The following is a 72,089-nucleotide window of genomic DNA, read 5'->3' on the forward strand; positions in this document are numbered from 1 at the left end:
AATCATATTATATACTTTAAATATAGACAACTTTATTTGTCAACTATACTTCCATAACGTTAAAGAAAAATAGTTAATTTTGAAGAAAACATTAATTTCTGAAAAACTGAAAGTTTCTTTTACAACATACCTCAGCTTTTCAACAAGTTGGGGGATTTAAATGATCACATGGGGTGACTATCAGGCAGTTATTTAACATTCCGTCATCTATTTATCATCTTAGTGTCCAAATTTTATCTATACTCAAATAACAATATTACAAAAGTAACTCTACAATATCAGCTCTGTCTTTACACAATTTTCTTGCCTCTTTTTGGAAATTACCACAATAGCATGAGCGGAAAACTTCGGGCTTATATTTAAATTCTTCATCACTGATGCTGAGAACTATGCAAGGGGGACATGGACAGACATTTTAAGGACTCCTCCCTATTTCCTCTTGCAGGTACCTCCTACTTTCTATTCCGACCATCACCATCTTACCCTCAACCACCATCACCTCGCCTAATCACAGAAAACTAACTGACAGCTCCTCCTGGCGGAGCAGGGACGAGTCCCTTCCCTGTTCAGATCCACTGCTCACACCACTACGAATGAATCTTCCTAAACAGAGCTCTGGATGGATTCTCAGCCTACGGAATGAAATCAGAATCGGACCCTTCACGACACAGGCCCATCCAGCTTCCCACCCTTCTCCTCTGCATCCCTGTCAAGTACATATACTCCAGCCAACAGAGATTCATCACCAGTCAATACCAATCTTCTTCCATACTGATCTCCTATGAACTGTTTTAAATTTAATTGTTGAGAATATTACAGAGGTACCCCTCCCTTTTTCCCCCACTGCTCCCCTCTTCCCAGCTTCCTCCCCACCCCAGGCCTTCACCACCCTATTGTCTGGGTCCATGGGCTATGCACATACGCATATAATTCCTTTGGTTAATCTCTCCCCCCCATCTCCTCTGACCTCTGTCAGTCTGTTCCATGTATCCATGACTCTGGACCTATTTTGTTTGTCAATTTATTCTGTTCATTAGATTCCACATATAAGTGAGATCATTTGATATGTCTCTTTCTCTGGCTGGCTTATTTCACTTAGCATAATAGACAAATATCACATGATCACTTATATGTAAAATCATATGAGCTTTTACTGGAAAGATTTCATATGCTTTTAATTCCTCTTTTTTAACAGTCCACCCTCTTGAAATCCTGCCAATGTTTCAAGAACTAGTTCCTGGTCTGCCCACCAGTGCTCGATATAGTTGTGCAAGGAACTCACATGCAGCAGGGATTAAATGATGCATCCGAACTCTGGGGATGCAACAATGAGACCTCTCTTCACCTCAGCTCCCACACGGGGAGCGTGTGGTGTTTGATTGTGGGAAACAATCAGGCAAACTTTTGAGTAATGAAGTAAATTCTCCCAGGTAGAAATCTAATCAGAAGTTATTCTTATTTTCTCCTAACATCAGGGAGACTGAAAAAAAAAAAAAAATCTCCCATTGCAGCTGCAGTAAACATTTTCTCTTCTGGAGGCATTTGCGTGCATTTTGAAGAGCACATAAAGAACCGCCTCTCCAGCATCGTACAATTATGTGTAGTAACAAATAGACACAAAAATAGACAGTGCGGTGGAAGTTGATGTGTCCCAGAGACTGAGCATTAACCAACTGCATACAAATCAACTAAAAATTCTGCTCCGCGACCACAGCACTCTGTGGTGCAGGACAGAGACCCGCCCACGTCCGGAAGCCCGATTCCAGGGGACGTACGATAAGAAGCAAGAAGGGGACGCAGAAGCAGGACCAGTATTTCATTCTAGTGACCCCTGGCTCAAGATTTGTCTCATAACCTAGTGACAGGATTGGTAAACCAGTCTCCCTTTCTAGAAATGAACATGTATTCTTTTCCATTATTCGACATCAGTGTAGAAAGAGCTACAGACATATCTGTAAATTCCTTAATTTCAGGCCTCCGACTCTAAAGCAGAATCTCATCTCCCCCATTATTTGGCAAATTATAAAATTTCTTATTTAATAAGCTGACACTTCTATACTGAATATGTGAAAGCCTAAAGTAAAGCGAGTTGTAGCCCAGCCGGTGTGGCTCAGTGGTTGAGCATCGACCCTCGCACCAAGAGGTCACTGGTTCAATTCCTGGTCAGGGCACATGCCCTAGGCGGGTGGGGGGGGAGCATGCAGGAGGCAGCCATTTGATGTTCTCGCTCATCAATATTTCTATGTCTCTCTCCCTCTCCCTTCCGCTCTCTCTAAAATTCAATAAACAAAAATTATTTAAAAATTTTTAAAAAAGCAAGTTTTACAATGGATTCTATTGGATTTTTACTATGCTGAACACAGGGCATTTTGGCTTAAACAACAGCAGCAGGCACCTTTTTAAAACGAGTTCCAGGTTCTGGATCTCGTATCCGTAACTGCGACTTCCCTCTGGGGACAATCGTGGTAGCGGAGCACCAGGTGCCATTTTGCACCGGGTTTTCTGGAAGGCGTGTTCTGTCCTGCTCCTGTTTTCTGCCTCAGAAATGCCATTCACTGGATAAGATGAAACGACATCTGATACAAGAAGGCACGGGCAGGCATGGCAGTTAATCCTCGGGGTTTTAAAGCTGGAAGGTGCCGGGTGTTTGCATCGGGCCGCTGCGGGCACTCAGGCCCTGGTACAACGCCCACCGCGACAGCAGCCCGGAGGCCGCACCGTCCCGGTCGCGGCGGTGTCCACGCTCACACAGTTGTGGTGGACCAGGGGCAAGCGTTTTTGGGTGGGTGCTCTGTGGTTTTTGGTTTTCGGTTTTTTCCTGGGACATAGAAATGAGAGGAAATGCTTCTTCATTAGACAGCTGAAGAGCACCGGTAGAGAGGAAAATTCAAAGGTATGTTGTATTAACGATATAGAAAGTTTTTTAACTGTTCCCTGCTTGAGAGTACTTCCTCATTCTGCTGTGAGTTTTCACTACGTGCTCACAGGTGGAAATGAAATATAAACGCCAAATACCTACATCATGTGCCACATGTAAGTGGCTATCTATCTGACCCCGACCAGCGTACACGCCACCCCCGCCGTGTCTGTCTCTGCACCTGGGGTGTGAATCCCTCTCCTCCAAGGCGTGGGCAGCCCTTGGCATTTGAAGGTCAGTAGGTTGGAAGAGATCTCTGAGGTTCCACAGTGAAAACAGAAAAGAAGATGGCAGACTTATTTTCTCTGTGGTATTCATGAACACTTTACCCTCCTATTTTTCATTCTCTTTTGTCTTTCTCCACTTAACCCTTTTCTACCCTGAAGGGGAAATGGAGCAGCATTTGCTCAGCGAAGCAAGTTGTAGAAGTGGGAGAGGTCAGAATGACTCGTAATAGAAAAGAGTCAAGGCTCTTCATTTTTAAGGTCTCAAAATAGTTTTGACATTTAAGTTCATACTTTGACAACTAACTATAAATACGTGAAAAAGGCAGAAAGAAACAACCTCCAGGGACTTACAAATTATCTTCAGGATCCCGTGCAAAATACAGGCAGGCACAGTTGTTCCTTGGTCCTTCCGACCTCCTTCTTAACTCTCTTTCTTCCCAGTTCCAGATTCTTCTTTAATATGCTCGCCTCTAAAATTCCCAAACCCTATCTAGGACAAACTCATTTAAAAATACCCAGCCATGGTTTGTTTGGCTCAGCAGTTAGAGCATAGGCCCACGGACCAGAGAGTCCCAGGTTCGGTTCCCGCCAAGGGCACGTACCTCGGTTGCAGTTTGCCCCCATTGGCGTCATGCTGGTGGCAACCAGTCGATGTGTCTCCCTCACATCGATGTTTGTCTCTCTCTCTTCCTCCCTCTCTCCCTCCCCCTCTACCCAAAATGTCCTCGGGTGAGGATAAAAAATAAATAAAAAATAAGTAAAAGTATCCATATTCCAGTATTAACTTCCTCTCTTCATGGTCACTCATCCAAAGTTAGACACTGACTTTGATCTCAGCCCACACGGAGTCGAAACGGAGCTAAAGCAATTGGTGTGACTGTCATCCGGAGGAATGACCACTAGCTTGGCTCGGACAGTGGAAACAGACAGGGCACACGCCCGGGACCACCAGGGCAGCACTGAAAGTGTTTGAAAGACCGCCAACAACTAGAGCATCTTGTTATGCTGCTTGAATCCAGGGTAAAAACCAAACCCTTGCATCACACGGGAACCAGTGCCTGAACAGGTGGCGGGGGAGACATTGTCGCTGCCTTACGGTGGGAACAGGCCAGGAGAGATTCTTCCGGTGGAAATAATCAGCCGGAGAATACTCAAGGGTGCTGATGGCATTTCTAAATTAAATACTCACACAGAGTTTAAGACTTTAGCAGAAAATAAAAACCAGGTAAATCATACCAGAGGGAACAGTCAGAGCAGAACTTAAAGCAAAATATTTTCTAACATCTGCAGTCAAGTGCTCTGCTGGAAAATGTGAAGGATGGGTTCCCTCCGGTAGCAAATGAGAAATTCCGCGGATGTATTTACATTCTGTATATATTCATTGGAACATATGGCTCAATGAATTATTCCACATGATAAATCTCCACTGAGGCAGCCCGCCGCCCACGCAGGCCCTGAACCTTCTGAACGTGGCAGAGCATCCTGCCAAGCGGTGTCAGCCCGGAGACCAGAGGGGAAGAGGCAGTAAATGGAAATGGCAGGCAGCGCTGGTGATCTGAGTGTTCCCCGGATCTGCATAAAGCAGGGGGGATGGTTGTCTACTTCCTCCCATGTGCTGTGGGGGTGGGGACAGTGTCTGTGTCTCTGTATTTTTTCCCTAATCAGCGACTGCAGGAAAGCAGGTAGTATTGAGCAGGCAGACTGGTTTCCAGACAGACCCCAATCTGCTGGTGTCTGGATGTGGAGCACCCTGGGCCCCTTCCCACACGCTCTTGGCTCTGCGGCCGGATTCTCCCGCTAAGAAACGAGATGTGCCGAATGAGAGCCACGCGCTTTCGGTGAGGCCCGTCTGCAGACGTCCTGGACCTGCCCGGGAAGACGGACCGTGCTCTCTGCTGAAGCGCATCAGAGGGGGGGTTTGCGGCAACCGGGTGCGAGAGGCCAAGACGACCCGCGCAGTTTCCATGGGACAGAAGTGGCCAGCAGGTGTGCTCAGAAGCCAAGGACCAATTTTAGATAACTGATGTCTTACTAGGCTTACCGTCCGTGAGGAGTTCTCACGGGCTCCTCGCCAAACGGTCCGAAGGAACGGGCGTCACCTCCCTGCTGCACAGCTTAGAGCCAGGCCAGCGTCTGTCCCAAGCGGAGCTGCACGTGGGGTCTCCTTCAGCGGTCACATCGGATGAGAAGGAATTCGGGTGCCCCCGTTTCAGGGCTGGAGGGAGCTGCCTGTAGACAGGTGGGCTCCCCATGGGGGTACCGTCAGGACGGGGTGCAAAATTGTAAATGTACACCTACTCACTAACTACTGAATCTATTTTTTAAAACAGGGGGAGAGAGGTCAAGAACTATACCTTTAAACATAAAAAAAAAAATTAGAGTAGCAAATTGGTATATTTACTGACTATAGTGCAAAATGATGTTCTTTTCTCATTACAAAATTTAAATAAATGAAAAAATATATACTTTTGATCCTACTATCTTCTAAAAAATGGCAAGTTACTGTATTAAAAAAATTTAATGGTTAGATTCCCAAGGAAGCTAACTCCTGCCTAGGTAACGTGGCTAGACAGGTCTGGGAATGAGGCCTGAGTACTAGTCTGGTAGCAACCGATTCAAAACTGTAAACTGAGAATTAAAGTACAACCTCCCACCTCCTCTAAACTATTCTCTCCTAACTAAAATATCAAGGTCAGAATTAGCCAGATAATTATCATGTCCCTACACGAGCATCACTGGTAGATGCTAGAGTGACCAATACATGTAATAGGTGATTCTGACCGACAGGTGTGTGTGGTGTGCCGCACCAGACGGACCATAGGACATGCGCCTGCAGTCTTTGGGGCGACCGGTCGCAGGCCCCACATTGCCTGCCCGATGCCTTTAGAATGCAGGCCCCGCATTGCCTGCCTGATGCCTCCACACCCGCGCAGCATCTTGTTGAGGAAACCACTCCAGTGGATGGGGGAGGGGGGTGTTCCTGCTGAGTATAGATTTGTTTAAATGACCTAAACTCAGTTACAAAGGACATCAATTCCTACAGTTTAGATACATGGCTCAAGTAGAATGACCTGTTTTTTAAAATCATCCTGAAAATACAATCTAAATAAAGCAACATAGAGAATTTTCCAAAGAAACCCATGTAGCGGCAGATAGATCAAGGCAATGAACTTAGATTGGTAAAAGGCAGGTATACAAAATAGAAGGCAAGTCTCATAGCCAAAACCAGACAAAACACATTAGCTAACACACTGGGGGGAAAGACTACGAATAGAATTAGGATGGCCAAGACCTACGCTGTGGCTTTAAAATAAAAGGCTAAATATCCTAAAATGACATCCAGAATGCGCTGCTTATGAGAGTAAGATCTTCAGACAGACCTGACTCTAAAGCTGGCCTTATCGCTTCTTTAACTGTGTAGTCTTGGCAAATTTACCCAATTTCTTTTATTTATGGTGTCAGCACTTGTAAGATGAGAATAACGGTATTTCCACATTGGGTTTCTGACGTGTGCATAATGTAAATAAAACACTTAGCCCCACATCCGCTACAGAGCGAGCACGCCATGATCATGCGCTTCATTGAGTGCTTGGGAGAGGGAGGGACAGCCTCGGGTGTGAGGCATAGGCGACGGAGATCCCAGAGGAAAAGCAACGCTGTTCAATATCTATTTTACTTCCACTCTAGTAAAAAGAGTGATCCTCCAATTGGAAATGGTAGAACAGACTTGGTGACCAGGGGACAAAAGTCGAAAGTAGACCCCAAAAAATAAAAAGAGAAAGCCAAGTTGCTTCAAAGCACCTCCAAGTCTGAAGCACAGATGAAATGCGTGCAAGGGCTGTGACCGTCCAGTGCGGTTGTCCAGTGGCTACCGGCAAATATTCTACACGATGGGCTTGGGCTCAGAAAAATTGAAAATGGTAAAAAATCTCCCCGGTTTTCTAAAGTGAGAGAAAGTGGAGTTTGGACCTTGGAGCACGGTGTGTTCCAGCAGCACTGGCCTCCACTTGCCCCCTCCCCATCCCTGCTCCTCCTGGGAAAACTCAGGAATGAGTCCATCAACGTCAGGCTTCCTTCCAAAACCCATCTTATGGAGACAAGATGATATGCACTGAATGTTATGTCCCCGAGAAGTCATATGTTACATCTTAACCCCCGATGCGACCATAGCAGACGTGCTTTGAGGAGTAATTAGGTTATGAGGGTAGAGCCCCCGTGAGTGGGACTAGCGCCCTTGTAAAGAAGAGGCAGGAGAGCTTGCTCCCTCCTTTCTTCTCTCCACCCCGTGAGATGGCTGCGGGAAGAAGGCCGACTGCAAGCCGGCCCTCCCCAGACAGGGGCTCAGCCCCCGCCTTGATCTTGGACTTCACAGTCTCCAGAACTGGAAGGAAGTGACGTTTGTTCTTTAAGCCACCCAGTCTGTGGTAGTTCATTACAGCGGCTCTGGCTAGGACACAGATGTGTGTGAGTCATACCTGACCGGCGAGAATTAGAATCGAGTCCTTTCTGTAGATCCTTGCCACTGTCCCTGCTTCCTTTTATCTGTCTCTGGAAATTATTAAAAATAAACTCTTAAATGGAGGCTTTGTGGGCACCTTGCAGATGAAACTAATTACCAGAAGCTACAACGGCTCCACTGAGAACAAATCGTGTCCGTTCGTCTCCTTTGGGAAAGAATCCGTTCACTGGTGAAGAAGCATAACTTACCCAGAGAAGATGTGGATTTCAGAGAGAAACGTGACCGACTTTTCTATGATTCTCTAGGACAGTTGGAGGCTGGGTGACAGTAGGGTTCAGGGATTTGATGGCTGTGTGAACTATATCCAAACAGTAAATAAACTTACTTACATCAGCCTCAAGCCAGGCTATTGGATGAGACATCCACTTCACCCTGCTCTGTTCCCATTACTATCAATGATCTGATTAAGTCACTTAAGACATTTATACTAAACAGGCATTTTTATCAACTGCATAGGTGACTCTTACTGAAGGAATGAATCCATTTATTGACCATAATTGACAAGAAATTTTAAAATCTTGTTTAGTTAGAAGCATGGGTATAAAAGAAATAGAGTAAGTAATGGCTCAAAAGTCTATGGTACAATTTCAGAGTGACCTAGGCCTAATATAAAAGTAGTCAGTGTTCTTAAAAATGACCATCATTAGATGATAATGAGATGTGGCTGCTGAAACAGCTCATGTTACCTCCAATAGGAGATAACTAGCAATATCAAAAAGAAGAGGTACGCCCCACCATGCTGTGAACGTTTCCCTCCACATCTGGAACACTGCATTCTGTTCTGGACCCCAGGCCTTTTGATAAGATGTTGTCATGCTGGAGCTACCAAGAGGCTATCAACAAAAACAATGCAGGTCCTAGCACCATGTCACTTGATGACTATTAGAATGAACAATGACTGGAGATGTGAGAGCATAGCAGGCACTTAAAGCTTCATTCAAATATTTGAAAGATTTCAAAAGATGGAGATGAACTGGAAGTGTTTCAAATGTCAGAATGAAAACTACAAGTTACAGGAAGACAAATTTCAGTAAAATTTCCCAGTAAATAAAACTGTAATGGTCTTGCCAGATGGGAGGCTTCTTGTCACTGTGATGTCCCACCTGTAGACGGAAATGACCACAAACCTTCATTCAAGCTACGGGTGAAGCTACACCGCATAATTTCTAAAGGTTTCTTCTACTCCAAACCCACCGGACCATCAGCATTTCACCTTCAGCAGGGATATTTTTTTAGTGCAATTATTCCCAATATTTCATTGCAGCAAACCAGATTTCTTTTCAATTCGTTCCTTTCTGTACTAGCCCAGAGCAAAGGTGTATACTTGGAATTATCAATAGGCTTTTGTAAACACTAGCCTGTCTTTGCAGACACCCCAAAGAATGTAGCAGTTAATCATACATCAACTGTGACCTCTGAACTAGTTTCTTTACTTGGAGAAAAATTGAAGTTCCACCCCATCACACTTCCACTTGCTTGACTTCACAACTGCAATATGCCCCTCTAGAGAGAGGCTCATTGTTAGTGTCATGAGCATCGATCAATCGTATCTAAGCTGCTCTCCAATGATTACACGGTCCCTCGGTCCTCTTAGGTTTCATGGCCCAGAGCACGCCCAGGGCTCACTGCAGGCAGACTCACTCTGATCAATGCAACACTAGCACACAGCACGTGTTCATAGAGCCAAAGGCAGTCGGAGTCCCAGGGTACTCCAATTGTAGACAGAATTTTAGGTTTATTAGGTAACTCAAATTTGCCTTGGTGTCTCTTAAAATTTTAAATCAGGAGAAAACATAAATGCAGAAAAGCCATGATAAGTTAACTTTGCAATCTGTTGTAATAAACATGGGCACCATGAACATACACTATGGAAATCAGATGGAGAACCCAGAGAGTGATAACAGAGTAAGAAATGTGAGCATGGTGAGATCATAAAAATCATAAGTGTTATACTTCAGGAAGACTTTTTCTTTTTTAAACAGCCTGGTCAAGATTCCTGTTGAACAATTTTGGGGAATTCACCCATCCCTCTATTCACCACAATGCATTATTCATTCAAAGGGTTCAACAAAGCAGAGAAAGTTTGCAACCCAAGAGACAGTATGCACATGGAAAGTACAGAAAGGAGGTTTTACAGTGTGGGGGATGAGACCCATACATATTGAATGTCTCTACTGAAATCCAGACATGGACATTCTTGTCTTAATTTCTTGATCTAATTTCTTCTCTGTGTGTACAGGGCGCACTTGTGTGTTCATTCTAAGATCTCTCTCTTTAATCATGAGTTCCAAAAGGAAAGAGCCTACATCTATCAGCTTTGTGCTGTATGACCTTCAGGGTGGGTGTGGGGGTGGGGAGTATTATTTGAAAAGCTGGTGGAAAGTCCTTTAGTTAAAAAAAAAAAAAAAAATGTTATTTAGCAAATAATAGCCTTTAAAGTCCATTTTGTATATGAACAGATAGTTTCCTCAGCATGACCAGAACGGACGTGAAATGACGAAGCAGGTAGGTATGCTGTCGGGTGTCAGTTTATGCTACCACCCCAACCACAGCAGCATTTAAATGTTCCTTACGAGGGGGGAAACGCCATTAAAAAGAGGACATCGACGCTGGGTGTGAAATTTAACCTCTCCACTCATCCCAAATGTTTGCTGATCATCAAATAACTTGATTCCTTTACTCAGATTAGTAAAAAATATCTATGTTCACCTTGTTCTGTGCAGACATGCAAATAAAATGCCATCTAAATGCAATGCTTTTCCAGGGATAGGCAGGTGATCTCAGAAGGGTCTCAGTTCAGACAGATCATCCCATCTCTTTACAAAAGAAATACACTTAAAAGCACATTTAGCTTCAAGGAGTCTAGCAATAATGCTTGCCTAATAGAAACAATTTCTTAGTGCCTTCAACAGGCCCTGCTAACAAAGTGCATAACGGCCACAAAAGGAGTAGCCCAATGAGTATCTTCTGCCGATGGTGATTGATCCGGTCTCGTAATAAAGTGAAAGCTCTCTTAGAGCCAAAGCAATTTTGCCCACATCCTTTATCAGGAGAAACCGTAATGAATTGTGTTAGTTGCCAGCATTTATTGAAAATTCCATCTTAGAATGTTGGCCAGATGTCATTCTACCAGAATTAAGTGCAGCCTGAGAGCCACGTCGTCATGCGCAGAATCCCCTCCTGGAGCCGGGCTGGGTCGGCCTCCCAACATTACAGGGGAATAAAGGGAGCTTTGGGCTGTAATTGATTAAGGGTTGCATGCATACCACCTCTTGTTTCTTCTCTTATGAGAAATTTCATTACCTCGATCTTATATGCGGTTTCAGGGTTTGTCTAAGTAAAACAGAAATATTTTTAAAACCTTACACTGACCCCTCATGTTGCTAACAATTTAAAAACATCTAATATTTCTTGCTATCTAAAAGCTGTTTTAGTAATACCTTCAGATTATTCTGGGTAAAAATTTTCGAAGTATAAGAAGTAGTTATCATGCTTAAAGAGGATATGAATGCTGAAATCACTGGTACCCAGAAAAGCATTTTCATTAAAAGGGTTATATTGAATGGATTCTCTAGCCTAATATGAAGTCATGTGACATATCCTATTTACATTATTTCATGTCATCAGCCATAATCCCTTTTCCTGACTTGATGAATCTTATAGAATTACTGTCAAGCTATATTTGGCGAAGAGATCTGTTTATACGAAACTGATTTGTAGTTTTTCAGCAAAGTAAAAAGATAAATCCATCTGCTGTCTGTCATCTCATCTTTTTTATGAAAGCCTTGCAGCCTGAAGCCGGAAAAAAAAAAATTTTTGAAAGTATTCCTTTGGCAGCTTCATTTTCATATACTAAACTAGAGGCTTCAGCAGTTTAGACGGAATGTCCTCTCAACTGTGCTCATGAAAAGCATTAGTTCTCCTTCCTAGCGTCAGTGCCTATAAGTTGACTGCGTATATTCAGATGCAAAGCAGGTCACTAGCTCTAGACAAGAGTCGTAATATACGAGAAGCATTCCGCCTGAGCCGCAGCTCCTGAACTCACTTAGCCTGATGACTCGTCCCCCTGCTCCACTGCAGAAAAGAGAAAGCAGCGTCTTCACTTTCGGCACACCTGATGCGTTAAGCAGGTTTCATCCTCAGATGTGACAATCCAAGTAATCACTAATGGGGTACTATAACTCAGAAAGGTTTTAGCTTGAAGTAGTAGATGGAATTTATTTATCCAAATTGAAAGTGTTGTTTGTTTTTAAAGCATCATGTTCTCCTTTTCCCTAACACTGGCCATGTGGACTGAGTTAAGTTCCTAAAGTGCTGGCAAAAGCTTTGCTTTCTGCATAGTTTGGATGAGATTAAGAAGTACAAAGCTTGAAAATTGCAGAAATGTAAAAGACACCGTGTGTGTCGTGATGCGGTTGGTAGCTATAAAGCTTTTGCTGTGACCGATGTATCCATGCCAGATTATGTCTGCACGAGACATTATAATTGTCATGGATTCAAACCAGTTCATTAATTAATTTGCTTATCGGTTTTCTTTCTATGCTGCTGATCCAAGCAGTGTTTTTAGGATTTTTACTTTGGAATCAGGAATTTATGGTTTATTATATATACATATTAGTACCTGGATCCATGAATAAGTGTGTGTCCTAAACTATGCAAGAAATTATAACTGAAAAAAAAATGTTTTAAGTGGAACATTTTTAAAAACATTTCATGTACAACTTTCTACTTGGGTCTGCCACTCAACATCAACAAACCCCCTCAGCACCATCCCTGAGCCTTAGGAAGGTGAGATCTACAGTTGAATCTTAGAGCTCAGAGTGTATTTGGGGGGGGGCAGAGGGAAAATGCCTCTCTGCTGAGAATGAGACACTTCTGGTGCTATGACTTGACAAAACTGCTATTTGGAGATCTCTGTAGGATGTCTCTGTAGGAAAAGGACAGAACACACCAAGGTGCCTAGTGGTTTTGCTCTGAAATGTGACTCTGGCCCCAAAATAATAAACTCCTGGATCTAATACTGTATAAAACACTCTTTCATACAGCAAACAGTTCTCCTTATGTGGCTTCCCCTAGGGAATAAAACACTATGGAAGAAATTAATTTCCCTCCAACACACAAACACCAAAAAAGCAGTTCATGTTCTGATGAGTGAACCCACAGACCCATGGACAGGGGCACAAAAGCAGGAATATTTTTAACAATGCCTCATTATAAGTTAAAAGCATTCCCCTAGAGCACTATCACATCCCTGTACAATTTGGGCAAATGTGTCTCTGCCTGTGGATGTGTATTTTTAATAGCAACCAGTACAGTCTACTTGTCTATTCTGAAAGTTCATTACCATCCCTTTCCCTTCCCTATTTAGAGCATCATATTTGTTGTAATTTTAATTTGGGTATTTTTCTTAGCACCTATAAAGGGTAGCAGGTGGTCTCTTTTGGAGCCTGAATTTTTTTATAATGTGCCCAGGAAATTCAAAGAGCTGCCTTCTCTCCTCTGCAGCCCCACAAGAGGGACCTGCTTTCAGAAGCAGGAGACTATTTGATGTCTCTTTGCTGGGACCTTAGTGACTCCACTTATCCTGTGAGACTGGACCAAACAATAAAGATCCTGTCCATGGGGAAATTTTCAGGATGGCCAGCTCATCACCCAAAACCTGTTAGCAGTTCAGAGAACCTTCCTTTGGTTCAAGACTCTGTCTGTACAGCACAAAATCGAGGCTGCCTGTATAAATTCTTCACATTATTCTGTGTCGTGAGACTAAAGACCACAGATCAAATATTGTTGGTATAGCCCTGGCCTGTTTGGCTCAGCAGTTAGAGCATTGGCCTGCAGACCAGAGAGTCCAGGGTTCGGTTCCTGCTAAGGGCACGTACCTCGGTTGCAGTTTGTCCCCGGCCCCAGTTGGGGTCGTGTGGGTGGCAACTAGTCAATGTGTCTCTCTCTCATGGATGCTTCTCTCTCTCTCTCTCCCTCCTGCTCTGTCTGAAGATAAATGCAAAAATGTCCTTGGGTGAGGATAAAATATATATATATAGTTGGTATAGAGCCATTTAAAAAAACTGTTAGATTACTGTATGTAACTTTACTGTTAACCTAAATTTGATCTATTTGTAGGAGGAAGAAAACAATCCCCATTCTTATTTACCTGACTCCTACATATTTGTATTTCAGAGTATCTTTCCAAAGTATCAAATCTGAAGAAATGGATCTCTATAAAGATTTCTTTTATTATTTATGTAGTGGTTAGTATCAAGGTGGAATCTATGATGTACGATTGGTTGCATTATGCTTTAAATTTCTAACTCAAAGATTCTTGTTACTCCGTTTCTCCTTGGTGATGTCTGAATCCACCTCTCACTGGCTTGGCTTCATTTTACCAAGTTTCCCATGTCGGCAATATTTTCTCAGTTTCAAAAGAATCCATCTTGATTCTTGATCACCCACACACTATCTGTTTCTATGAACTATAGACTTGATGCATTTATAGGAAAAATACCAGCGCCTCGCTCATCGGCGACGTTCCCAGGACACGGTGCGAGGTCACTGCTGGAGCACACAGCAACGCTGTGCAAACCACAAAGCCTTGCCCGGAACCGGAACCGGAACCGGAACATCTCCACCTGGTCCGGGCAGCAGAGGGCTCTCCGCACAGAGTCAAAGGAGCGCTTTCCTCAAGGGGGAGGTAGCTTTGAGCTCTGCCAGGGAAAAGCACATTGTGGATCCGTGAGCAACTCTGTCAGGTGCCACAACTGTCCACATGGGCCAGTGGTGCCGGTACATGCAGGCTTTGCTTTGACAGGAAACCACTCAGAGGCCATGTCACTAACAAAAACCAGCTGCTCTGGACAGCTTTACCCTTCATCGTGTGAAAGACCACGTGATAAAGGAGTACAGATCAGTATAAATATAAGGTGTATGTCATTAGATGTATATATACCTACATGTATGTATACAGGAGATCGTGTATATTATCCTCGGTTTTACTTTCCAGAGTTTCAGTTAGCCACAGTTAAGCTCAGTCTAAAAATATAAAATGAAAAATTCCAGGAATGAACTGTGCCATTCTGAATAGGTGATGAAATCTCGCTCCATCTCGCTCCATCCCGCTCCGCCCTGCCCAGAACGCGTCATAGCTTCATCCAGAGTCTCTGCTCTGTACGCTCGTCCCCCCATTAGTCACTGGTAGCCACCCGGATTGTCAGATCACCGTGAGACAGCACAGGGCGTGTTCAGATAGCCCTTGTCTTCCTTCACAACAGCCCCAAGCACAAGAGCGATGATGCTGGCCGTTCGGACAAGCCGGAGAGACGCCGCCAAGTCCTCCTTGACGTGGAACGGCGAGTACAGTGCAATACGATGATTGCCGGAGAGACCACGTTCACACCACATTTATTACAGAACAGTGTTGTAATCGTCCTCTTTCATCATTGCTACTCTTGTTCATCTCTTACTGTACCTAATTTATAATTCAAATGCCGTCACCAGGATGCATGTACAGGAAAAAACAGAGTATTTTGGAGGTTCAGTACCATCCATGGTTTCAGGCATTCACTGGGGGTCTTAGAACATGGCACCCAAGGATTAGGTGTGGACTACTACAGATATAAATGTAGATTAGATACAGATAGATAGACATAGAGATAGAGATAGACATAGAGATAGACATGGAGATAGAGATAGACATAGCAATAGAGATAGACATAGACATAGACATATAGACATAGACATAGACATAGACATAGACATAGACATAGACATCTAGACATAGACATAGACATAGACATAGACATAGACATAGACATAGACATAGACATAGACATCTAGACATAGACATAGACATAGACATAGACATAGACATAGACATAGACATCTAGACATAGACATAGACATCTAGACATAGACATAGACATAGACATAGACATAGACATAGACATAGACATAGACATAGACATAGACATAGACATAGACATAGACATAGACATAGACATAGACATAGACATAGACATAGACATAGACATAGACATAGACATAGACATAGACATAGACATAGACATAGACATAGACATAGACATAGGTGTGTATAGATAGGAATAGATATAAAGGGGACGAACAAGTCACGTCAGTCATGGAGAAAACTAGGGATGCATGTTTCAGTGAGAATCAAAATATTATATATATGTGTGTGTATTATATATACATATATACACATATATTATATATGTGTGTGTTATATATACATATATATGTATGTATAATGTATATATATATGTATGTATATACACACACACACAAATTTATCACTACTTCTGGAAAAAAAGCTTCAAATCACACGTTCAGCTTTATATCAATCTAGGACATTATTTTTATATACGAGGTATGTTTTCATTGGGGATTTGGTAAAGGGACTTATTTTCTTCCCTGGTCTGGAAGACTGACAAACGGGTTAATGGCAGTGGCACTGGTCACACCGGTGGCAGGACAGAATTTTGGTGTCGCTCAGTCATGAGGAGTGGCATGTGGAAGAGACGTGTGCGCCCTTCTTTTTGTTTAGAAATATTCCATTGACTATACAGGCTATTGATTACAGACAGGAAGTACACTTATCAATTACTGCCTTAAAGAAGAGTATGAAGTGCTCTCAGCTGAAGTGGTTACAGCTGGTGTCATACAATAAATCATCACACCGGTGCATCAGAAAGGTTCCAGGTTCTTCTCAAACAAACGCTTGCGCTTTTTTAGCTTAAAATTCACGGTAGAGCTTCAGCAAAAATAAATAGAAACCGCGGCAGGTTCCTGCCAAGACTGGCGGTCTGAAGGGCCTGTCTGGAACGGCGGAGGCAGTTAACGGCTTTCACCAGCTTCAAAGCGGCACTTTCTCAGAGGCTGAATTTTCCAGCCCGTGTCCCCTGCCCACAAATGCATAAGCATGCAAGGACGGTGGATGGGATGCTGCTTTGGTCAACAATAACTTCAAATATCGCAGTTGATCTGAGCCCCTTTCAGCTTTACATTTGAATGAGCACATGCAAATACGCTTTTCCCAGATTAGCAGACTCTGGTCTGTGTGAGTCCCTTCATCAACCCCCCATCTTCGCCCTGGGTAATCAGCTTAGAGTGAGGACCTCTCCTCTTCCTGCCTTTCTCTTTGGGAGAGGAGAAAGCTCCCCCAGCCTCCGTACCCACCTTATTGATTGCCTTCCTAATAGTTCTTTTCTCAGGTGGTGTTCCCTTTGAATGTTGTATACTTTTGGCAATGCCAGTAACAGCTCGCCAGAGGGCATGAGATGCCTGAGGAGGGCGAGGCAGCGCAGAGACAGATGACAGGGAATAATCTAAAGTCACTACTCAGGGACCCTGGAGCCCACCCAGGACTAGTTTCCTACCAGCAAGCAGCTCTCAGACTGCACTGTGTGTCACCCGCCTGCATTTCAGCCCAGAGATTTCTCCCACTACTCAGCTCCTCTCTGGCATCTGCTAATTGCTAGATGCAGCAGCCAGGCTCTGGAACGTCACAGGGCAGGGAGCTATAGAAACCTAGCAGATGATAATAGATACATATTCTTTTAAGAAACCATCTTTTTACACAATCGCTCACCATCGCCACTCCCAGTCTGCATCTGGGGCAGGGGGGTTCTGCTGCACCCCACACCGCCTCAGAAGCAAGCAATCCTTCCCCACCTTGCCGTGGCTAAATAGTGATGTATCAGGGATGTCCCTGCTTCACATCTGCCTGTCTGACAGGCTAGGCACCTTAAATCAAGCCTGGAGTATAAAAAGTTGTGAACATCAACAGGCTGACAAAGCACTCTGTTGATGTTTGCAAGTTCCATTGACTTTAGAGCATGTGGTGGATAAATAAAATTAGGACTTCGACACGTCTCCTCTGACGTACAGTGAGGTTTACAGTCGTCCCTCGCCACTTCGCCCTTGGACTTGCGCAGTTTCACTCTAGCGCGGTTTTTTCAAATATATTCGTTAAAAAGTTGATCGAGACTGAAAATGATAAGCGCGCTCGGTTGTCTGAGTCAATTATATACCCCTGTATTACAGTTATTTTTTTTTTTATCCTCACCCGAGGATATTTTTCCATTTTTTGTACAGATAGAGTGGGAGGGAGAGAGAGGAAGAGAGAGAGAGGGAAACATCGATGTGAAGGGACACATCGAGTGGCTGCCACCCGCACGACCAACCAGGGCTGGGGACAAACTGCAACCGAAGTACGTGCCCTTAGCGGGAACCGAACCCGGGTCTCTCCGGACCGCAGGCCGACGCTCTAACCGCTGAGCCAAACCGGCCAGGGCTGTATTACAGTTATTAAAATTACTGTACGTGTGGACTGCAGGCCTATGTATCCGAGCACCCGGGAATCCTTCAGCGCCAGGTGCGGCCGCTGGAGTCTGGAACGGATTGACCGCGATAAACGAGGGACGACTGTACACCTTTCTCAAGGGCTTCTTTTCTCTTAAACGATCCCTGCCTGTGAGACCATAGAAATTTCTTAGAAATTGTTGTTCATCTCAGACCACGATGGAAAGACACTTTAGATCATTAAATGGTTTATGTCTGATGTATAAAAAAGAATAAGGAAAGAAGAAATGAACTATTACATTACACTAGAGAGATAGACCAGTAATAGGAAGTCGATTTATCCTGGTGTGGGAAAAACTAATACAGCACAGCAGCTGAGCAATATCATTTTTATGGCATAGTATACAAAATATATAAGCCGTTTTGTTTGAGATGGAGATTGATCAAAGAAAATATTATCCTCCTGGTTTTCTGCACACAAGCAGTAATTTTTAAAGTGAAAAGAGCAGATCTATAAAGCAGTAGAAACATCCAACTATTTCTCCGAAAACTTTTTTTTTAAAAGCATCTAAAACCTTATCCTGAATCTACTTGAAATACATACAACTGAAGTAGGAATTACTTTGTAAACTTTCTCCCCTTCAGACACTGCTGTTTCATCGAGGAACGATGCTAAAAGGAAAGAAAAAGAAGGAAAAAGCAGTTTTTAAAATGCTTCCGTGGCTTTTAGTGAGTCTCCAAAAGTGGGGAACCTTCCTAAATCTCCGAAGACATTGAGGTTTTGAAATCCTCTTAGCAACTTTTGAGATCAGTGGTGTTAAGCACACAGACTCGCTTTGCACCACTATGCTGAATGCAACTGATTTGAAGGGGGCTCATCAGCTACAGAGAGAGCCCAGCTTCAGGAGAAGTGATTGCATTTCCAGCAATGGTTTCTCCCCGGTACCTACCCTGCACCACTTATTAAATACAAAACCCGTTGCCCTGAAGAATCTGTTCACAATCTCTGCAACTGCGGCATCTGCGAGGGGAGCTCCAGCCGCTTGAAACTCATTAAAACATACTTGAGGTTGACAATGAGGAGAGAACATCTGTCAGACTTGGCCACGATTTCAATCAAGTGTGATGTGGCTGTGTTACTTGACGACATTGACTTAATAAATGAGTTGGCTGCTGTCAGCACAAGGAAAGTTTGGTTGTAATTGCTATCCTGTCCTCCTCCTTCCTTTCTGAAACGCTCTTTCACTTGGATGTGCATGTGCTACGTGGAATGTATGAAAATGAAGTTGATGAATAATATCACGCGAGGTTCGCTTTCAGCTGATGGGATCTTACAAGATGACCACTTCTTTGGGGAGCTGGCCAGTGCATACCCTCGAAAAGGCAGATAAAATCGCATTCGTCTCCGCGCTGTGGGGTGTCTCCAAACACACATCTGGAAGCACTGTCTTCACTGATCTAGCGATCGAATGGCTGTAATAAATGTCTGCACGTGTACATCTAGGGGGAAAGCAAAAGCATTTCTCAATACCACAGAGCCATTGATCTTTAGTAAATAATCTTACCTTATACCACATGAGAGCCTCATTTCACATTAAATCCCAGAACCACCCATTTTGCAGATGATTACAGAGAAGCTCAAGGAGGTTCATGGATCTGCCCTAATGACATAACGACTAAGCTCCTGAATCAGGATTCCAACTCTGCATCTGGAGTTGCCATTACTGTGGCATTCGCGACCTTCGCCTTTTAGAAACAAGTGCTTGAGAAGGCTGGCCTTCTGCAGACAGCCCCTCAGGCAGCGCGGAGACCCCGCCCCTGGCTTTGTAATCCCCTTCCCTCCGCTAACTGCCTGTACTACAGGGGAACTAGAAAGCCCCTAAGTACCCAGAAGCTTATCATGTATAAAGGGCGGCTGGAACCCCAGGCTCCGGGCTCAGCCTTTGGAGGTGACTGTGCTGGGCCAGCACGGCTGTGCGTTAAACAGTCCTTTTCTTTTTTTTTTTTTTATCCTCACCCGAGGACATTTTTCCATTCTTTGTTCAGGTAGAGTGGGAGGGAGAGAGAGGAAGAGAGAGAGAGAGAAACATCGATGTGAAAGGAACACATCAAGTGGCTGCCACCCGCACAACCGACCAGGGCCGGGGACAAACTGCAACCGAGGTACATGCCCTTAGCGGGAACCGAACCCGGGTCTCTCAGGACCGCAGGCCGACGCTCTAACCGCTGAGCCAAACCGGCCAGGGCTAAACAGTCCTTTTCTAATCCTCCGAGTGCATGCAGTCTGTCTCTTCCACCGACCGAATTTCTGCCACAACGTGCTGAGGGCTCAGATCTCAGTACAACATTTGGTGTGTTGGCCGGGAAGCCTACAGCCACGCTGGCCTCGTGAGCTACCGTTGTTGGAAGCCGGCAAGAAGGAGCCACTAATTTTGGGCCCCTGGGACGGAAAAGAAGGCTGACTCCAGTGATTTCATTGGACCCTGACCCTCGCCGGGCCTTCCTGTCGTCGGCCACCACTGCGCTGGAACAGACTCCGGGGAATAGCCTGCCAGGACATTGTAAGTGTCCCCAGGGACCCAGGACCTGGTTCAGGCCTGCCTTTTAGGCCAAGGGGGAACTTGATCCTCCCAGCAGCAGAGACACTGCACAGGACAGGGAATTCCTGGGTGAAAAGTTTAAAGTCTGTGTGATTGTGTGCGTGAGAGACCATGCTCAACAACGCCTGTTAAGGAGCCTGTGTGAGTCCCAATCTACGCGTCCTTGGTGACCTCATATGGCTAAGGGCAATATCAGGTTCTAGGGGACATTGTCTCCACCAGCGAACCTGATCCGAGTCAGGGGCTTATACTGACCTGCCCGTGCCAAGAGGCACTTAAATCCCTGAAAGGGGAGCGGCCAGGTGGACAAAACGAGAGTTTCCTCCTGTTTGTCTCATGACACCATTCACTGGGAGGTTTGCTTAACCATCTTAGATTTCATTATGGGGGAGAGTTCCTCTAGACCCACTGTTCTGGAATGTATGATAAAGAATTTTACAAAGTGGTTCTCAGGAGATTATGGGGTCAAAGTGAGCCCCAGAATATCGCGCACCCTCTGTGAATTAGAATGGCCCACCTTTGGTGTGGAAGGGCCCTCTGAAGGCACCCTTGATGTCCCCACAGTCCAGGCCATGTATGGGGTGGTCACCAGAGACTCCGGCCATCCGACCAATTTCCCTACATAGACCAGTGGTTGGAAATAGCCCAGATCAGGCCTCCTTGAGTCCGATTCTGTGTCACGAGTCAGGGACAGTGCAAGGTCCTCGTGGCACAAGGCGAAAGGAAGACCTCAGAGCAAATTAAACGGCCTCCTATTCACAAGGGGATTCGGAAGAGGCTCCTCCACTGCCACCACCATATACCTCGCTACCTAAGGATGGGAGCCTCACCTGCCTGACAGCCCACCTCCATCTGTCTCACCCCCACAACCAGCCAATGCACCGCTGGAGCCAGGGCCACCAGAGCCAGTGGGAAGGTGTCTCAGGTCAGCCACCCAGGGACCAAAACCCCCAGGGGCAATGCGGTTACCACTGCAGGAGACCAGGGGTCCACAGAGGATGGGCCTTGACGGGGCCCTACAAGAGGGGGGGTCAGTCTTCCAGGCTCATCGCCCCCCCCTGGGTTGACTGTAAACAACGCTTACTCACCCTATTCAACACAGAAGGACACTGGCAGATTGTCACAGAAGCCAGAAAGTGGCTCCAGACCCAGGCGCCCGCTGGACATCGAAGCCTGGACACAAGAGGCCTTACCTGATGAGAAACCCTCAGGGAGACCCAGAGACACAGAGACACGGAGAGGGCAGGAGAGAGACAGACAAAGGCACAGAGGTGTGACCAGAGCTTGGGGCAGACAGAGAGAGGCCAGAGAAGCTGCGGGAGACGGAGGCGGGAGAGACAACGACACAGGAGAGGAGGGTTTGCAGGAGCCGGGCCACTAGACACCGCTCCCAAGCCAAGAGGCAAGTTTGCTCCATCTCCTCTGACCGCCTCTGACCCTGGCACTAGTCCGAGCCCCAGGCTGCAGAGAGGATCTTCCCGCAAAGCCAGGGTGTGAAGGACGTGGTGCCCAGGTGGCCTCAGTCCCTCCCAGCTTCAGCTCCCTGCCATGTCCCAGCTGGACCCACATCCCAGGAGGGGCTGGATGGGCAGCTGGCTGTAGGGAGCCCAATCCTGTCCGCTGCTCCCCACTGTGACCTTCCCTGGGCTGGTGTGGCTGCTTCTGTTACTGCTGGCCTCCCTCCTGCCCTGAGCCCGGCTGGCCAGCCTTGGGAGTCCCGGGGCAACTGCTCTCAGAACTGTGGGGGCAGTGTCCAGTTCTCCTCCTGGGACTGCACACGGCCCAGGAAGTACAATAGACACAGCAGGAGGGAGGAAATGTAACAAAGGAAGGATGGTGGATACTCCCAGGTCACAGAATCTACATGCCAGAACAACTAGCCCATCGGTTAGCCCTGCAACAACATGAACTTACCCACCTGGGAAAAACTGCCCAAGAAGCCTTATTAAGCCAGTACTACCTGATTGCTCGACTTCCATCCCTCTGTGCCTCAGTCTCCCCATGCTGTCTCTACTGTGCTCAAAACAACGCCAAACAGAGCCCCACTGGGCCCGCCGGGATCCAGCGCTGTGGCCAAGCACCCTTTGAAGGTCTAGAGGTCGATTTCTCAGAAATAGGACCCAGCAGAGGACACAAATATCTCCTGGTTTTGATCTGTACTTTCTCAGGCTGGGCTGAAGCTTACCTGACATGTACGGAAAAAACAAGAGAAGTAACCAAAGCTCTACTCAGAGACATCATCCCGAGATATATCAGACAATGGCCCAGCCCTCTTAGCAGAAATAGTACAGCAGGTAGCTAGAACTCTAGGCATCCGATGGAATTTGCACACGGCCTACTGGCCCCAGAGCTCAGGGAAAGTAGAACACATGAATTGGACCCTTAAGCAGACCATGGCAAACCATGTCAAGAAACCAACCTGCCCTGGACTGATATACTGCCCCTCGCTCTCCTGCAAGTATGCTGTACCCATCAGGCAAAGATAGGGTTCTCCCCTTTTGAAATCTTATATGGGAGACCTCCCCCACTGATCAAATTCAAAGGGGATAAAAAAGAACTGGGAAATCTGGAAATCCAAAAACAACTACAAGGTCTAGGAAAAACCATTCTTGAGATACATAAGAGGGTAACCGATAGAATACCCATTTCCCTGGGAATAACTGTGCACCCCCACAGACCAGGGGACCGAGCCTGGATAAAAGACTGGAAAAGGTAATTCCTCAAACCAACCTGGAGAGGGACCTATTTAGTCATACTAACCACACCCACAGCTTTCAAGGTTGCAGGTCTGAATACCTGGATCCACCACTCCCAGGTGAAGGCAGCTCACCTGTCGCACAACAACCAACCTGCCTGGAGGGTGACCACCAGCCGGAACAATTCTCTGCAGGTCACCCTTAAGAGGACAGGTCTATGACCTGATGACAGGTCTATGACCAGCGCCTGAGGACTCCGGCAGTAGAATGGATGGTCATTGCCTCTGGACTGATCCCAGCACTGGACTCTGTATCCTTAGCAGCCTTACAGGATCAAGTAGACTCCTTAGCCACAGTAGTATTACAAATAGAAGGAGGTTAGACCTACTGATTGCTGAAAAGGGAGGGATATGCCTCTTCTTAAACAAGGAATGTTGCTTTTATGTTAATCAATCAGGAATAGTTAGAGACATAACCCAGCAGTTAAAGGAATGAATTACAAAAGACAGGAATTATGGGAATCTTGGAGTTCCTGGAGTAACATGTGGAACTGGGCATCTTGGATACTCCCATTAGCTGGTCCTCTCTTAATGCTTTTTATAGCACTCCTGTTTGGCCCTTGTATTTGCAACATGCTAACCCATTTTATTTCCTCTCGCTTAGAAACAATAAAGCTGCAAATGATGCTTCAAATAAGGACCCCCAACAACTCTCCTCTGGATGGTGAAGAACTCCAGTTGCTGCATCCTTCCCCTTCAACGCCTCTATTCAGTAGGAAGCAGTCAGAGAGATTGTTGCCCCTATTCCTCACATGGCATTATGGGAACTCCCTGTCCAAGATGTTCTCTAAGTCTGCTAGGAGCAGCTTGAGAATCAAGAGGGGGGCATAAGAATGCAAGCCTTCTGCAGACAATCCCCTTAGGCAGTGCAGAGACCCCGCCCCTGGCTTTGGTAATTCCCTTACATCCACCAACCACCTAAACTATAGCAGAACTAGAAAGTCCCCAAATGCCCGGAAGCTTATCATGTATAAAAGGCGGCTGGAACCCCAGGCTCGGGGCTCAGCCTTTGGAGGTGACTCCGCTGGGCCAGCACCAGTGCGCATTAAACAGTCATTTTCTAATCCTCTGAGTGTACGCAGTCTGTCTCTTCCCACTGACCAAATTTCTGCCACAACATGCTGAGGGCTCAGATCTCAATACAAGTTGTTGCCTCTGACCTCTCTATTTTCAGGGGATGGAAAATAATCATTACTTCTCACAGAATAGAACTATCTACTTACAGATGGAAGGATGTGAAACCCAGTCTTAAAGGTCAGGCAAATTTTGCAGAATTTAGAAGAAATAATCAGAGTTCAATTAGCAGAAAGCTGGACATAGAGCAAAAGAACAAACTCTGTTCTTCATCCAGTGCATTGGGCCTTCCACCTACCAGACCTGGCAAATCTGGGCTCACCCTCTAGTGCAGCTGAGCCTGCACGTGCCTGGGAGAGTAGAGGCTGACCACCCCGGCTGGACACAAGGATCCCAGTCCCTCTGGTGTGGTGGTCTCTGCTCAGAGAGGGTGCATAGCAGATGTCTTATATTAAACTCCTTTCTTTCACATTAAACTTGTTTCTTCCATGGGCAGAGCATTACCAACTGTACCTCACCCCCCCAAAAAAAAGCCTACCATTTATACATTAATAATTCTCCATTATCTCTTAATTTATCTTCTTGCCTATTATCAGCAATGAAAATGACACACTGGCTCCCCCATAACAGGTACTGACTCCACGTCTGATGAATGTTAAGACTCCGTTTCTGTTGCCTCCACTCATCTGGAGATTTAAGCCCTTGCAACTCTCTAGCACTTGTGCCGTTAGACTGTCAGCCTACGGATCGGTCCAAGTTACATGAAAGCTTTTTATTTTCCAAGTTTATATCATAGGACGTTTTTGTAAAGACTGTGCCCTACGGAAGGTCAAAATAGTTGCAAAATTAACATCACCATGGTTGAGATGAGCCGCGTAGATAAGATTAGTGTTAGTAAAAATAGGTCAGCCACACATGAATGTGTGAATTCTCCCTTTCTGAACTCTTCACATTTTATTTTTATCTCTCATATGGCACTTACCACTTTCTACCTTGTATTATAATTATTTGTATGCAGGTTTTATCTCTCTTATACTATTATAAAATCTCAAAATTCTTTTTGTTCTCCACAACACAGTGTGATTTGCACATAATAGGCATTCATTAAATGTTAATTGTTTGACAGAATTCTAAAAATAACCAGGTAAGAAAAAATTGTTTAAAAGCTACTTTTATTTTTTAAAACTGTTTGACTATTGTACTAAACTTTAGAGCATTCGTGCTCTGCTGTTCTTGTGTTCTGTCTCCAATGGAATGCCCCCACTGCACATGAATACACATGCACACACACACATGCACATGCGCACACACATGCACATTCACAGTCCATGCACATGCATGTGCACACACGTGCGTGCACATGTACACATGCACACAATGCACCAGTGCGTACATGAACATGTGCCATGCATGCACATGCACACATGCACATATGCACATGCACACGCAGGGACACATTCAGTACTCGAGCCGTACTGAATTACTTTTGCTTCTCTGGAGGCTTTTACTTCCAGGTTTCCTTCATCTCTCTGAGATTCATTCCTTTTGCCCAACTTTTCCACTGACCGACTCCTACTTCAGGCCTCTGGTTAATGATGCTTCTTTCTGGAAGCTTTCCCTCACCCTCTGAAACTGTCCCGCTGTATTTCGTTGCTTCCTCCTTCACTGCACATGGCGCACGGCAGACGGGCAGATGTGAGAGCAGGGCCACGGCCGGGGCCCTTTCCCAGGGGAGTCAGGCCGCCAGGCCCAGCCTGACCACAGGCCCCGAGTACTCTGTGTGGCTCTCCTCTTTATGACCTGGTAAGCATTGCAGTGTTCCTGGTTCACGGGCTAATACCCCAGCCGGCAGAAGCAATCCTGTTGACAGTGCTCTGTAACATTAATAACAGAGCACATATTTTACACACAAGTCATTTAATGGAGGTTTGTCCATTTAAAATAAATAGAATACCCTAAAATAGTATAGGCCCGATAGCTTAACTGGCAGTCAGTACAGGGGGAAGAATTTATTTTATTATTCCTTTTCAGTAACATCCTCTCTTTGAGCCCTGGCCGGTTTGGCTCAGCGGTTAGAGCGTCGGCCTGCGGTCCAGAGAGACCCGGGTTCGGTTCCCGCTAAGGGCACGTACCTCGGTTGCAGTTTGTCCCCGGCCCTGGTTGGTCGTGCGGGTGGCAACCACTCGATGTGTCCCTTCACATCGATGTTTCTCTCTCTCTCTCTTTCTCTCTCTCCCTCCCGCTCTGTCTGAACAAAAAATGCAAAAATGTCCTCGGGTGAGGATAAAAAAAAAAAAAAAAAATCCTCTCTTTGAGGGTGTTACTGAATATTGGAGAAGACCATTATAACTTATTTCTAAGGTAAGGAAGAGAGTAGAAAGTTAGAGTAAGCTGCATAGAGGAGAGGAAATATTGGTGGAGTTGGGTTTAACCAAATGAAGAAGGAGAGGAATCTTGTTTGAGAAAGAACAAAAAGGGCGAGCACAATTCTAGAGACATGAGAGTGTGTGTATGACTGAAAATCATGGCTTGTTGGTGAAGGTCAGTGTCAGGAAGGTAGATGTGGAACAAGTTCATTGTATGGAAAAGATGAGGTTGTGAAGGTGAATGGATTTGAGATTATAAATAGCCTTGAACGATAAGCAAAGGAATTTGGACTTAATTCTGTAAACTGAAATCAATCATCTCAGGTGTCTAAGCGGGAAGACACATAACCCAATCTGTGACACAGAGGAACAACTTTGGTGACCAGTGAATATGAGAGACAGGCTGGAGTCAAGAATATCCAGTCCAGATGCCATTTCTATGATTTGAGTAACCAGTTTCAATAATTTAAAGAACCGCATATCTGTAAAGTTCAATAAATGTTAATTTAAAACTATTTTCTCAATATGATTGAATTCAATAACCTTTAAGGAGCAGATATTAAGGAAAATTTTGTTCCTTAGCTCCAAGTAATTCAGATAAAATTAATGTGTAATTTGAGCATAATGACCAAATCCACTAATGAGCTGATTGCAAGCTTTGTGTTCCTAACCCTAAGAATATGGATTACAGTCTCAACCGAAGGAAAGAGACCAAAACAATGTTGGACCTGCTGGGATGCAGTGTAGATTGTAATTCACAGAAATAAAAGATATTTTAACTCAAATATATAAAAAGTCACACTTATTAGTTTAAATTGGGTTCTAATTTTGAAATCTACATGTGGCAGTTTAATAATGTGGTTCTGGAGATGAAGTTCACAGCTAAAGAAGAAATTTCTTTTATGAGTTGCAGTGTTTCTTTTCAAGTCAGTGATAATATTTGTAACTCATATTTCACTAAATTCACTTTGCATCAGAACTCCTTCCCCCCTCCCCCAAAAAAATGTTGAGGTGATTCAATGCATAGGAAATGTTATGGTGCAAGAGAACTTTCCCTGTTCTACCTGTTACCATGGCCAGCACAGAGCTGTGGTGCCCAAGGGACCATGCAATACTGCCGGTCGAGGCAAAGAACAAGACGGAGACTCCGTAAGCATAGTCATGTAGAGGAGACATGCCAAGAGGAGGCCACTCTGGACAAAGCTACTCCGTCTGGAATTCCCAGCATGCCGGCTGATATGAGAACTTATTTTCTATGGAAATGTTACGTTTATAGCAGCCATCCCTGTCTGCCTTCTTTTTCCCTTACCCCAAAGTAGATGTTAATGGGCACTTCATCCTTCCACTGAAACATGAAGAAAGGATAAGTCACTGTGTACATGGATTAGGAAACCCATGTACCAGTTTTGCAAGGTTATTTGCTACCACAAAAGTCTCTGTCCATGTTTAAACACGTTACTAAATGTCTCTGTTTGTGGATCCAGTTGAGCACAACGTGCAGCAGTCTTAACATTCTGATTCTCAGTAATTAGGACATTTTGCAAGATAACTGACTCTTAAATCTGTCTCTTGGTCACAATGAATGAAGGCAGGAAGACCCCAAACAAAAACAAGTCAACTTTTTGCCTATAACATTATTCCAGAATGGAAAATCATTTGTCCTAGGAATAACTCATTCCTGGCTGGAGGAGGTAAAGAAATCTATCACTGGTATGTCACTCATGTTTCAGATGACTTTGTTCTTAAAGACAAACTATCAATGCATACTTATTTCACTGGGTCACAGGTCATAATTGACAGAAGGTGTGTCACATTGATGATTCTTCCTGAATATATTAAGCCCATGTTTTATATTTTGTCTTAATATTCTCTACCATCTTGGACCGTAGAACCGTGCTCTAAGAAAATCTACTTTGTATCCTCCATTTATCCCAGCCATCATTCCATCATCACTCTCAGGAACAAAGGGTGGCATTTCTGAGACAGTACCAACTGCAACCATAGCCCATTTGTGAGGCACAGTAGTAGCCAATATATCGACCCATTAATAAAGTTACAATTAGTTAATAATTATTCATTGATTCCTAGGAGCCAGGCATTGCCCTATGTGTTGGGGAATGTGGCAGTGTGAATAAAGTCCCTACATGGATGGCTTATATGTTATAATCCCAGCTGGCGATAAGAACTATGGGAAAAGAAAAGCTATACCGAGCATGCTCTCTTAAATAAAGTAGTCAGGAATGCCTCTCCTCAGAGGTAACAGTTGACTAGAGGTGAGATAAACTTTAGGAAGAAAAGTGTTCCAAGCACAGGGAGTAAGCAAGTACAGAGACTCTGAAAAAGGGTCGCATTTCATGTATCCAAGGAATAGCAGGGAGGCTAACGGAGCCAGAGAAGACTGTTCAAGTAAGTGTGGCGAGAGATGAGACTGAGGAAGTCAGGGATACAATGGTGTTTGGTCCTGTGAATTGTGGCGAAGACTAGATTTCATTGTCTATGGGACAGGAAGCCACCAGAGGGTTTTGAGCAGGAAAGTGATAATATATACTCTTTGACTGTATCCATAATAACCCAATTCAGCAAGTTTGTCTGCTCACTAACATGAAAATGGCCAGTCCCACTTTCAAGGGCTCAAACGGTATCTCTACAGGAGAAAAGTGTTATAAATAGGATTTCTTTTTTTCCCCACCTCTCTTTTTGAAGCTGGGCTTGTATCAAAATCAAAGTTCAGATAGGAAAACTAGTCAAGCAGTGAAAAGGAGAACAAGATAGAGCTCTTGTTTAATTCAGACACGTTGAGAAGTAAGCAACGTCACAGTGTAAACATTCTAGTTATGTTCTAGTCCCTCAATCATTGTGGTCCAAGCTTGTCTCCCACATCTCATCTACAGAGGAATCAGATAAAAATGTGAGTCATGGACAATCAGCACCACAGAAGACAAAGAAAAGAGAATGAACTTTAAAGGAAATAAATGGGTTTCCAACCCACCCTGAAAAGCCACATGGGGAACCCTTGTCCCTGAAATTGAAGGACCCTTACACTCTAAGAAACTGGGGGAAATTTTAAAGAATGGATCTCCCACCGAGACCCCACTTTCTCTGCCCTATGGACAATTAGATAACGGGCTGTCTGTCGGAAGGCCCTTGGTGTTGGACCTATCTGCATAAGATGCTCAGTAACGTCTGCCCTGAGCCTTCCTTCCACCATGACAAGTACAGTACTGAGCTTATGTCTAAACTGAGAACTTTTTACTGTTTTTCTACCCAAATTAAAAAAATAAAATAAAAAGTCTAAGAAACCTAAGTGGAAAAGTTTTCTGGAGAGAAGTAGAGTCGTGTTGAGACATTGATCAGGGTGGTAAACCAGAGTTGATTGAATGAGGGCTTTCTGTGTTAACCAAGGAAGCCAGACTTCTTGGGAGAAGGTGTGTATCTATAAAGAATGAGAAATCACCCGATTTACATAAATACACTCCAAAGGAGACATTAGGTGCAAGTTCAAAGGACCCGGCAGAGGGACCGTAAAGAAGAAGCTCAAACGATGCAGGTAACCTAAACCACGCAGACTCGATGAGGATGACAAAGGAAAGAAATAATTTAATACGAAGAGCAAGATTTGGGGAAATTTTTAGAGAAAAGAATAACCTGGTTGCACAGTGAATGCAGCTCCGACGCGTTTTAGAAATTACTTTGTCAGCACGGTGATTTTGCCTCTTTCCAAAGGAGCATGAAAGGAAAGAGAGGACTCTTGCTGAGGCAAATTGTCATGTAGTTCCAGGATGTGGGTCGAGGAAATGTAATGAAAATCAGATGTATTTAGAGGCAAAAATATACTGTATTATTTTCTAAAGTGGGCCAAGACTGTACAACACAAATTCACTAGAAAATTCGGCAGTGCGCCATGAACTCTCCAAGGAGCCCTGTGGTGTCCCTCGGAGAACCACGAGGCCCCCGGGACTCATGTTCCAGTGGGTACAATGACTCAACTGTCCTCGTGGCAAACTGTCTTCCAGCCACGAGGGTCCTTCAGCGCAGGGACCTCTGCCTGCAGGCTCCCATTTGAAGGGAATCTCAAAGGCTCCCTGCTCTTTACCTGCATGTGGAACTGGGACATGTCCTCTGGGGCGACCTGCAGTGACTTTCTTACTCCTCGGCATTGGAGGCTGGAGCTACTTCTTAACTAGACTTGAAAGAATCCAGTCAAGTGTGTTTCTTCACCTGTCAGGTTTTGCTGCAGACGCCTCTTATTGGGGAAAGAAAGGCTTTCTTTGACAACCCAAGATTTGGTCATTCATTTTAAGGAGTTTTTAAAAATCAGAAATTGTATCCTTACATTTTACTATTACCAAACATAGGGGTAAAACAACAAAATGACTAAAAGCTCATTACACATCAGAAATAGGCAAATAAACAACATCAGACCATCGTTTCGTTAAACTTCTCACGTCTAAGTCTTACCCCAGGACCCATGGACCACACCATCTCCTTCCCTGCACCGTTCTTATTGATAACATCCTCTGGCTTATAACTCTTTTCAGGTAAAAATCATAAATTTGTCCACTCAAGTTTTTAGTATCTTGATTTGCAACTTTTAGGAAATCACCCTCTCCTGCCTCCATTTTAGCCATATGTAAAACAAAACTCATAAATTTGACTGAAGCCAAAGTATTCCAACAAAGATTGATGCCAAAAACCCCTGCAGAGCATGTCCCCACATATTTATTATGGGAATTCTTGAAAGTATACATTTATGTAAATAAATATGTGGAAAGGAGATTTGGATTTATCTACTTCCTTTTATTATTTATTTGTGAAGCATCCAAAAATTAGATAAGTTTGATGAATTTAGCATTCCTGTTTCCTAAACCTATGCTATAAAATTGGATGATTTGGCAGTAGAATACTAGGCATGAATCTTCCAGTGTAGATTTTTTAAGCTACCACTGGTTACATATCAGGATCTGGGGTTGTTTCCCCACTATGTGAGTTGCTTCTCTTTGAGTTGAGTATTTGTTTCAAAATTACATGACCTGCCTGATATATAAAAGTCATGTCTATAAAACCTTATGTTAACGGTGCGTAAGGAGTGAATACAAATATAATTATAAATGTAATTTTAATTCTATTCTCTTTACTGGGCCACAGTATCTGTGAATAATCTATTCCAAAATCAAAGATCAACACAAAGCCCTTCTGCCAACTCTGTGCCTGGGTTCAAAGTATTTATTTAATGTCATTTATCAGTAAGGGACCTAGAGACCTTTCACTCTAGGTAGGGGAAAAATGCAAATCTGTTAGTTATTTGCTAAGGTTCCTAAGGACACTGAAAACTCACAGGCATTTGCAACTGTGAATTTCCCAGCAAATATACAATCTTGGTCTTCTGGAGTATTTGCTTACTGAACAAAGTTTACGTAGCCCGAAGAGGACTGGCATTAAGAACAATACAAAATTAAACCTTTGACACTCCTCCAGTTCATTTGTATGGTTGTCTCCTCTTTTCCCAGAGTGATTTCCAAAACTCAATCATGAACAAAGGAGTGGGACCTCCCAGTGTTCACTGAACCCCTCGGGCACCAATGACGGCAGTTCCATTTGTTTGCCCTGTGTTCATTCATTCAGGAACATTATTTAGTATCAAAAATGGGCCATGTATCATGGCGCATACTAAAAAGACAACGATACATTTTTTTTTTTTGAAAATCATTCCAACTTTTATGACTTTACACCTTGTGAAAAAGTGGGAGAGATAACTAGCTAAGCTATGAAACGCGAATATAATAATACAAATCTCATGGGAGTACAAAGAAAAGAAGTATTATTTCTGGTGGAGAAAGTCCAAGAAAAATCCATGACAGAGACAAAATATGAGCTGGTTTTAGAGCATCAGTAGACATTTGGTGATCTCAGCTGAGAAACATTCCAAACAGAAAGAACAGCTTGCACAAAAGAGAACATATATAAGGCTCTGTATCAAAGCATTGGATGTGCCCGGAGTAAAGAAGTAATGGAACAGTGAATGAAGGGGCAGGAAGCGGAGCTGTACATATTTTTGTGGTATCAAGATTACAACATTGAGGCTCACTGGTATAGATACAGAATGGCTGTTTTAAGCATGTCCTTATTGGTTGAGCATTTAGAGTCTTACCGATTGTGCCCAAATGTCCAGCTGTGATGAACACCTTCCTGAACATGGCTTTGACCACATTTCTAGATCAGATTACTAGAAATGAAGTTAGTGAAGTAAATGGCATAGACCTTTTACCTATCTTATAATGTTTGCCATTTTTATTTCTAGGAAGGTGCTGATTTACCAGCATGTCAGCTTCACTGTTCTCTTTGTCAGAACTATCACCACTTAAAAAAATTTTATCCCAATCAATGTCTCTCTCACATTGATGTTTCTCTCTCTTTCTCTCTCCCTCCCTCCCTTTGATCTAAAAATCAATGGAAAAAAATATCCTCAGGTGAGGATTAACAAGATAATAATAATAATGATAATAAAATTTTGCCAGTTGCATGAATAGAAGCTGGGATTCAATTTTAGAGCATTATGAACATAAGGACCAGAATTTTTATTTTTTCTGATGTGGATGAAAAACCTGTTAAAGATTTTTGATGAAGGGGGAAAAATAGCTAGAGCAGCCCTTTTTCAAAGATTAATTTGGCACCAAGAAATAGGATAAGATGGGACTGGTGTTACTTGAGAACCCACACAATTTCAGGCGCAGAGACTGTTCCCCATAGACTGGGCAGCACTGTCCAATAGAACTTTTTGCTATGACAGAAACACTCCCCGAAATGGTAGTCATTAGCCACAGGCCGCTTTTAAGTATGTCAAAGATATCTAGTGACACTGAGGAACTGAATTTTAAATTGTATTTTCTTTTGTTGAATTTAAATTTAAATATCCACATATGGCTAATTACTATCCTATTGGACAGAACGGATCTAAAGGAATAAGACACAAGACAGAGACATCAAGATAGAAAAAAAAATAGCAAAAACAGATTGAGTGACCCAATTCCATGACTATTTGAACATGCAAAGTGAGGGAGAGAAAGTATCCTATCTGCTACCAAGATACAGAATCCGAGGGAAATGAAGTACGGTCATGCCACTTAGAGAGATGGCAACAGAGAAAACACAATGACTCATAGGAAGTCTCTCTCTCTCTCTCTCTCTCTCTCTCTCTCTCTCTCTCTCTCTCCCTCTCCTTTCTCAATAGACAGCTCCTCAACTTGTCAACAGGACATTGGAAATGACAAAAACATTTAAACCGACCAGCAGCCATGGTTCCCTGATTTTCCTAGCCATATTGATCTATATAAAATGTGATAAGCTGTTGGAACTTAACCTACACATCAAACCTACAAGCACAAGCTAGCACTTCTCACTGTCAGAAACTCTGAAGAAAAGAAAAGTGTCCTTAACACTACAGAAAACTAACTGAGTTCCGAAAGCAAGACAGGTTAAGTCTCCTGCCTCCCCGACTGAAAGGCAGTATCTTTCTGTGAGACATTGCAGGTCAAGCGGTAACAGTAACTATATTAATAGAAATGTAAGTGTGAATGAAATGTAAAAAAAAAAAACGTGAAATTTAATGAGGGTTGCAGACCCAGCCAAACAAACAAATGTTGTATAAATAAAACAAAACAATGGCATCAGGCAATTAGCTGGATCTAAGCTGATGGATCAACGAAAAAGAACAGTGAAAGGCAGAAAATCCTTCACCTCCAACATTGTCTAACTAATTTTTCTCAACCTAAATTTAGCTTCACAGAGAGAACTGATGCTATAGACCCTCCTGTCCAATACATTATCTCCAATTCTGTTGTTTTCAGTCACAACACTAACACATTGTGTATTGATTTATTTATTTTTATCACCTGTCTCCATAAATGCTAAGATCCATGACAGTCTGTGTTGTTAACTCGTGTTTACCAATCCCTAGGAAGGACAGTGGCTGTTGTGTAGGTGATGCTAAGTAAATATTTTTGGATGAATAAGTGAATCTTATTAATTTAAATTAAGACCTAACCTTCTAATTACTGTCTTTTATACAATAAATGGAAAATCCAGTAGACTAAGATGAAAATTCAACCAAGATAAAAGTGAGCCCTGGCCGGTGTGGCTCAGTTGGTTGGGTGTCGCCCTATGACCAACATGTCACTAGTTCAATTCCCAGTCAGGGCACATGCCTGGGTTTCAGGCTCGATCCCCTGTAGCGGGGTGTGTAGGAGGCAGCTAATTGTTTCTCTCTCTCCTTCTCCTCCTCTCTCTAAAATCAATAAAAACATACATTAAATAAATAAAAGCAAGACTGTTGAAGTCAATTAACCAAATTAATTCTCACCAAATAAGAAAGAGCCTTGTAGGGTCAGTATGATCAGCTCACAGTCCAGTACCTGGCACATCATTTAAACAGGGGAGCTCTATCCTACTGACCTTGCTGAGGAGTGATTGTTTACTCGAACAGAAACAGATGAGCTCAAGAACAGAAGGTCCCATTTATTCACCACTGGACCTTTGTTCCAAGATGAAATAATCCCAAATTTGCTAGTAATCAACCTTAACAAACACTAATTGATCAAGAGTACATGGTAAACATAAATAAAATAGCCTTGATCTTGTTTAAGTTTTTTAGGGCATTTTATTCATACCACCACTGAAGGTAAAGCTTTGTCCGAACTTGTCAAGGCAATCATTACTCAGATGCTGTTGCTATTATGAGAATTAGAGAGAAACAGAGAGAACGCATATGTTTGTGTATGTGTGTCTGAATAGAGCCTCTGGTCTTCTGAAAATATCAATTCCAAAAACATTATTTTGTCCTAACCATTTAAAAGCTTCACATCTGTGCCCTGGCTGGTGTGGCTCAGTTGGCTCAGTGTTGTCGCATGACCGGAGGGTCGCCAGTTCAATACCTGATCGGGGCACAAGCCCAGGTTCTCTCTCTCCCTCTCTCTCCCTCTCTCTCTCCTTTCTCTCCCTCTCTCTCCCTTTCTCCATAAAATCACTAAAAATATATTTTAAAAAATAAAATAAAAAAATGAAAGCTTCACATTTGAGCAGTAATATTTCCCTTTTTGGCCGGCCAAGTGAAAAAGGAAAAAGCCTCTCCCCACGTATGGGAGGAGTTCACGCCTCACAGCCAGGCCTCAGTGTAATTACAAGCTGATCTGATGCTCACACTCAGGTGATTTTGTTCTTCTGTTGGACAAAAACAGTCTCAGAGAACATCGGTATCAAACAGGGTCACTCTGAGATCATGATAAAGTGAGGCAAAAGCAAGGTGACTGTGCAATGCACAAACACAAAACATCCCCTCTCATTTTATGTGTGACTGCTACCTCTTTACCAATTACAGCTTTGCCCTCACTCTAGTCTACCCTCCCTACAAGCAGGATGTACCAAGATACTCATTCATAGAATTTCCCTGCTCTCTCACAGAGTAAGATCCCACTCCCTGGAGCTTCCCCAAAATTAACCAACTAAAATCCAAATCCTATAAGTCCTAATGACCCTTTATTGAAACACCCACAGTTCCTATCAAAGATAAATTTGTTCCAGATGGAGTTAAATGAACAAGGAAGACTTTATTTAAGACTATTGCCATTAGGGAGAGAAATTTAACTCAACTCCACTAAAACAAAAAGTGGGAGAGTGTTTAAGCCCAGGATAAGCTGGTCAAAAAGTACTGGAGGGCATTCGTGAGACGTGGATCAATGTCATTATACCATTTCTGTTTACTAATTGGTGCTTGTCAAACTTAGATTCCTACCTGATAGGGACATCGGGTCTTTGTGAAAGACATTTCTGGTTTTAAACTGGCAAGAGACTGGGAGATTTATATCTCAAAGGATAGAGAAAGAGTTTAATAACAGCAAGTTTTCTAAAGTAAATGACCTAAGGAGAGGGAGGTCAGGGGCCCATATTCAGGAAGAAGTCTGCCTAAACTTGAATCAAGTTGAGGAAATTATTAAGGTTGTGTTGGTCTGTCCCCATGATCTGTGTTGCCCCTACCTGCAATTGGAAATAAGCCCAACTTGTTCAACTATAGATATGTTCCTGGCAATCTATGGCTGAAGGACATTGACAAAGGCAAGGGGGAAAGAGATTCAGTAAAAGAAAAATCATGGCTTGTTTTCAACTCGTGACTGACTAAAACCATTCTTCTCAGATTAGAGAAAAATTTCCCCTATTAATATTTAGTACAGCTTCTTGTTGAAATACAATGAAATGCATGTCTTTGGGTGCTCAATGGCTGGGTGATATATGGTTTGCTGAGAGCATATTTGGGGTGTTTGTTTTTGCTTATCTGGAACAGGTCCTGAGGACTGTTTTTTTTCCTTTTTAACCAGTTTGTTGAGGTATTACTGAGACAGAAATCTGTAAATAGTTCGTGTATACAATTTGATGAGTTTGGAGATAAGTATACATCCATGAAACCATCATCAAAATCTACACCACAAACATGTCACTTCTAACAGTTCCTCCCACCCTCTCTATTCATTATTATTTTTTTCGTGTGTGTAATAACACCATTTAACATTTTGTTTTGAAAACCCCAAAATCATGAGATGCTCTCAGGTATCTTTAAAATGTGCCCTGGCTGGTCTGACTCAGTGGTGAGAGCGTCAGCTCATGGACCAGAAAGTCCCGGGTTTGGTTCCCACTAAGGGTACATACCTTGGTTGCAGTTTGTCCCCGGCCCCAGTTGGGGTCGTATGGGTGGCAACCAGTCGATGTGTCTCTCTTGCATCCATGTTTCTCTCTCTCTTCTTCCCCTCTCCCTCCTGCTCTATCTGAAGATAAATGAAAAAAAGAAGGAAGGAAGGAAGGAAGGAAGGAAGGAAGGAAGGAAGGAAGGAAGGAAGGAAGGAAGGAAGGAAGGAAGGATCCTCAAGTGAAGATAAAAAAATAAATAAAATGTGATAGTACTGACTGGTTGGTGTGGCTCACTGGTTGAGCATCAACCTATGAACCAGTTTGATTTCCTGGTCAGGGCACATGCCCAGGTTGTGGGTCCAATCCCCAGTGGGGGAGCATGCAGGAGGCAGCCAGTCGATGTTCTCTCTCATTGATGTTTCTATCTTTCTCTCCCTCTCCCTCCCTCTCTCTGAAATCAATAAAGAAAAAATATTTTTTTAAAAATAAAATAAAATGTGAGAGTACCTACTGGATGTCATTCTCCTGTGGTTACCGCTAGGGATATACTTCTCTCCTAACATTCTGAGTTCTGGTACAATGTCTCGTAATTCCAATTTGTTAGATTATTTCATTTTAATCCATTATCACCCAGGTCATTCCCATGTAACGTTTAAAGGTGGTAGACACAGAAATGTCCAGACCTAGGTGAAGAGTCCACACCTCCCAGCTTGCAGGCCAAGGGCAGCCTGTGCCCGTGGTGAATCGAGTCTCGGTGGAACACAGGCACGTCCACTTATCTGTACTCAGCGCGGTGCCTCCGAGCTACAGTTAATCAAGTAGGATGACAGAGCATCGGGACTGCAAAGTCTAACATATTTATGACCTGGACTTCCGGTCAAGACGGCGGTAGGTAAACGCGGTATCGCGTCCTCCCACAACCACATCAAAGTTACAACTAAACTGCAGCACAACCATCATTCAGAGCCACCGGACACAGAGCTGAATGCAGTCCTACAACTGCGACATTAAAGAAGAAGCTGTATTGAGACTGGTAGGAGGGCGGAGGGGACGGGCTGGGCCCACACCCACGTGTGGGGATAAAAATCAGGGGACACCTTGGCTGGGAAGGTCCTCCCTGAGGACTGAGGGGTCCCCGTCCCACACCAGGCGCCCCGCTCAGGGTTCCAGTGCCAGGAAGAGAATCCCCATCACTTCTGGCTGGAAAACCAGTGGGAACTGAGGCTCAGGGAGGCTGAGGCGGCGGGAGCCCCAGGCAGCTCATTAAAGGGCCCGCGCATGGACTTATCGGACTCGCTCCCTCTGAGCTTGGAGGGGAGAGAGCTCAAGGGGCACCAGAGACACACAGGGAAGAACTGAGCTGTTTGACCTCAGGACGAGGGCTGGAGAGGGCCTTTCTCCGGGACAGACGTGCTGTCAGAGGCCTTTGTTCCTTTGGTGAGCCCTCCCTGGGGCGGCAGACGGTCACCATATCTGAGACTCCAGCAACCTGGCTCACACTGGTAGCCCCGCCCTGGTGACTCCCTGAGGCCCCGCCCCACCCCACACAACTCTCAGGCCCACCCAAGCTGTTGCCAGTTGCTTTACCAAAGGATTGGTCTGTCTTGGATTCTGCTTCAGCTTTTCCTAAATTCTTTCAAATGAGCAGCATCTGGTCTCAGAGAGCCCCATACCCCTCGTTAAGTAATACACAGAAACAAACACAGGGAGGCAGCCAAAATGAGGAGACAAAGAAACAGGTCCCAAATGAAAGAACAGAACAAAACCCCAGGAAAAGAACTAAGCAAAATGGAGATAAGCAACCTAACAGATGCTGAGTTCAAAATACTGCTTATAAGGATGCTCAATGAACTTAGTGAGAACCTCAGCAAACTTAGTGAGGGCCTCAAGAGCATAAAAAAGGACCAGTCAGAAATGAAGGAGGCACTAACTGAAATAAAGAATAATTTACACAGATTCAATAGTAGAGTAGGTAAAGCCAAGAAGCAAACCATTGATTTGGAATATAAGGAAGCAAAAAATGCCCAATCAGAACAGCAAAAAGAAAAAAGAATCCAAAAAAATGAGGATAGTGTAAGGAGCCTCTGGGACAACTTCAAGCGTGCCAACATTCGCATCCTGGGGGTGCCAGAAGGAGAAGAGAGAGAACAAGAAATCGAAAACCTGTTTGAAACAATAATTGCAGAAAACTTCACTAACTTGGTGAAGGAAACACACATACAAGTCCAGGAAGCACAGAGAGTCCCAAATAAGATGATCCCCAAGAGACCCACACCAAGACACATCATCATCGAAATGCAAAAGGTTCAAAACAAAGAGAGAATCTTAAAAGCAGCAAGAGAAAAGCAGTTAGTTACCTACAAGGGAGTTCCCATAAGACTGTCAGTTGATTTCTCATAAGAAACTTTGCAGGCCAGAAGGGAGTGGCAAGAAATATTCAGAGTGATGAAAAGTACAACCAAGATTACTCTATCCTGCAAAACCTATCATTTAGAATCAATGGCCATATAAAGAGTTTCCCAGACAAGGAAAAGTTAAAGGAGTTCATCACCACCAAACCATTATTATATGAAATGTTGAAGGGTCTTTTTGAAGAAAAAGATAAAATATATGAACAAACAAAATGGCAATGAATACATGGCTACCGACAACGGAATCTACAAACAAAATGAACAGGCAGAACAGAAACATTCTCATAGATACAGAGAGCATTTTGTTGGTTGCTAGATGGAAGAGGGGTTTGGGGAATGGGTGAAAAAGGTGAAGGGATTAAGAAGAACAAATTCGTTGCTAGACTGACAAACCTCAAAGGGAAGGGGGGTTTGGAGGGTGGGAAGAAATAAACCAAAGAACTTATATGCATATATGCATAACCAATGAACACAGACAACAGCGTGGGAAAAGGCAGGAGGGGGGCAGGAGTGGGGAGGAGGGAGTCAATAGGGGGAAAAATGAGGAACATCTGTAATACATTCAACAATAAAGATTTAAAAAATAAATTAATAAATAATAAAATACTTATGACCTGCCCTTTATGTAAATGTTTGCCAACCTAGATTTGGGTTAAAAAGTAGAAACATAGTTTGCCAGAGACTTGTTTAAATCTTTTTTACAATATAAAATTTAGCATGATTATTTTTCCTGCATCATGTTGCAGGGTACATTATTGCACAACTTCTGATTCTGTACCAATGACATACACGCTAATGCACACAAATTATTGTTACTTCATCTAACTCTACCAAGACCAAGAGAATCTTTGTGTCATCCTTAGAACATTAATTTTTTTCATTATTCTGCATAGAGCTGACAGAAAAGAATAGAGTGGTGCTTACATGCTCTCTGCCTCCTGTAATGTGCTTTTATCAACTACCTTTCTCAGGCCACTACCTTTATATTTGCTTAAACAACAACGAATTCCCATCAAGTTTTCAAAAACAGTCATGGTTTCTCTCAGATCTACTACAACAAGATGCTAAAAACTTCCATTTTAAAATCCTGGTATGATGTATGTTATGGGACATCACAAATCAAATTCGTGCCCTGGGTTTGCTCAGAGGAGCATTCTGACTTCTCACTCAGCAGTACGTGGAAAGAAGCCAGTGTCAAGCGCAGGTCCTCGTGTTGCCAATGCATCTTCACGATGCTTATTCTTTGATAAGAATACCAAAGGAAGAAGGTGGGGCTAATCCTCTACCAGGAACAATATAACATTTGCGTCTACAGAAGCAGATGTGCATTCATGCTGCAGCACTGTTCTCAAGTCTATGAGCACAATTTCAGGCCAGTAGGTTTTTCTGAGAATTTCAGGATGGCTGTGGCATCTTGAATTTCTTTATTCCCAAATCAAGAAACACACTAAAGATAGCCGTCTCCTTTACCCCTAGGACAGGTCAATCTGTCACGACAGAGGTCAGCAAGGAAACCAAAGGTGCTGCGCAGGGTCACTGCCCCAGAGGGAGAGAGGACCTGATAGTGAGGAAGGAAGGGTAAGGAACACATTCTTACCTCCCGATTCTTTCCCTGCATATAGTTCATGCCATACCATCTCTGAACGCATTTAAAACAAGAGGTTCAAGGAGAATGGGGTTCCAAATTGTCTGCTCGAGACATTCAGGGAGCATAACAAAAGTATAATTGAGGCCTTTCCAAGATTCTGCCCACCCACGCTGAGAGAGCAGGGAAATGCTGGGTGCCAGAGACGTACCATTCGCCCCTTTGGTCCATGCTTTGCCCTTCACCACAGTTTCCTGGGCTCCAGGACCCTAATGGTAAGGACTAAATCAAATGGAGAAGGTTGAGGGCCATCATATGGAAGAAGTAGAACAGTTGTCATTAGATGCAAAGGCTGTAATATGTAAAAGACAGAGGGTGGTCTTGCAGGAGAGAGAAGAGAGGGATCAGATCACTGAGTTGGGTATTTGTTCTCCTGGCTCCCTGCTGAGTTTTCTCAGACTGGCTCTGGGCCACAACCTGAGTTCAAAGTTATTGTCAAAATATCTGTCTACATGACTCCTTCCTTCCAAGTCTAAGTAATTAGCTCCTTCCTCCTCCCTGAGGTCTACCAACATTCCAAGGTGCATGGTACTCATCCCCAAGTTGTGATCATCCTTTGACTTTCCTTACACCCTCCGCACATCTTTGCAAGAAGTATGTGTATTAAACCCTCCTTGAATTATCCAACTCTGAGTGGGCCCCCTTGGAGCTAGACTGACATGAGTTGGGCATCCTAAACAACAGTGTACATTTGCCTAAAGTACACCTTTCAGCGTGCATTCCTTAAGAATCGGCAATGTGGCAGCAATGGTGACTTCTCCAAGCATAAGAGACAGAAGGAAATTTCCATCCTTTCTGAACAATGATTATAATATTCACATTTAGAATGTGTCGGATCTGGTTCTCCCCATTCCCTGAACCATTCCAGTGGAACTAACCTAGATGGTTAGGGAAACAACGAATTCTCTGCAGAACCAAGGAAGATGCTGTGAAGTCCATCGTGGGGAAGAGTTGGCTGCTGCGAGAATTGCACACAGAAACAACACTACGTCCCACCACCTTGAAAGAGATGCCACAACTAGAAATATTTAGCTCTTCTCTGATAAAAGAAAGAAGGTCCCAGCTGTCTGAACCTCTCTGACCACCGAAGGTCATAAAAGAGTCAAAATTCTATATCATCTTCTAAGAACACACCAGGCAGAAAATCATCATCTTGCCTATTTTGGAACCTGCACAACTCCAGCCAGATGAAATCAGGAGCAAAGATGTCAGTCTGAACTAAAACCAGAGAAGTGTGGTAGTACTTTTAGTTTGAGTTCCCTAAACCAACGTGGATGCAGGGTGCCTTCCATAGCAGCTCTAAGAGAGGTCCCACAGTTACTGAAAAATCATCAGTGACTATAAATTCATCAACAGATAATCATGCCTTTTTGAGGAAGAGACTTCCACTTGCCATCAACTAACTACTAAAGAAAAATACACATACAGAACACAGATAAATAGGTAGATAAATGATAGATATGTGGATAGATAGATAGATAGATAGATAACAGATAGATAGATGACAGATAGATAGATGATAGATGAAAGATAGATAATAGATAGATAGATAGATAGATAGATAGATAGATAGATGATAGATAAATAGATGGATAGATAGATAAAGGCAGCCTCTGAAGCCACAGTTTACACCTGATACTTCTTCTATTTCTTCCATATGCTAGCCCTCAAAATTGTCTCTCCATCATCCCTGCATATTAATACACACACACACACACACACACACACACACGTGCGCGCCTTTTTCTGTTACGGGGAGGGGGGTGAAATGATTAGTATTTTTCAATTTTTTCTCATATGGTATTTTCCTATAATATTTTCCCATCCTGAACTCTGTTCTTTAAACACTTTCTGGTTCATCACTGTTGCTAATAAAACAGCTAATCCCACCACTATTTTTTATTCAGATATTCTGGGAGAGTGTTGAAATGAAAGTATTCTGGATTCTATTATCCTTCAGATTAGCTATCTGCCCAGGTTCAATGTATCTATTAACTGTCACTCTCTGAATACAGGCATTCAATTAGAGAGAATATCAAATCCAGGAATGAAGAGCTTAATTTCATTATTTCATTTACACACCCAGAAATAGTTAAGCCACCTGAACTAGAGGCAGAAGTGAGGTAATGTTACCAACACGGGGAAACTATCCCTGGATCCCACTGGAATGAACGCCTGGTGGTTGAGGTGAAGCAGGGTGTCTGCCAGGAGGAAAGGATGCCAGTGAGGTGGCACCCACCCCAACACACATTGATCTCCATCCCAAAGGTCACTCAGAGACAACGTATCAAATCTCCCCCACTGCCTTTGCAGAGACCGCGCATTAGCTAAGACATCTGCATGTTACTCTTCTTTCAAAGGGGGGCTTTATAAATATTGCAGATTCGCAATTGATTCTAAGGAGACCTGGGTTTTTACAGATCTCAGATTATAGAAATGCCACACTGAAGCGTGTCAAGGACTTGTGTCTGGTGGTTTGCATGGCACGGGCTCCAAATGCCTTCATGTAAGTAGTCTTTAAAAGAGCAGGAGCTAAACCCCAGAGAGATTGCAAGAAAGGTCTGCCACTCTGTTGTGATAAAAGCTAATAGAGGAGAGGAAGGAGCATATTACCAGCTAAGATTTCAGCTAGCTTCACAAGAATGAAGGAAGCTAGAATGAATACCGTTTTTGAATCTCAAAGAGAGAAGGAAAAATACTCCATGCAAGAACTAAGAACAACTTTTATAAGTGAAGCCTCCAAATACAGTTCTCACCTTTTATCAGCTGTGCCTTCAGGTCACAGGGAGGCCAGCAAACACTTTTAAAATATAGGTGCTAATCTGTGTGTTCACCTGTGGTTTAGAATATTAATGGAAGGATCTGACAAAGGGCTTATTAGGCTGCATAAAACAGTTATGTAATGAGCCTATTATAGATTCTTCGTGAAATTCTTGGTCATAAACCTAGAAATGTTTGTAATTATCAAATTATACCTGACCCTTTCTTTTTAAAAAAAAAAGGATTTGAAGCATTTTTTTATAAATAGTTTTATTATAGAATAATATATTCTGTTGCTGTAGTTGTTAAAGATACAGCATTCAGAGGAAGGTAAGACGGGGGCAGAATAATTAGGTCAAGCAATGTAAGCCGGAAAATGTAAAGTTGGTCTACAGATATGACTTGAGGCTTCTTAGGTGAGTGAAGCCACGTGGGAATGCTGTAGGTGTGTGGGTGGATTCCAGTAAACTAAGCAGAACCTACGTTTTCCCCCCAAACCATCTCAGGTCTCTCCATGGACAGGTGAAGTGGTGTCTCCAGCTGCTATCTCTGTTCAACCACAGGTTTCCTGTTGGTCTGACAGCTGTTACTTCGAGTCTATATATAATTATCTATGAAAACATAAGACTGGGGAAAAGTTCTCATCAGCCGTAAGTTTAAAAACACTCCAGGTTCTGAGGAGAGATACCGTTTTCATGCTGAATTTTGTGCTGAAATGGATACAGCTCTGAGTGGAAAAACTGACGTTATTTTCAACAACATCTCCACAGTTTGCGCAAGGGGGATTTGCGCATGGCTGTTTCCTACACTTCTCAGGACCAAGTGAGGGTATAACAACAAAGAATGCTTTAGTAACAACTCTAAGAAGAGTAAAAATAATACAACCTAAGCACACAGTTCACAGATATTCAGACTTTGTGAAGGATGCAATTTTAAATATCCAGATTTCTGGGAAATGTGTAACTAGATTTCATAGCTCCCAGCAAGTAATATTGTTTCTCATAATTAAACTTTTAGACCAAGGTCTTCAAGGCAAAATTACATAGTAAATAGGTTTATGAAATTGCTTATAACGAGTTCATCCTTGAGTAGAAGGTAGGTCCACATTCTCTATTCTAAAAAGACCTAATTGGAATACATGACCAAATCAATGCCCCCTCCACCCACACACCCCAACAGTGGACCCCAGGTGCCCCGAGGCTCCCAGCCTTTCTCGAGAAATTGTTATGCTTTATCTGCATTCCTTTCTGCTTAGATTAAAATTGACCTGCTAATAAAAACTAAAACCAAATTAACACATTTTGGGTCATAAAACACACCTTACCAAATGTAAAAGAATAGAAATTATACAATATCTGCTCTCAGACCACAAAGGAATTAAACTAAAAATCAATAACAGAAAGATAAATGGAAAATCAAAAAATATATATATAGAAATTAAACAACACTCCTCTAAGCAACATATAAGTCAAGAAAGAAATCTCAAGGGTAATTAAATACTTTTAACTAAATGATAATGAAAACACAACTTATCTAAATTTGTCAGATGCATTCAAAACAGAGCTTAAAATGAATAGCATTTAATGTATATATTGGGAAAAAAGAAAAATCTAAAATCAATCATCTGTTTCCACCTTAGAAAACTAGAAAAAGAAGAGCAAATTAAATTTTTAAAAGAGCAGAAGAAAATAAATACTAAAAAACAGAGCAGAAATCAATGAAATTAAATACAGTAAAGCAAAAGAGAAAAATTTAAAAAAAACAAAACTAAAAGCTGGTTTTTTTAAAATATCAATAAAATTGATAAACCAGGCTCACTAAAAAATAAAAAGACAGGACATAGATTGATAATATCAGAAATGAAAGAAGGAACATCACTACAGATCTCATGAACATTAAAAATAATGATGAAGAAATGTAATGAACAACTCTATGTCAACAAGTTTAAGTTTGATAACCTAGATAAAATGGACCAATTCCTTAAAAGACACAAACCACTAAAACTTACACAAGAAAAAATATTATGTGTGTGTGTGTGTGTGTGTGTGTATGTATATATATATACACACACATACATATACACATACATATATACATATAAAGTCAACAATTAATAACCCTCCCAAACAGAAAGAACCAGCCCCGGATGGGTACAAACATTTAAGGAAGAAATTATGTGAATTCTCTACAATCTCTTTAGGAGAATAGAAGCAGGAAATAATACTTCTTAACTCATTATTTGAAGCCAGCATTACCCTAATACCAAAACAAGACAAAGACTCTACAAGAAAACTACAAACCAATATCTCCATGAATATACAAGCAAACATCCCAGCAAAACATTAGCAAATTGAATCCAAAAGGTATTAAAAGAATTATATACCATGACCAAATAGACTTATCCCAGGTATGCACAGCTTTTTAAACATACAAAAATTAATTCATTTAATCCATCATATCAACAGACTACAGAAGAAAGTATATTACCATATCAATAGATGCAAAAAAAAAAAAAAAGAAAGTATTTGTCAAAACCCAACACCCATTTACAATAAAAGCCCTCAGTAAACTAGGGATAGAGGAAAACTTTCTCAGTTTGGTAAATACTGTCTACAAAAAAAAAAACTACAACTAACATCACACTCAACAGTAAAAAATTAGAAATCTTCCCAGTAGAATCAGTGTCAAGGCAAGGATGTTCTCTCACCACATCTTTTCCATGTTGTACTGGAAGTCCTTGCTAATGAAATAAAGCAAGGAAAGAAAAGCTAAACAGATTCGGGAAGAAGGTCATAAAACTGTCTTTATTTGCAGATGACATGATTATCTATGTGGAAAATATGAAAGAATTGACAAATTCTCCTGGAACTAATAAACAATAATAGTAAGGTTGCAGGATATAAGGTTAATATACAGAAGTTAATTGCTTTCCTATATACCAACAATGAACAAATGGAAATTGACATTAAAAACACAGTACCATTCACATGAGCACTCCCAAAATAAAATGCTTAGGTATAAATCTAAGAAAATAGTCTGGCCAGTGAGGCTCACTGATTGAGCATAGACCCATGCACCAAGAGATCGCTGGTTCAATTCCTGGTCAGGACACATGCCCAGGTTGTGGGCCCCATCCCCAGTGAGGGCATACAGGAGGTGGCCAATCGATGTTTTCTCTCATCGATGTTTCTCTCTCTTTCTCTCTCTCTCTCACTTCGTCTCTCTCTAAAATCAATACAAAAAATTTTTTTCAAGAGAGAAAATATATACAAGATCTACATAACAAAAACTATAAAACTCTGATTAATGAAATCAAGGACTAACCAAATAAATGGAGATATATTTCATGCACATGGATAAGAAGACTCAATGTTGTCAAGATGTCAGTTCTTTCCAACTTGATTTATAGATCCAAGAGAATTCCAGTCAAAATCTCAGAACGTTATTTTATAGATATTATTGACAAACTGATTCTAAAGTCTGCATGGAAAGACAAAGAACCCAAATAACCAAAACAGCACTGGAGAAAAACAAAGTTGAGGGACTGATGCTACTTGACTTCAATGCTTACCTAGAGCTACAGTGTGGTACTAGTGTAAGAACAAATAGATCAATGGAACAAAATAAAGGACTAAGAAATAGAGCCACATAAATATAATGTTTGACACTATGGTGTTTGACAAAGGAATAAATGCCATACAATGGAACTAAGATAGTCTCTTCAACGAATGGTGCTAGAACACCTCAGCATCCACATGCAAAAAAAATGTGGATGTGGCCTTTTAGATACAACACCAAAGACCTGATTCATTAAGGAAATAATTGATAAGTTAGACTTCATTAAAATTAAAAACTTTTCTGTTATAGACAGCATCAAAAGAATTAGAAAACAAGCTGTAGACTGGGGAAAAAATATTTACAAAAGACATACCTGATGAAAGACTGCTACTTAAAACAAAGAACTCCTAAAACTCAATAATAAGAAAACAAACAACGCAATTAAAAAATGGACCAAAGACCTTAATAGACACCTCATTGAAGAAGATATACAGATGACAAGTAAGCAAATTAAAGATGTTCTACATCATATGTCATCAGGAAAATGTCTATTAAAACAATAAGACACCACTACATACCTATTTGAATGACCAAAATCCGGAAAACTGACAACACCAAACACTGACAAGGATGTGATCATCCAGTGCTGGTGGGAACATAAAATGGTGCAGCCTCTTTGGAAGACAGTTTAGAAGTTTCTTACAAAACTAAACATACTCTTACCACACAACCCAGCAATCTCACTCTTTAGTATTCACCCAAATCATTAAAAATGTATGTCCATGCAAAACTTGCACACAGATGTTTATAGCACCTTTATTCACAATTGCCAAAACTTAAAAGCAGACAAGATGGCCTTCGGTAGCTGAATGGATAAATAACCTGTGGTAAATCCAGACAATAAGTACTGTTCTGCCCTAAAACAAAATGAGCTATCAAGCCAGGAACAGACATGAAAGATTCTTAAATCCCAATTACTGAGTGAAAAAGCCAGTCTCAAAAGGGCTTCATACTGTATGATTCCAACTTTGAGACATTCTGCAAGACACAAAATCATCGAAACAATAAAAATATCAGTGGTTACCAGAGACTGAAAATGGAAGAGATGAACAGGCACAGCAAAGAAAATTTTAGTTCTGTGAAAATACTCTGTATGATACTATAATGAGGAATATACATTATCATACATTTGGCCAAACCCCCTGAATACACACCAAAAGTGAACCCTTAGGTAAGCTACGGACCTCAGATGATAATGATGCATCAATGTAGGTTCATCCCTGATCAAAAATGTACTATTCTGATGAGTGGTTGATAATGAGGGAGGCTATGCCTGTGTTGGAGCAAGCAGTATATTGGAAATCTCTGTCATCTTTATCTAAATTGTATTATAAACGTAAAACTGCTCTAAGATTAAAATCTAAAAATCATTAATATTTAAATAGACTAGGTCCTTCAAGAAGTTTTATTCTAGTTAATTTATTCTGTACATTTTGGCCAAGGAGAATATTGGGAAGAAAATGTGACTTGGTTACTGATGGGGTTAGAGGTCAACAGGGCTTCCCAGCTACTCTCTAAAGCAAAGAGAAAAGGTACAATCTCAACCTATTACAGCAGATTATATCCTGAGATCCAGAGCACAGAAAAACCTTTAAATTATATACAGCTGTATAATAACCTTAATAACCTAACAGAACAACTGACATAAAGTAACAGCATAAAATGTCACAGTATGAATGTAAAAATGTCTATGAGTTTGTGGAAATTAGCATAAGGTGCTTTTTGGAAAATTAAGTAGGAAATTTAGTAAAACGTATTGTGTATCAAATGTGCTATCCTCTCTTTTTCCTTGATGATAGATCCCTAATTTTCTTCTGATTTATGAGCTTACACACTTTTTCTATAAAGGAATAACTAGTGAATATTTTCTGCTTTGCAGGTGACATGGTGCCTGCCACAACCACTCAACTCAACAGTGTTATGGTGACAGCAGCCATAGACAACAAGTAAATAAATATGCATGGCTGTAACTCAAACAAAACTTTATTTACAAAAACAGGCAAAAGTCTGGATATGACCTGCAGCTCTACTTTGCCAAATCTTGATATAGGAAGCCTGGCCCTATCCCCACTCTCAGTTTAAATCTCTTTTGGTAGACACCCATCACACTGATCCGATTTGCTAGCCAGGAGCTGTTTGAGCTGGGCCTGTGATTCAGTTCTAGCCAAAGAAATATGAGCGAGAGGAGGTCTCCTGGAATATGGTTCTCATTCCTAAGCAGGAAACCTTGCTGTTCATTGGTGTCTATGTATGTGAAGCCTAGAACTGCAGCTGCCACAGCCCTGGCCTGCAGCCCCGAGAAGTCTGGCTTCTTGGATTCTGATTAGTAAGGTAGCAAAGATCCTCACTGGTTAAGCCATTAAGGGGGATTGTAGCCTAAAGCAGCCTGACTAATACAGAAAAGAAGAGAGAGCAAAGATAAGAACAGTTTCTTTTCTTCCACTGAGGTAATTTCAACATACTACACTTTAACCAGTTATGTATCATCCTACAGACATTTAAATTCAATATAAAACATGAATCTTACTTTACAGCCTAAGAATTTTGCTTAAAAGTTTCAGGGTATTCTCCCATCCTGGCTATCAAAAAGTATTAATATAGATGAGAAAAATAGGAAACGTAGAAAAATATAACCAAGTGTCTTGAGATAAAATTAGCAGATATAAATCATGGCAATGTGTAATATCTCTATTACAAGACAAATTAATTACGTGTCTATGAAATGGAAAGTCGATTTTGATGAAAGTTTCTTTTTAATTCAGGAGAACGTCACTTGATCCAAAATAGCCCAAAAGTTTATTATAGAACATCGAAGAGCTTTCAGCTCTTGGTTGTCTCTCTCTGGGAGTTCTGCACTGTTGGAACCCACAGCGCCCCCCATTGGTCTGGAGCAGCCTGTCCACACTAAGCCGCTGGGGGATGTCAGAGAATGCGGCAATAACCCAGGTCATATCCTGTTTGCCTTTGCAACTGGCGTGACATTCCTCCATCAAGAGGTGAGATCTACAGCAGTGGGCAAAAGTAGGTTTGCAGTTGTAATACATATAAACAATGCAATAATCAATCAATAGTAATTCAAGAATAAACTCTGTGTTTTGCGTACTCACAACTGTAAACCTACTTTTGCCCACCCTGTATGTCCCCTCCTCTTGAACCTCACTGACCTTCATGAGTGCCTAGACCAGCAGAGGACAATGGAAGGGGTCATGAGTCTTCTACACTGGCCTGCTCCTCTCCAAAAGTCTTCCCCCATCCTCTCAGCTCCTCCTGCAGAGTTCCTCTCAGGTCACACCCTTCATCGTCCCTCCTGGCCTCCCCTCGCCAGGCAGCTATCTTTCTAGATCCCCGTAGAGGGAGGGGAGGACTGACTGGCTCTTTCTATTTTTTCCAAATCCATTGCTATGAGACAAACACTTTAACTTGCTACCCTCATGGCTTACTCTTGATCCTCTAAAGCTTGTTTGGGAAATTAAAAAAAAAAAAAAAATACTGATTGCTTGTTATTATTTCCATTCCCAAAAAAAACAATCCTTCTTCTCCCCAGAGGCAAAGTAGGCATCTGTGTCTGACTAAAGGAAAGGTCTCGAGAAGAAAAAGCACAATATGAATGTTTAAAAATAACCTCTGGTCACATGTGTTACTGGCCACAAAGAGACCAAAAACACAAGCATTTAGATGACTCAGCCCGAATTTTTCACATGAAAATAGAAGCCAAATAATAACAACAAAAGACATGGGCTTCTGGGAAATCTACTGGGAAATAAATGAGGTTACCTGCCTTTCAGACAGGGGTTAGTAGAATTATCATCGCATTTGAAAAAAAGAGTCTTGAAAGAGTCCTGTGCTGGGGATGGAGAGAGTGTTTTCAGGCATCCTGGGATGTCATAATAGTTGCTAGGTAGAATAATTCCCAAACTGTACTTTACTGCTGTAGTTCACAGTTCCTTCTGAGTTAGCCTAAATCAAATGTGGGGCTGGGGAGCAATAGATGTGCCCGAAAAAGTAAAAGAAAATTTAGGTTTCCAGGGACTTCGGTGTGACCTTCTTCGAGTGCATTACACCAAAGCCATGGTGGCCACTCAGCTGCCGTCACACATGACAAAGGGAATGTAACATAGCAAACCTTGTGTTGCCGATGCTACCCCATAAAACACAGCAATAGCCCCACCTCCCAGGGAACTGGGGACAGTAGTTGACAAAGAGCCAGGAAAGGAAAATGCTGAGAATGAATTTTTAAACCAAAACAAAGTTGTATTGGAAGGAAAAGGAACTTCATAGTTCTGCTCCCAAGGTCCACGTTGGGAACGGCGGGCAGCTGCCATCCCCCATTTGTCTGGGATCAGCCTGCTGCCCCCATTTGAGGTCTGCTGGTCCAATCTCTTCTCCACCCCAAGTTCCACACTGGGGATCGCTGGTGCACACAGAGCCTTTTTGCCAAGCGGCCTTAGGTGGTCACTGAGGGAGTGTCAGGGCGCACCTGTTTGTTGTGGTGTGAAGGAGATGAGATCTTTGATGTAAAGAAAGCCAAGCATGCCACCCTCCCATACCCCTGCTTATGTTACATATAAGAACTATGTTCCAGTAAGCTATACATTTTTATAAAAATGGCAAAATCCTACTAAACTTGTTTCATGTCCTGAGAGCTTAACTTATGCACCATCAGGTTGGGGGCCCCAAAATGTGGCCAGAAAGAAATGTGGGTTCCACACCCCATTTTTGGTTAGATACAGTCAGACAGAAAAGTGGGTTGAACTCCACTGGCAGCGAAGGGTCCTACCGACCTGTGCCAGCCCTTAGGAAAATTACAATTGCCATTGGGGGAACATTTCAAACAGATAAGGTCACCTAAGAAGTGCACCAAAAGGCGAGGTTTTCCAAATTAAGCAAACAGAATGGGCATGCAGAAGCTTCCAAAAGGCTTCAAACTTCCAAAATAGCTTCACCGACAGCTTTATTGCAAAAAGCTGATGAAAAAAAAAGATGTAAGAGGTACATGAAACAAAGGTGTCCCCCACCTCTACTTCCTCCAGGGCTCCGAACAGTATGGGACACAGGGCTCCTCGCTTTCCTTTGACTTCTACGGGCAGGGACAACCCTTTTCCCAGCACAGTCCCCCACCCCTGCTAATTATTCTCACCGCGGGAACTTCCAAAGGCTGTGCCAAGCAAAATGTGGGCAATTTTCCTTATTGCATGGCCCAAATGTAGGTTTTAAATTTTTTTTTTTCACTTGTTTTCTGCTTTTCACATGGCCCATTTGCCCCACATAAGGTACCTTGAGTTCCCTCTTGCTAAGCTATTGTTTATCTTCATTACTGCGTTTTTAACTCAGTAGGACCCTTTAGGAACCACCAGTAATTTTCTAAAGAAACCAATACTGAACTGTGGACTTGGAGATCGGTTTTTTGTTGCGTTGTACGCTAGAATGAATACCGCACCCTCAGTTGGCTTTACAGACTCAAAATCTGAATCACCTCTTTGTTTCGGGGTTTTGTTCCTCTGGCAAAGCCAGCTTCACACTCTTAGGTGCAAGAGGTGAGTGGCCTTATTTTACAGAAAAGTCAAAGATTAAAGCGAAAAGTGATGAGTAGAATATTAATAAGCCCTTGTTTCTACCCTTCCCCAGCACTAAACTATTATCATAGCGAGATTTGAATGAGGTAACGCTGGTAGAGATGAATTAAATGCTGGGAAAGTGGAGAATTTGAAGAGCTAAAGAAAAGGAGCCGGAAAAAGGACTACATTAAATTTAAGTAATTCTGCAAAAGAGCAGGCACACAATAATTCATGAAAGTCATGTGCTTGATTTTCTCAACATCTCCGCGGTTACTACTTCTCATTAACTAACCAAAGTCAGCATTGCTCCTCAGGGAGGGAAAAAAGGGAAATTTGGGGCCTATCAAAGAATACATAGAAGGTTTAGAAGGCTGCAGCATTATTCACTGAATCATTTTGGGGGGCAAATTTAGTGCTGTTTTCATGTCTTTGTGTTCTTTCTAAGTCTATGTTTGTCAATGTCAATTCAGCCCTCCCTGAAAACAACAGAGCCACAATTAGAGATGTAAAAAGCAATTTGTGTGTAATTTACATGCTGCAAACTGGCAATCTTCTCATGGAAACCACAAACAATTACTTCCATTCCTATGCACCGGTGCCTCCAGTCCACCACCATTTTTTATCTGGGATTGCGTGTGAATTGACAGTTAATTTCACAGCTAGAAAAAAAAAAAAAAAGGCTACATTTTTTTGACAAGGGTGAGTTATTTGCTTTTTAGTCACAGTGCATTGCTATGTTTATATGGTTAATGATTTAAATTACACAGCCAGCTAACCAAATAACAGTTCTTTTCTCTGCTTAACTCAAAGCAGCTTTCCTGGGTCACCAGCATCAGGTGAGGCTAACCCTCTCTTCCACCAAGGCCCCCTTCTGTGCTGAGAAGCCACCACTGTCTGGAACACCGTGAGATGAAGAGACTGGAATCATAGCAGAAAGGACACTTTTCCTTTCCATTTGATCTGTACTTTGTCATCTCTGATTAAACTTAAAAAAAAAATTTTGTTTTTAACATTAATGAGAGTAAACCTGTCTTTGAACATTCCCCAACTAGGCCCATTGCACTGAAGGGCACCTTCATTAATGAAAAATTTACAGACTTCTTAAAAGACATGTATTTGCATCTATTTAGTTTGTACATGAAGAAGTCGCATGTGGGAATAATATCTGAGTAAACAAAACTGCAGAGATAATGAAAGTGTTTCGTAGGCCATTGATATTCAGGAGCGTTCCTTCCGGTCCACTCGAGAGGAGTGAGCTCGCATGCACAGGCGTTAGTAATGGGCCTTTATTTTCTTATCAGAATTAACCTTGATCTGGAAGAGAAAACTTTTTTCTTCACTGTTGAATACTTCTTCTTTCTCTGCATCTAATATATTCCGCTAAAACCTTTGCTAATCGGTGACACTCACCCTGGAATTTATTATTCCTGAAGTGGGCATCGCCAGGAAAAAATAACTGAGACTTCATTTCTGACAGAAACAAGTTGTTTCCATGGATCATAAATGATATGATAGGGGATGCTAGAATGTCCTTCCCAGCAGGGGTTTGCAAATGGAAAAGATTCTCCCCACTATGGAAGAGCCCAACTCTGCCAGCGGTAGAAAAATGAACTTGATTATTCCTTAAAATTCATTCCAAGCCTATTTTTTAGGCCCCCTAGCACCCGATTATGGCTTTTTAAAGTCAGAGCAGCAAGTGGGAAAATGTGATTTATTAGCAAGCCATAAGCACCACCTCATTCAGCCTCACATCTATTTTAACAACCTCACTTTGAATTCTACCATTTGAACTCAACACCATATTCTACCATTGTGTTATCTCCCTTTCTCGCTAGCTTGACAGGACGTATTGCGTGAGGAAGATCGACTTGCACACAGTCCAAAGTTTGTCTGATGCGAAACGGTGATTCCATCAAAGACACAAACTCTACCAGCTGTTTGAGCAGTAAAAAAATAAATTAATTAAGTTAAAGTAAATAAAAAGTGAAATTAAGAACTGGAGCAAAGTGCTGACCTGCCTCGGTAGCTAAAGCAGGAATCCCCTACCTTTGACACTTCGAGTCCGCGTGAATATGTATTGAAATATGTGGTTGAGAATGTTACTACAATATGAAGTCCAGTCCTTGCACTCAAATAACTTACAGTCTGAAAGTTAAAATACGAAAATCTCCACCCACCCCTTCTGAATGTTTCCTAAGTTCAGCTCCAGTGCCCTCCGCCCCACCAAATACGTTTCCAATAGAACATTAGAGATTCATTCAGAACTAAGAACACACATTTATATGGGAAGTGACTGCGCGAATAATTTAAAAAATACAAGTAACCCAAGTATCCGTGGTTCCAAAGACCCAGCAAAGATTATTTTAGGATCACCATGTACTAAGATCTCTATTTGCAGACAGGTAATGTTTAAATACAAATTCCTAACCTTTGCCACTTCTTCAAGACTCGCTAAGGCCTGGGGATGTCACTGTCTCAAAGGACTCAAGAATTCTAATTTGACTCCATAGTTGCACCTGAAATTCAGTCCACTGTAATCTCCATAAGAAAATCATCAAGATCCCTAAACAGAAGTGACTCTCTTACAATCCCTTAAAGATATTTTAAGAACCTAAAATGACCCTGGAACTAAACCTGGGGAATAAATGGCTAGAGGCATTCTTCACTAGGGCAAACCCAACTGTTTACATACGATGTTTTTGTTTTTCACTTATTTCTTGGTATAACAGTTGCTAATGAACATTTAATTAATACAGCCTCAGCGACTGGCAAAACTTACGAAACATGTTGCCTGTGTTGAGCATTTTACGTGACACGGGACATAAAGCATTTTGCCCTTTAGGACTTGATGCGTAATTTAACTACAAAATACTTTTCATGATTCCCTTTCAACGTCCAACAGTATTTGCTTGTATAGAGCCTAAAGGCATGTCATGTTGTGCCCTGTTATATGAACTTACTCACCTGTCTCATTCTTGTGAGGTTTATAATAAATTGATGCCATGGTTTAGGTCTTGCTCATTTTTTTTAACCTTGGAGAATCGTACACAGTGATTCTCTCATAATAGTTGATCAATAAGTATGTGTTGACTTGAATTATGCACTGCCACAGAGATCTCAGGAAGACTGTAGAGGGGGGACGTGCGGCTTGCCAGGCCGCCTCGGAAACACCAGCGCACTCCCTGCAGGTGACCTAGGAAGGGCCCCCCTGGCCCGGCTGCTGCTGGTGTTTAACGCATGTTGGAGCTCGGCCTGGTCAGGGGATACTGACAAAGCGGGTGCTTGTTGCTTCAAATAAAAGCCCTACTTGGAACGTCGCGTTGCTTCTAACTCAGGAACAGTCCGGGGCTTGTCTTGCTGGGACACAGACGTCACCTACTTTGGACACCTCGATGGGTCTCAGGACTGCAGAAGCCCTGTGGGAGGAGTGTGCAAGCCCACGTGGGAGAAGGGGTGTGTTTGCTTTCTGCTTCCCACGCACAATGGCCTGCGCGTTTCCAGTCAGGTTCCAGAACACCGCTCGGTCCTCCTTCGGAGGAAACCTAGCCTTCCTCAGGAACAGCACGGTGTGGCCTCTCATCACGGAAGAGAGTATTAGCCGTCGTTAAAAAAAAAGAAGAAGAGAGGTTGCCAACTGTCCTTACAAGTATGCATGGGACATTTCAACCACATAGGTCTGGAAGTACAATAATTAACCACAAACAAGACCTAAATACTACGAGTCAGGTTTCCATGGAGCTGGAGGTAGACGGTTTGCAGTGGTGGCTGAAGGACACTGTCCAATGGGGAGTGCTTGGCACTGAGGTGAAATTCTGTCCTGACCTCTCTTCTGACCCTTCATAATCCCCTTTGTGCCTCCTCTGAGTGACTGAGCCAGGAGGGGCCACAGCAGACTCGAAACATCGGGCCTTTCACGAGAAATAACTTGTTGGCAAAGCTCTTCAGCAGCTGGCCACCCCCACGACCCTGAGATACAGGAATGTCACCCATCCGCTCCATCTCAACACACAAGTGCTTTTCCACGCACTGTCGAGAATTACCTTAGTAACAATGATTATACTCCAAGTAAGAAAACACGCACTCAAAGCCAATAGAAAACAGGCTCTGATCTCAGAGCGATTCTCTGATTTGCAGACACAAATGTGCTTTGGGGAACCTGCCCGTTCCAAGGTGCGCATTTCCGAGAGCTGGGCCCCAGACCCCGTCGTCTGCACAGTCGTCTGGCAGCAGCCGCGATGATGGACGACAAGTCAGATCAAGGCTTCAGTTTGGTTTAGGCAACACAAGGACACAGCCAGTTAACTTCAAACATCGTCCATCGAAGCGTTTGTGGGCTTTCAAAGAGGAGGGTGTGTGAGGTACGGGACTGGGAACGGCTGGGCTTTTTCGTCTAGTTCCTCTTTCATAACTGGGAGTCACGCATGAAGTTGGCTTTACGGGATGATTCTGAAAGCAGCAGAACATGGGGAACACCTGCCTGGGCTGTTGGATGAGAGAGAAATACACTTCTTTTGAACTTGTAGAGTTTTGCGTTGTTGGACGGAGCAGCTGGCCTGCCCTTCCTACTTGCCGCTGAGCATTTAGAAAGGGGATTCATGATGATATATGTCACCCCCAGCTCAGGATGAGCATCTGGTGCATCTCCATTTCATGTGGGGGTGTGGACGGGGATTTGGAGAGTCCGCCAAGGACGGCATGTGATGGTGTCGAAGGTCAGATGCCCTAGAAGAGCTGGAGGACCGAAGGCTGCTGGGGCTGAGGCGGACAAAGGCACACGTCATCACTCCCTCCCACACCCCTGAATCTAGAGAATGAACGACAGTGGCCACCACGGCACAGCACACAGCCTGGGTGGGACGAACCCTCTTAGTGAGGCCCCCCCCCCCGTTGAAAATAGATTGTCTTCATCAAACAAACTTGGTTTTAAACCTCCTGCAACTTCTGCCCAAACTTCATACCAAGCTTTATTTCTTCTTTCTGAACAGTTCTAAACTATTTACGTGGAGTGACAATAAAAAAATAAATTATAAAAAACATAAACGTCATCACTCCCACCCACACCCCTGAATCTAGGGAACAAAGGACAGTGGCCGAAGCGGCCCAGCACACAGCCTGGGTTGGATGAACCCTCTTATTGAGGCCCCCCACTGAAAATAGATTGTCTTCATCAAACAAACCTGGTTTTAAACCTCCTGCAATTTCTGCCCAATCTTAACACCAAGCTTTATTTCTTCTTTCTGAACAGTTCTAAACGAGTGACAATAAAAAAATAAATTAAAAAACAAACAAAAAACACAACTTCGCAGAGTCTCCTCCCTAAGTCACAGGAGCAGGACATGCGTACAGGGTTATCTTGAAGGAGGGAGTCTCCACGTGAGGACTGGAGGGGTTAATCTGGCCAACTTCCTTGTTGGTGTTATTGACATTATCTAGGTGCACCCTGATGAAACATATCGTTTCATTACCGAGGTAGAGAGGGAAGGAATCATGCCCTGCTGTACTCTCTTAAAATTAGCAATGACCTTGCTAATTAAAACCTAATTGTGAGAGAGTGACATGGAGATGCCTCCTTGGAAGAACTGGCATGGATTCCCACTAATTTAAAAGTTGTCACTTAGGAACCCAAGGAAATCAGCGTGTTGAAATGAGTGCTATTGGCAGGCTCGGAGGCAGCAGGACAGAGGATGGCGGGGAGAGGGTGGATGCGGGCGTCTGCATTCCCTCCACCCCGACAAGGGCCCCATCAGGAGGGTGAGGATGGCGGGGAGAGGGTGGATGCGGGCGTCTGCATTCCCTCCACCCCGACAAGGGCCCCATCAGGAGGGTGAGGATGGCGGGGAGAGGGTGGATGCGGGCGTCTGCTTTCCCTCCACCCCGACAAGGGCCCCATCAGGAGGGTGAGGATGGCGGGCAGAGGGTGGATGCGGGTGTCTGCATTCCCTCCACCCCGACAAGGAGGGTGAGATCGAAATGAGTGAGGCAGGCACAACTCCCTCGTTTATTAGTATGTATCATACATGCAGCTCGAAGCCACTGGTAGGTGGGTTATTCTATTTAAGTATATTCACTATAAACAAGTGTATGAAGAGAAGTTCAAGGACGACATCGTTTGGCATCTTTTATTTCTTTTTTTTTTTTAATGTGACTGCTTGGGAATCCCTTTTAGTCTGGCGGAAGGCAAGAGAGATTAGTCTTTAAACAACTGAAAAATTCAGTGAATGCATTAACCTATCTTCTTAGTGAGTCATCCAAATAAGACTTCAGCAAATCACACACACACACACACACACACATTCTTTTTAGTTTTTTTTCTTTATTGATTTTAGAGAGAGAGAAAGGGAGAGGAAGAAAGAGATAGAAACATCAATGAGAGAGAACATTGACTGGCCGCCTCCTGCATGCCCCCCACTGGGATCAGGCCCACAACCTGGGCATGTGCCCTGACTGGGAATCAAACCAGAGACCCCTTGGTGCATGGGTCGATGCTCAACCACTGAGCCACACTGGCTGGGAACATTCTTTTTCATTTTAAATTGTACTTTACCTTGCCCTGGCCGGTGTGACTCCGTGGTTAGAGCATTGGCCTATACACCAAGGGGTCATGGGTTCGATTCCCAGTCGAGGGCACACACCTGGGTTTCAGATGCAATCCTCGGCCCCAGTTGGGGCACATGCAGGAGGCCACCAATCCTTGTGTCATGTCTCTCACACTGATGTCTCTCCCTTCCTCTTCCCCCATTCCCTCCCTCCCTTCCACTTTCTCTAAAAAAATCAATGGGAAAAATATCCTCAGGTTAGGATTAACATCAATAACAAAAAGTACTTTACCTTACGTTTCCCCATGCTATCCATGACTCACTAACCTCGGGAAACCCATGATGTTAAGGTATATTCTGTTCCCCTTCAATACCTCCCCTGTCTCCACCCCCGCCCAAAGGCATCTGCTGTGGTAGCAAGAACTCTCCTTCCAGTCGGACTCGGCTTAGCTTCCGTTTGACTTGCTCAGTGCCTGTCACAGTCATGTGAACACCTGGAGGGCTCACACCTCATTTCTATCCAGACTCGTATTTTCAGGTCCTGGAAAGCCATAGACTCCAGTAGTCAACTGCCCAGGCTTTGCGGCCAAATGGGTTGAACCTATTTGCTGACTGTGCCACTTCCTGTCGGATTTGGGGTGCTAAAATTAAATTTTCTGGACCTTGGTTTCCTCATCTTTGTTGGATTGTTAAAAGCATCTTCTTCTGAAGGTCTTAGTAAAGCCCTTGGCATGCTGCCTTCTGCATGGCGAATATTAGCCTTACTCCTTGGCCCTACTGCACAGCTTTGATCTGCTCTTCCTTCCTCTGCTAACCTTCAGCACAGCGTTTTGTCCTCACCCTAAAACTGCTGATGGCTTATAAACTCTTCCTTCCTATTCTTAGAATGCACCCCACTCCTTTGTCTGAATTATTCTTCTCTTTGTCTTTATACTTAAAAAGAAAAAAGTGGTTTACTGAATTCCTCAAGGATGTGATCGTCAGGCAGGCCCTGTACAGAGTAAATTCTATTCATAGCTGAACCTACCCAACACAGGAGCTTTAACAGACAGCGTGAGAGGAGGTGACAGCAGGGAAAAGGGAGAAGGGTCAGCCCAATGATGTGTGGGCAGAACTTTAAGTGCGAACAGGGGTTTTATCAGGCTTGATCCAAATATCGTCTGTACAACGTGACATTTAAGGACTTTACAGTAACACAATTTGCAGAGATTTCTAGACCAAGAAACAATCTTAGAGATAACCTGCTACATCCCAAATAAATATACTTTACAATTTATTTTTTTTAAAATGCTCACCTGAAGATACGTGTTTTGTATTGACTTTTAGAGAGAGGAAGAGGAAGAGAGAGACAGAGAGACATAGATATGAGAGAAAAATCAGTTGGTTGCCTCTTGTCTACACCCCAGTTGGGGATCAAACCCACAACCCAGGTATGTGCCCTGACCAGGAATTGAACCTGCAACCTTTTGGTGCATGGGATGACATTCCAACCAACTGAGCCACCCAGCCAGGGCTACAATTTATTTTAATTTCCAACAAAGGCATGGAAAGTTTAAATGATTTGTCTTAGGGCATGTAATCATTAACTAACACACCCATTCTGCCCTTAAAACTGTGTGTCCCCAAGGTTATTCACCTAAGAAGCTATTCATTCATCCACTCATAAAAGCCTTTAATTTAGGGCATGCCTATCTTCATGACGATAGATGGACTTCCCCTGGGGCAGAACTGTCTACTGTATTTCACTAGGATTAGACTTCAATGTTCCCACACATCTCCTAAAGCACCTCAGAGATCTGTCACCCAAGGCCAGGCCCACTTTGGCCCATGGAGTCAGCAGCTAATGCATGATATGAACTGAAGGAGAAGGAAAGTTATACAACTCAAGGTATCTTCCCAGAAATGGTCACCATACTCTTTTATTTTTTTAAATTTTCTTCTTTATTGATTTTAGAGAGAGAGGAAGGGAGAGGGAGAAAGAGAAACATCGATGAGAGAGAACATCAATTGGCCCCCTCCTGGATGCCCCCCAATTGGGGATCAGGCCCACAACCTGGGCATGTGCCCTGACCGGGAATCGAACCAGTGACCTCTTGGTGCAGGGGTCGACGCTCAACCACTGAGCCACACCAGCCAGGCAATTGTCACCATAGTCTTAATAACTTTATAGGAAGATTACTTTTAGACAGACATTGTATTAAATACTGTAATCCACCTCTTCTGGTTTAATCATTAAACATAGTACTCAACACATGTTTGTGAATGAAGGACTAAAATTTAGACATGACTACACATGCTGTCGTCAACACAGGACATGGATCGCACATCCAGAGGCACTCTCTAGCGAATACATTACGAGTCTGAATCCCACCCACGTCTCTCGGAAACCACCGACAGCCCCTCCACTCGGCACCGTGGTCGCCCCATCTCTGGGTGAAAGGCAGCAGCTGCAGTGTCCTTGACTTAGGGGCACTCGGAGTAGAAACCCATCAGCCACAGAGTGAATATATCAGCACGCATTAGTTGATTGGAGGAGCTGTAGGAAAGAAGCATCAGAGGGAAAGAGGGCTCACGCAGGTGAGTCGTGGTTGGAGTGAGCGAGTCAGAGCGAGAGGAAGCGGAGGAAGGCGGGTGATGGAGCTGGCGGGTGCAGGAAGGGAGCGGAGTCCCCGCAAACCAAGGCTGTGCACGTGGGTGCATGGGGAGGCCACGAATCACCCCTCAGTTCTCTCTAGACCAGCCCTGACACCCGACCATCATTTCAAATGTGAAGTGCTCCTTGGATCTGACTGTGAGAGTTTCGGCTGTAGGATTCCACTGCTATTTTCAGTCTGAAAGGTCATCGGAGAGTACGTGAGATGGATAGTTCTGTCTGCACTCAGTGTGCTGCTTCTGCAAGTGTGCCCTCCTGAAAATAAACTGCATCTGGTAACCACTTGTGTGAATTACCGAAATAAAAGACTCACACTGTTAATGGAGCACTTTTCTACTAGAAAAAGAAACCATTAGAGTTGATGTTGAAAGAAACCGCTCCTGTCTCTCCCTTGATTGATTGCCTCTTTTATTAGGTCTTCACTGAATTACTTTGTGGTATTTCTCTTTTTAATCCGCTCCCCTTTGTTGGGATATTAAGAATGTATATTTTGAAAGTAGTGGTAAAAAAAAAAAATAGTAATGTTGAGAAGCATAAAATTTAAGATCATGAAAGCCTTTTCATGCGGGCGGAGCCTGGAAGGTAGATTTCAGGGCTGAGGGCTGTGTTGTAAAGGGAAGGGGAGTGTACACTGGAGCTTTGGGTGGGCGAGGAAGGGAGGGGGCCCGGGGAAAGCAAGCAGGGGGCACGTGTCACAACCGGGGGCACAGCAGCCTCCTTGGGCACAGCTTCCTGGGGACTGCTTTCTGAAGAGCGTTTTCAAGGGCCACATGGAAACTGCTCCGCGGGGTGTGCTCTGAGCCCCTCCTCCCTTGGTCCCCTGGCAGAGCCTGGGATTAACCCGGCTGACAAACCAGCAAAGGTCCTAGGTGTCCATGTATGTTCCTCCCCCGCTGGGGACTCTGGGGCAGGGGATAGAACTGGGGTGTGCGTCTCTGGGACAAGGAATCGGGCCCCCGATGAAACAGCGCCAAGCGACGCACAGAGCCAAGCAGAGCAGACAAAGAACGGTCGCAGAACACCGGCGGCAGTGTCCGCGGAGCTGGCAGCCCAGGGTTCTGGAAGACGCTAATAATCACCGTGACGGGCTGTCACACTGCCGTTTGCTGCCTCGCTTGTTTTGCATATGGACCCTGAACTGGGTGGCGTGTTCATTTTCTATGCCTCACCACCTAGAACCAGGGCCGGGCCAGCCTTGGCTGGATCTCTGCTAACCAACGGGCTGCTGCCTTGGACAGCTGTGGCAAAGCGCCTGCCTGTGTTCACACATGCCATGCACAGACGCCGTGGGCAAGGCCGCGCAGGTACATGTGGAGGGTCAGGTGAGCGGGCAGAACCTCCTCAGCAGCGTCTGCCCTGTTCTTCCTGTCTGAGCGCCAGAAAGCCAACAGGCCCAGCAACCACGTACCCAGGCCCAGCGGTGGTTATTTTCTGCCGGCTCTCGGAATGATGGCCCGAGCTCCTCCCAGCCATTCCCAGTTCACTAACCGAAACAGCTCTTGAATTCACAGCACTCATCATTGTCTTAGGTTGAATTCCCCAAAAGCAGAACCTAAGACAAAGATTCCTGTGAAAATGATTTATTAGGAACTGTTTCCAGAAAACACCAATAGGGGGACCACAAGGAGGTTGTGGTGGGCAGAACAATGCTCCCCCATCCACGATGTCCACCTTCTAATACCCAGAACTTATGAATATGTTGCCTCACCTGGCAAAAGAGAAGGAAGGTTGTGGTGACATGCGGTTGAGTGAGCTCTGAGTCCTGGGGACCCGATGCGTGGGTGACGTCCACCGTGTCCTGTCCTCAGCAGCCCTGCTCAGCTCCTGTGGAGTCATGTCCACGGCTTCTATTAGGAAGTCAATCCATCTCATATTGGTCTCCCTCTTTTCCTGCTGCCTTCTCTCTCTCTCAGCATTACTGTCTTTCCATGGGGTGCCCAGGGCAGGGCCGCTCCCGTTTAGTCATTGTTGCCTCCAGTGATGCTTGAAATAGCATCAAGGTTACTGATCAGCTGATCATAATGTAGGGAGATGATCCTGGATTATACGGACGGGCCCAGTCTAGTCATGAGAGTCCTTGCATGTGAAAGGGGCGAGGGAAGAGTAGGCCAGGGACAGGGCAGCATGATGGTGATCCGAGGCCCCGTGCTGGCTCTTAGATGCACACGGACCAGAGAGAGGCCTCCAGGAGACAGGGGGGACCTGGCCAACAGCCAGCACAGAAACTGGGCCTCAACCACACAGAAATGAATTTCTACAAGAAAAACAGTTCTCCCATGGAGCCTGCAGAAAGAAATACAGTCCTGCCAACCAGCCTTATGAGACCCAACAGGACTTCGGCAGAACTATAAAATGATCAACTTTGGTTGTTTTATGCTTTATTCATTCTAAACCCCTGAAATTGTGGTGGTGTTACAACTGCAATAAGCAACTCATACGGAGTTCAAGCGAGATGTGGTATCACGCCGAGAACCAGAGGGCAGCGATTTTCAACCTTTTCATCTTTAGAAACTAATTACTAAAATTCTGCACACACCAAAGAAGTATCATGTTTCTACCCTGGCCGGTTTGGCTCAGCGGTTAGAGCGTCGGCCTGCGGTCCTGAGAGACCCGGGTTCGGTTCCCGCTAAGGGCACGTACCTCACTTGCAGTTTGTCCCCGGCCCTGGTCGGTTGTGCGGGTGATGACCACTCGATGTGTCCCTTCACATCGATGTTTCCCTCTCTCTCTCCCTTCCTCTCTCTCCCTCCCACTCTACCTGAACAAAGGATGGAAAAATGTCCTCGGGTGAGGATAAAAAAAACAACAACAACAGAAGTATCATGTTTCTTTGCCAATCTGATTTAAAAAAAAAAAAAAAAAAAGGTATAATTTTGATTCATTCACACCGGACGGCTATCGTGGTGTTGGCTGTTGTCATTTTTTTTGTTTGACAATCTAAGGGGAAAGAGGTCAGTGCCATTGTGTAAATAGTCAGGTCGTGCTTGTTTTAACAGTTCCTGTGGCTGAAAAGCACCATTGAGGGTAACTAACAGATTCCCAGGAGGGAACCTGGTGTCAGAACAGGTCACACCTCAGTTTCTGCATCAGGGACCAGAGAGCTGGGTGTTACCCATGGCACACAAAGAGCATTGCTTCTGGAACAGGAGTATGAAGAGGCGGGAGAGAACCCCATTTTCTAGGCATTTCCTACTTTCTCCGCAGGAACGTACACTGTTACAGCCTCGGGGCAGGCTTCCAGCAAAGAGGTGTGGTGCTGGTTGTAGGGAAAGAAAGCAACGAGAGCCCGTGTGCAGGGAAAGTGTGCAGGGACCCGAGGGATGTGGGCAGAGCTGATACTGCCCGCTCCAACCATCCATCATAATAGATACGCACACTCCAAAGACCTATCGTGTAAATGAAACCACTGAATAGCTCAGAAGTCACAATGCACGCTTTGAACGCAACAGAGCATGGTCAGATCCCAACTTTTATTTGTGAACTTGGGTGAATTACCTGCTCTCTGTAAGTTTTAGTTTCTTTGAGTGGAAATAAGAATTATTAATGGGCGACTCTCTTGCCACGTCTCTACGAAGACTGAATGCAGGATTGAATGAAAAGCAGGCTGCACGATGCCTGGAAATCAGCTGAGGCTGGTTCTCGTCCCTTTTGCCCCTTGACCCTGGGCTTCAGGACGTGACTCACTCGACCTGGCGCAGGAAGGGGACATCAACACTGAGTTTTAACCTGGGGCTCACCATCCTGCGTGTATTTCTTCCCCTTCAGTTTGTGAACGTGCCAGTTTCCTGCCAACTTGACAAAAATCCTCTCTCTTCTTCGAAGCCTCTTCGACATGCCGACATTCTCTTTATTGCATAGCCAAACAGTGAAACAGTCTCCTACACTTGTCTCCAACACCCATTTACGTCGGATCCACTGGGTCTGCCTTCTGTCTTCAACCTCTGATGTGTTTGCCAAACCTACCTTTTCCTGTGCTCAGAGTCATTTTTGATAGCGGTGGCCACTGACTTCTGAGTGTGTCCTCCTCCCTAGTTCCCAGTGGCTCACGGCTTACCCCATGGCTCCTGATACTCCTTCCCCTCTGCTTTTCCCTGAAATGTTAACTGTCCCTCATCTGCCATCCCCTTTCAGCCCCCACCTTAGACTGCTGATTGACTCACATCAATAGCAGTAGCCAATACCAATTGGCATTTATAATCTGCTGAGCACTCGGCCGAAGACTGCACATGATGCATGAGGTGGTTACCATGACTATTCCCATTTTACAATAAGAAACCGAGGAAGCATTAGAACCAGGAAGCCTGATTCATACCCACTCATTTATTCCCGGTTACCGCATCCATATGAAAAATTTCAACCACCATAAATTCACCAGTGACCAGCAAATCTCTATCTCTGGTCTGGTGTTTGTGCTGAGCTCCAGACCTGTGTGCTCCACGGCCAAGTCCGAGACCACAGCAGCTCTGGGACCCTCTGTCCATTCCCAGCTACCACAGCCTTGTTTCAAGCCACCGACATTTGTGTGCAAACAACAGCAGTTGATTCGTACCCCGTCTCTTTGCCTCCAGTTTCAGACCCTCCCCCTAAACTCACTCAGTGGCCCGGGTCAGTTTTCCGATCCAGAAATCCGATAACAGCAGCTTCAACAGCTTCCATTAGATCCACGGAAAGTTCAAAGTCCAAGTTTGGCAGAAAAGGCTGGCTGTGACCCAGGCCTACGCTGCTTTCCCAGCCTGGCCTGCCGCGTGGTACCCGAAATGTTGCGATCTCCCAAGAAGACATGTCTGCCCACTGCTCTGTCCTCTGCCAGGGTTTCTCTCTTTTCCTGACCACCTGGACCCGCGGCTACCTACCCTTAAACACTCACCTGAGCATCACCACGCCCGGGAGATTTCTCCACCCTCATGGATCAAGAGAAACACAATATCTTTGCGCTTCCTCTATGATGCTCTCCATGTGCCTTTTTCACAGTGACTATCACACTGGATTGTGTAATGATTCACATTTGATCCATCTCCCCAACTAGACTCTGAGTTCCTGGAGATCAGTGAGTGTGTCTCATTCAGGGCCGTAACCCGGCACTCGGCCCAGATAGGAACTCACTAAAAATCTGCTAAGTGAGTAAAAGTACAAATCAATGGACACGTCAAGAACATATTCCACTGTGGCTGCGCACCCAGACTTCCGAAGTTCCTGCAAATCTCCGAGTGCTTTTCCAGTGACTCAGCACCCAGAAGACAGTGATGCCATGTCGCCCTCAACACCGTACGGCAGTCAGGAGCCCAAGCACCCGGCAGGAAACACAGCTGAACACGCACCCTGAGACGCCGTCCCGGCCCGAAGGGGATGCTGCCCTCTATGAGGGGCGATTTCCGAGACTCGGTGACAGTGGCATGGAGCTGCTGGACCTGGCAGGCAGACAACACTCCACACGTCAAGATGAAATCGGAGACGATGCCGATGGGGAGGGGAAAGACTGTCAGTCGGGGCAGCGGAATTTACCGCCTTCTCTGGAAACTGGAACAAGGATACACGGTATCTTTTTTTTTCTAAACACAGAAATTACACAGGGCAAAGAAGAGGGGTTCAAACATCCCACCTCTTTCTGCACCTTCAATTCAGGTCTTCCTCGGAGGAAAGTCACAAAGCACAAAGGCAGAGGGAAGGAACTGCAGTGGCAGAGAGCTGCTGCTATTCTACAGAACTTGGAGAGCGAAACGCCCTGAGAAGCGTCTATTTACAGAGCAGATAGGGGATAGCACTGTGCAGTCGCCCATCCATGGCAAGGAAACAGCCAAGGCTTGTTGCAGACGGACCAGAGACCTGGGCTGCAGAACAGCGCTGCCCCGTGAACTTCCAGGCCAGCGTTTCAGACCCTCCTCCCCCAACTCATGGTCCACGCGTTTTCTTAACGCTCTAACCTTCCAGATTCTCTCTCTCTCTCGTCTCTAAGTAGCCAGAGAGGTCACTGGCCACGGTGCACGCTGCAGTCCAGCTGGAAGAAAGCAAAGAAATACCTGGATGACCTGAGCAGTTGTGCACGGAAGACTCAAGAACGAGACGGCGGAGACTGGGGTGACATGGTCTCGCCACCCTCCCTGTCGCGAGCCAGCTGTGGCTGCGCGGGTCGTGGCAGCGAGAAATCTCAGGCATGGGCGGAGGAAAAGAACCATCTCGCGTCGCCGGTCTCCACATCCTCCCCTTCTAAACTCTGGAACCCCAGATTAGACGACACTAACCAAGGAGGAGTTTGGTGTGTGGGCTGATAAGTGGCTACCAGCTCATCCCTCAAACACGTCCACTAGCTAAGCTGCTAAACTGAATCCATAGTCAAAAAAGGTACAATTCATTGTCCCTGGGAATGGGAAGGCACCGTTCACAGAGAAAAGACAGACTCTGATGGAGCTGGGGTCCTGGGAAAAGGAGTAGGTAAAAGAAAGTCCGTCCAGTTGACCTTCCTGGTACCAGATTCGAAAATGCCAGTTGGTAGAAACTGAGCAGCAGTAAAGATGGGACAGGTTTTCAAGGAGGTAAATGCGTCACGCGCCTTTCTTAACAATGTGTGAAACTACTTGGAATCGGAACGTTGTGGGGCGCCTGGAGGAGCTCCGGAACCCGAATCTGACATCTGGACGGAGCGAGCAAGTCCGCACGTGCGCAGCCTCTCAGGACACCCAGATGCAAATCTGCAGCCCGACTGGCAGACCCGGGTGCATCTTTGTGCCCGCTTCCCGAGCGGACCCTGCCGTCAGTGCGCGGTCCTCCTACTGCACCTGGGTGTCGGCCATTTCTCTGTTTCTGGTCCCTTCTCAGCGTATACACTAACAGCATCTAGTTTTATATTCTCTTCTCCGAAATCTGTCATCTCTATTCTTAACAAATTTTTTACACTGTTCAAACTGTACCTGAAAGGGAAGGACACCGATATCGCTGGCCAAATAGGGTGCTGTCTCTCTGCAGGGCCATCGTTGGACCTGCAGGCGCACTGCTCTTGCACACTTGGGGGCTCAGGGTCCGACACAGCTTGCTCTTCCACCGCACTTCGTGCTACAGTCAAGACATGCTTCCCCCTCATTTCATTCTCCCGGGAGACCCCTTGTCTTCCCCTGGCGACCCTGTCGTGGTGTCTGTTGTTGTTGTTGTTATGTTTTGTTTCTACTTCATTTTGTTGTTGCTGTTACATGGTCTGCAGCAGGGAACATACAAGGTAGACTTAGCTGCAGCGTGTTGTTCTGTGTTGAGACCTCTCTGTCCCGGTGCCACCTGCTTGTTTCCTCAGCACTTGGCTGGATACAAGCCAGCTGCCCGCTCACTTCTGCACTCGTCCCTGTGGGCTCTCAGGCTGGGGGCTCCCTTGCTGCTTCTCCATCCCTGGTTTCTGAGTCTCAGCCTCCTAGACGCTGAGCCCGTGGCCTGACACTCAATCCACAGGCTTCTGCCCACTGCCCCTGGGCTCACTCCCTCCCAGCGTCACTCCTGAACCTTCTGTACGTAAATAGAAAAAGCGCAGCACCTCCGTGTCTACTCGCCTGAATGTAAAGCAATGAGACTGATTCTCAGACCTCAGCGCAAAGTACAGTCCTCGGCTCTCGAGTCAGTCTGCATTCGTCTGCTATGTTCCTATTTATATATGCATATAGAGACCGTGTGTTTAGGTTTTATTTCCTGTCCCTGCAACCATCATTCTATTTTTCACAGATTTTCATTCTGTAAGTACAGTAAGAAAAGTCAGACTCATGCAGGTACGTTTCTGCTGCTATAGAACAGGTGGAAACCAAGAGCACGGTAAAAAGAAATTTTCTTTTTTTTTTTATCCTCACCTGAGGACATTTTTGCATGTATCTTCATACAGAGCGGGAGGGAGAGAGGGAGGAAGAGAGAGAGAGAGAGAAACATCTGGGAGAGAGACACATCGAGTGGTTGCCACCCACACAACCCCAACCGGGGCCGGGGACAAACTGCACCCAAGGTACGTGCCCTTAGCGGGAACCGAACCCAGGACTCTCCAGTCCACTGGCCGATGCTCTAACTGCTGAGCCAAACTGACCAGGAAGGCAAAAAAGTAATTTTTATTTAAGTGTAATTTCCCTCAAGACTGTTCTTCAGGGTTTGGGTTTTAGAAAATGAGCCTAACAGATAGTAAGAAAAATCTATATTTTGTCTCAGTTCTGCAACTAATGACCTGAAAATGAGGGCCATGGATCAGGACATTTAATTTTTCACATGCTTTGGGTGGGACAATGCTTAATTTTGAAGTCATGTCCCTCACCTTCAATTCAGGCCTCCTGGTCATTAAATGCTTATAGCAGTCACCAGACATTTCAGCTACCAAAACATCCCCACGAACGCCTGTGAAGGGGGCTGGACTGTCTCCAGTGTAGAAACAGTGGATAATTTCATGATTCCATTCCAAAAAGGCATTTGTGGGGAATGGTTTAAGATCCTTATTATGTGTGAAACAGGAGGAAAATGAGATTACTAGCATACTGCAGTAATTTCTAAGTTATTAATTAACCTGGAAACATTGTTGTTGGGGGGGTTGTGGAACAACAAAAAGGAAGAAATCTAGGTCCACCAATGATTTTGAACTGCAGAACCATCCTAAGGGCCTGAACAGCCAGACTGATCCTTCATATACATCATATTTAGGGATCGTTTTGTTATAGCAGCGTAACCTTCTCCTTGCCTTAGCTTGACTGATACAGAAATTAGCACTAATTTAGAAAGTAGGTGGTAGGCAGCCCAGAGCTAGGTTGCCTGCTGGCCTCCTGCACCCACGTTATGGCTGATAAAGTCCTTAGCAAAACTCTCAGCTGTGCTAACTCACAAAGCCTATAGCCCTAGAGAGAGTGGTGGGTAGCAACCAGAAACTTGGGGATTCGTTGTTCTTTGTCACCCTTAATAAGATAATGAGAAAGAGAGAAAGTCGGGCACGAATTTTCCAGCTGGAAGGCAGACCTGAAAAGAGCTACACATCTGTGCCGTGAACTTCTGCGCGCGTGTCTGAGATCTAACTCACCTGAGCATCTGGGAACTGGGGACTCACAGGAAACACAGCTGGATCGGTCTACACCTGAGAAGAACATAAGCCTGTTGTCTGGGATCTCTCTCACACACCTCCTGTAAAGGTGTCTTAGCATAAAGTGCATCCAGCACAGAAGTCAGGGGAAGAAGAGTGCTGTCTTCCAACCCAAGCCTCGCCGAAGACCCGGGGGATGGACTGGGCAGAGATCCAGCAAATAAAAGAGAATCGGCGGGCAGAAGGGCTAAGTCTAGAAAAATCTTTATTTGAGGTTATCTGTCAATAGAATGGCTGGAAGCAAACAGATAGCTACATTCTTTTTTAGGAAATTGTATTACCAAAGAAATACAAGCCTGGCAAAACTCTAGGCCTCGGGCCAGCTTCATCCAGAGCAGATGGCAAAAACTTTTCAATGCCCACTTCAAACAGAGAAAAACTGACAAGTG

This window comes from Molossus molossus, unplaced genomic scaffold, assembly GCF_014108415.1.
Source record: "Molossus molossus isolate mMolMol1 unplaced genomic scaffold, mMolMol1.p scaffold_m16_p_4, whole genome shotgun sequence".
NCBI classification, from domain to species: Eukaryota; Metazoa; Chordata; class Mammalia; order Chiroptera; family Molossidae; genus Molossus; species Molossus molossus.